The sequence below is a fragment of the Heloderma suspectum genome, chromosome 5 (assembly GCF_057233095.1).
Source record: "Heloderma suspectum isolate Gila_16-S chromosome 5, 16-S_ref, whole genome shotgun sequence".
In the NCBI taxonomy this organism is placed as follows: Eukaryota; Metazoa; Chordata; class Lepidosauria; order Squamata; family Helodermatidae; genus Heloderma; species Heloderma suspectum.
Window position 1 is genome coordinate 50842328 of NC_139462.1, and position 72089 is coordinate 50914416.

Consider the following 72089-nt stretch of genomic DNA (forward strand, 5'->3'; position numbering starts at 1 on the left):
GGAGGGCTCACCCAGAAAAAGGAAACCCATTGAGGGCATCTTGCCCAAGCCCCCCCCCCCCCCCAGCAGATACTGTTTCACGTGATGGCATACACACTTTCCGTACCTTCGCTTCCCCACATGCACGCACACACAGTGGTGCAGCTAGGTGATTTTAGACCCTGGACGTAATGGTCTTATGGGTGTCTTTTTGACAGCTTTGTGTATTACTTCAGCTGCAAAGCACACAATTAACATTTCTCTTTCCCCCACACACCATTCTATGCTTTCAACTGTGTCTACACGTCTTATATATTAACACAAAAGATAGTTTGCCAACCCTGGTTAAAAAAAGGAAAGCAAGACCCTGAGGCTGTGCAGTTTTGCATTTTAAACTCACTTAAATCATAGTACCATCTTGAATATAGGAATAAAATAGGTGTTTGCTCCACTACACCCATGGTGCCTAAAAATGTTAACTTGGGAATAAGCGCCATTTTGTTGTAGAAAAGGGTAATATACTGTTAACGCTATTAAAAACATGATGATGAAATGAGCATCTGTAACCATATACATGCCCAGGCTGGCTGTCCCCTGATTATGAAATGGTGTTTTTAAAAAAAGATGAAAGGATGTTGCGACAAGCTGCGTCAGGCCCAGCGAGCCCGCAGGGCGTCACCCTTCCAGGCCATGTGCTGATGACAGGCCTGTTTTCTGCTGCCCCCTAGGTGGTCATTTAGGGCTCCCTTGGGCTGTGGGTCCCTGGACTTGGCCCCAGGCCTAACTGCACCACTCCCCCGCCCCCCCCAGTGTTCTCCTTGTTTTCCCAAACTGAAAAAAATCATATTACTGTCCAGTAAGTATAAATATTTTGGGACAAGAAAAGTTCCCATTTACTTTTATTTATGTGTTCATTCAACACTTTTGACATACCTCTGTTCTGTGTTTATATAAGGGCGCGATCCTATTGGGATAGGCGGCGGCCTCCAAACTCGGAGGTGACCGCCTATCCAATGCAGGGCAGGAGAAGCACGGAGGGATTGTTCCCTCCACGCTTCTGCTGCCCTGCGTTTGCGGCTAGACAGCCGATTTTGGCTGTCCAGCCACGGGAAGGCGGAGTGGGGCAGGAGGCTGCCGGACGACACACACGACGGGTTCTACATCCTAGGGCACATTTCCACCTGCCCCTCCTCGGAACACCCCCCGGAAAGCCCCGTTTCGGCTGCTTCGCGCTCCTCTGCGGAGCGCGGGCTGATCCACGCTGCCTGCGAGGCGGGGGAAGGTTGGTTCCCGGAAAACCACATGCCCTGTGCCCGTCTCGCCGCTGGCGAGCAGCCATTGGATTGCTCCTTCATTGGTTTTGACGATATTTTATTTTAATGGTGTTTTAATATTTGCCTGTAAGGTGCTTTGGGGACCATCAGAATATGCATTCCAGATAAATTAAAATATATTTGCGGTTAAAAAAAAGATAGTTTAAGTAACTGCAAAATAAAAGTATTTGGCGGCGGCGGCGGCGGCGTTGCAGCTGGAGTTGCCTCCGCTATCACGGGTGAATCTTCCCTGTACTTTTCCAGGTCGTATTCTCTCCGAGGGCGTACACGTAACAAAAGCAGTACTGACCTCTGGCCACAAGATGGCGGCCGAGGCAAGCCTCCCTCCCTCCTCCCGCCCCTCTCACCTTGCCCCCTTTTCCAGATCCTTCTCGAACGCGGAGAGGCTGCGCCCGAGCCCGCGCGGAAAGTGCCGACCGCCGCATCCGGAGTTTCTCGGCGTCCCCGTTTGGCAGCGGGGCGCGCCTGCGCAGAGGAGAGCAAGTGCCGGTTGGTGGCTGTTGCTCCGCAGTGAGAGAACGAGCGAGCCGCAGGCAGCCGCGGGCGCTCGGCCGAGACGGGGACCGCCGCCGCGGGGAGGGGAGGAAGAAAGCGGACCGCACCCGGCGCAGCCATGTCTGTGGTGGGCATCGATCTGGGCTTCCAGAACTGCTACATCGCAGTGGCGCGGAGCGGCGGCATCGAGACCATCGCCAACGAGTACAGCGACCGCTGCACCCCGTGAGTAACGGCCTCCCAACCGCCATCGGGGCAAGCGCCGTGGCCGGAGCCGTGCGTAGGCCCCACTCGCCGGGCACATAACGCCCCCTCCAGTTGCCCCCCCCGCTCCCCCCAATAACTGCCGGCCCTCTATGTAGCCCCCCCTCGCCTGGTGCCCGCCAGATGATTTGGACCACAGCTCCCATCAGCCCCAGCCAGCACGACCAGTGGTTAGGGACGATGGGAGTCTTTCGTCCAAAGCGCCTGGCGGGCGCCGGGTTGGGGAAGGCATAATAAAACCTTGAAATGGTGGCCTCTCTGCTAAGCGCAGGTGGTCAGACGCCTCCCCCTTCTCTCTCCCCCCCTTCACCCATCCCTTGGGTGGTCTCCTCTCACACATGGGCTCCCGCCACACCATTTGCAGTCAGGTACTCTCCCCCCCCCCTTTTTTAATTTTCTCGAAGGCTTCTCCGAAGCGCTCATTCCCCGCTGTGATTAACTAACCGTACCTCGCTTGAATTAGCGCCCCCCCACCTGTTTCTTTTCATAACATTGGAAGCTGCCTTATACTGTGTCGGACCATTGGTCCATCTAGCTCACTGACTGGCAGCTGCTTTCTAGGGTTTCAGACGAGTCTTTCCCAGCCCTACTTGGGGACGCCTGGAATTGAGCCTGGGACCTGCACAGAAAGCCTGGCCACTGAGCTGCTGTGGCTTTTCCAGTTTGCTCCCTACCATTTAATCTCCTTCCAGAGTTGACCATACTTGCTCTCTCTCTCTGCGCCCTAGATGATGACAGGCCTGGGTCTTCATCAGCAGTGGTCTTCAGCCTTTCCACCCTTGTAACCCACCATTAGCCCTGCCCAATGTAACCCACTTCTCTTTTATTTTTTAACCATATGCAACTGTTGTCCTGCTTCTTCTGACTGTCTTACTTTCTTTCCCTTCCTTATTTTTCTTTCCCCTCCTGTGTCATTCTGCTCTTCCTCCTCTCGGTTTCGTCTTCTCTTTAGAAATTGCACTCCCCCGCCCCATGTAAATTGTACTGCCACTGACTGGGGTGCAATCCAGTTGTAGGTCACGACCCAGGAGTTGGAAACCCCTGTTCTGCAGGTTGTGCCATCTAGTAAACCTGAGGCAATAGTTTCTTCCTTTTACTCAGCACACTACTCTTTCCTCCCATCACCTAGTCCTTCATTGTAGTATCAGGCACACAGGTTTGCCAGGGGCAACAGAACTTGTGTTTCCCATTTGGCAAATAGTCCCAAGATTTGGATAGTAAAGCAATTCTTCCTGATGCTCAGGCTAGCTGTAATGCTTCACTTCCGCAGAAGAAAATATTCCAGTTGAGGGCAATTCAGGTCACAGTGATGTATAGTATTTTTACAGGCCAGTGTGTAAAGAGCCAGTGTGGCGTAGTGGCTAGAGTGTTGGACTGGGAGCCCAGAGATCCGGGTTCTAGTCCCCACTCGGCCATGGAAGCTCACTGGGTGACTTTGGGCCAGTCACAGACTCTCAGCCCAACCTACCTCACAGGGTTGTTGTTGTGAGGATAAAAGGGAGAGGAGGAGGATCATGTAAGCTGCCTTGGGTTCCTTGCAAGAGGAAAAAAGGCGGGATATAAATGCAATAAATAAATAAATAAAATACAGGCCCACTGTCTGAAATCCCCATGCTGGAATTGGTATTGATGAAAAGGAAAGGCTGGATAGAAGGGATAAAAGAGTTGGCGCAACTTTTGCTGCTTCTGTTCTTTCTTCCTGCACCCCCTCCCTTCTCCCTGACCTGTTACTGCTTGTTCTTCTGCCTCACCTGGCTGTCAGGCATGGAGGGCGATGTCAGGGAAGAGTTGGCTTGCTGCATGGATAATAACAGAGTATGCAGGAGTAGGTGGAGATTCCTCACTCTCATTTGTTTCCATGGGTTACAGCCAGCAGTTGTAAATGAGCACTACCTCTGTGTAGTTCTAGCAGAAATGACGGATTTGGATAATAAAAAACAGAAACTGTAATTGGCTTCCTCTTACTCTGAAAACAGTTTTGTTGCTTGGAAAAAATGTGGTGATGTAGTGGGAATTTGAAAACACACATGAGTTTGGAAATGTTAGTTGCGCATACAAGAACGTCTTTGCGGGATCAGGGCAATGTTCTGTCTAGTCTAGTATTTCAATGCCCACAAGCAAGGCATGAAAAAGATGGCCTTCCCCTATTTGTCCTCAGCATCTTGTTCTCAGAGAAATGCTGCCTCTTTAACCTGGAGGTGTCATTCATTTATTGAGGTTAATAGCTTTTGATAGTTGGTCTGTCTAAAGCAGCAATATCTAGTGGTAGTGAATGCCATAAGTTAGGCTTTAGTCTTACATGCTTTACCATTGCACTCAGTGGGACTTAACTCTCTGTAGGTATGCACAGGACTGTGCTGTTAATCATGTTTCGTGTGTGAAGAACTACTTCTTTAGTAAGACTTGAATCTATTGCTCTGGATTTCATCATCTTGAATAATTTGGAATCATCTGCTGACACCCAGATGATTAATGAATGCATTAAATAGTGCCAGTCCTAATACAAAAACCCTTGGGGGACCCCACTGTCACTACTTTCATGTTCAACAGTCTGAAAACAATTTTAAAACATTGGTGAGGTGAGAGTAGCCATGCTGATTCTTCCTCCGTGAGGTTTCTTGTTCTGTTTAATCATTCTAGTTAAGTTCTAGAATGCTGGCCCTTTCATTGTGAACTCTATTCAGCTCCATTTAAAAAAAGATTATTATGTGTACATGGGTGACACCTGGCAGCATAAAAAGGTTGGCCCTACCCAAAGAAGCCATGCTTGTAGCCAGAATTTGGGGTGCCAAGTGTTTGTCAGTAATCTCTATCCTCTTGCACTACTGTGGTGTAGCGGCTAGAGTGTTGGACTGGGAATCGGGAGATCCAGGTTCTAGGCCCTGCTCGGCCATGGAAGCTCACTGGGTGACTTTGGGCAAGTCAGACTCTCAGCCCACCCCACCTCACAGGGTTGCTGTTGTGAGGATAAAATGGAGAGGAGAATTATGTAAGCCACCTTGAGTTCCTTAAGGAGGAAAAAAGGCGGGATATAAATGTAATCAATCAATAGTTGCCCTGATCACCAAAACCCCACCCACTAAAAACCCAGAGAAAGGACTTAAATAAACCTGAAGGGAGCACTCTCTTTTCTCAGTGCCTGCAGAACTATAAGTAGCTTACAATCTAAGTTTGACAGTGAGGAAAGAAGGGGAGCGGGTGGAATGGAATTGGAGTCATGGGAAGGCAAAGGTAATAAGGGTTGATTGAGAGCAAATGCAATTACACTGTGGCCTGGTTTGGATGTAATGCTAAGCTATAGCTCACTGCTATGGTAACAAGCCTTGATGAGCCTTAGGCTCGTGCACTCCCATCTTCCTCTCCTCTCCTTCGGTGAAGCCACAAGGAGAAGATTGGAAGCATCCATTTCTTGGTTTAAACTGTCGGGCACCCTTTCTTCATTAAATGACACTTCTATTACTGTGATTCCTAAGCCTGGCAAGGAATATTATTATTATTATTATTATTATTATTATTATTATTATTATATTTATACCCCGCCTTTTTCTCAGAACTGGGACACAAGGTGGCTTACAAAAATTAAAACATACACAATTAAAACATATGAAAATATACAAAAGTTAAAATATAAATTAAACAACAATATAATTAAAATTATATTAAAACATTAAAACAGCATTTTAAAACAGCATTTTAGCAGTTTACCCCCAGGTTCCAACTACGTCCCAAAGGCCTGCTGGAACTAGAATGTTTTAGTCTGCCTCCGGAAACACATCAAGGAGGGAGCCATCCTAGCCTCCTTGGGAAGGGCGTTCCACAGCTGTGGGGCAGCCACCGAGAAGGCCTGGATTCCCACCAAATGTGCCAGTGACACTGGTGGGACTGAGAGAAGGGCTTCCTCAGAAGATCTCACAACACAGGCAAGTTCATAAGGGAGGATACAGTCTTTCAGATAACCTGGGTCAGAGCCGTATAGGGCTTTATAGGTCATAGCCAGTGTGGTGTAGTGGCAAGAGTGTTGGACTGGGAACGGGGAGATCCAGGTTCTAGTCCCCACTCAGCCATGGAAGCTCACTGGGTGACTTTGGGCCAGTCACAGACTGTCAGCCCAACCTACCTCACAAGGTTGTTGTTGTGAGATAAAACAGAGGAGGAGGATCATGTAAGCCACTTTGGGTTCCTTGCAAGAGGAAAAAAAGGCAGGATATAAATGCAATAAATAAATAAAAGCCAGCACTTTGCATTGTGCCCAGAAACAGACTGGAAGCCAGTGAAGCTGTTTTAACAAGGGAGTTGTATGCTCCCGGTAACCAGCCCCAGTCAACAATCTGGCAGCAGCTTTTTGAACCAACTGCAGTTTCTGAACACTCTTCATAGGCTGCCCCACGTAGAGCACATTGCAGTAGTCCAAACGGGATGTAACGAAGGCATGTATCACCGTGGCCAGATCAGACATCTCCAGGAACCGGCACAGTTGGTGCACTAGTTTCAGCGGTGCACAATGTTGGGAAACTGCACATAAATTATAGTAAAATATGCTTTAAATCAATAATTTTAATAAGGAATGAAAGAAATATGCTGGGAGTCTTACAGAGAGGATTAAAAAAACATTTTCCCCCATGGCTTCATTATTTCCAGACATTTTACATCTTTAGTCTTCTATAAAAGTGTGCCTATTACATAATTTTTAGAAATCATTTTGCAGGGAGTAAAGGCTGGGTAACAATATATACTTTTGTCTTAAATTCTAAAATAAAATATTTCATAATCCAAAGCTGTTTGATTTTTCTAATTTTTCAGGAAAAAAACAAAAATGGTCTTAGGAAAAAAACATTTTTTCCCGAATCCCCCCCCCCCCCCCCCGGCCTTCACATCTCTAAGAATGCCCATATAACTACATCTAAAACTACAGGGGCATCTGTTGGAACCATTAAAGAGTAGGGTTATCCTGCTGTGGTGTTTCCGAAGTCTCTTAAATAGCTTTCATAAAATCATGATTAAACTTAATCTTGTGATACCAGGGTGTTGTTTTGACTTCTGAGAACATACCTCAGTCAGTCCACTTCAAACCATGTCCCCCCCCCCCAAAAAAAAAAAAAAAAAAAAAGGACTGGTAAATAGCCATATGACTGTGCATATCTTATACAGTCTGGAAACTCCCTTAAGTGCAGGTTTCAGTGGGTATGTTTAGCCTTGTGGGCTATATCTTTTTTTTTTTTTTTTACTAGAACACCAAGATCCATTAAAACCATGAGGAGCCAAGCGCAAAATAATGATCTGGGGGCTCGACGTCTTCCTAGAATTAAGGACCAGGGTGCCTCTGAACACATTCTCAATCCAGGAATATTTTTTATGTACAAGAAATGTGCTCACAGTTCTTTCACACAAGAATCCGCTCCTGGTTGTCCGTACCCCCACTCCCCCCCGCTCCACACACACAAGTTTGCTTCATTTCAGCAGCCAAATTTAGAAAGTGAGGAGGGAGCCTGTTGGTTTCTGTTAATTCACTAGGAGTCAGTACTCCTTGCTGTTCTACTGAGAATCACCCAGAGATCTACCTTCTGCCCACCTGTACTTTAGAGTGAGAGAACTTTGATCCTGGAAATGAAGTTTATTTATTCTCTGCTTCCATTAAGTCTCTGCTTCCATTAAGTCTCTGCTTCCATTAAGTTTCTGCTTCCATTATAAGAATCCTAGTTCAATAAATCGATAATACAAAATGGAGTCCTGTATCTGTGGGAAGCATGCCTGTTATAGTTTGAAAGAGAACTGAAGAAGTATTCCTTAAGAGTTACTCAAAAAGGCAAAATATTCTGAACCTTTTCCAATTTAGTGAAGTCAGAGTATCCCTAGATTTTCTGATCTATACAGGATTTGAGGATGTACTTTAGCTTTGAGTAGGGGTTATTATACCCACCCCCGCATTATCCAGAACTTCAGGATTCTGTCAATCTGCCATCAGTCTGATAGATTGAAGGTATCCTTTTCAACTACAGTTTTCAAAAAATAAGCTCCCAGATAGTACAATTTAACCTGCTCAATTTTGTGATCCTCAGTATGCCACACACGGGCCTTAGATTTCCTGATCAAAATACTACTTTGATCTTTTCATTGGGCTGGATCCAGTGGTGCTATTCTGAACCAGAAGGAGGGGTGATTCTCCCTCCCCTGCATGCCATCAAAATCTGGTCTGGAGGCCTGGCAAATCCTTTGGAGCTGACCTCTGGGTGGAATGGAGGGCTACGGGGGGAGGAGAGAAGGAGAAAGTACTGTCCCGCTAGCGGACTTCCACTAGCTTGACATTGGATTTAACCTATAGTTAGTACACAAACCTTTTCTACAGTGGTTCTCTGAAAATCCCAGATGATGGCAGAGCTTTTAATGAATTGTTGGTTTTGGATGCTGATGGTTTATGACTTCATTCTTGCTGAGCTACTTTGAATTATAGAAGTAGAATACAAATATTTTAAATTATTTTTGCATTTGGCTGGCATGAAGCAGCCCAGGATGGATGCTGCTGATTTTGCTGTCTGGTTTTCTGCCTTTCTTCCTGCTCTCCATGTGCATTTGTAAATAAACAGGTATTGCACTAAAGAAAAAGCTACCCATATCTCTCACAAAGGAATTGGCCCTGTAAAAGTCTGCCCCTGGAACTTCCTACCATTTGAGGATGTGGCAAGTATGAAACAGGATGATTACCTGCACAGATAATCAGGGATTATTAAAATGAAATTGGTGTTAATAGATATAGTACATCCAGTGAACCAAACACTTCTACAGTAAACAAGCTCTCATATTCAAGTTTCCAGATACTTTCATCTCTGTCATGTACCAACTCATATTAAGGGGAAAAAATGAGCCTCATTAGTAGATCTGTTAAGAATCTTATATTGATATGTAAGGTTGACATGAATAGACTTACGGCTTCTGCTCTTGTTTGAGGCTGATGGCGAGCTATAAAGTGATAAAGTATTAATTGATTATGGAGGATTGAAAAGACAGGTTTGAGGAACTGAAAGTGATAGGAGTGGAAATGGTATGTTGAGTGATTGTTTAGTTAACTGCAAGTTCCATGTGTAGTGTTCATTTGCATTTGTTTTGAATACTATATAAAGGAAAAAATCAAATGGCATCCTCCCTAAGACATTGCAAAAAAGATATACAGAGATGGAGTTTGTAGGCAGGAAAATGGGTATCCCCTCTGGAATCTGCCACCAAAACTACTGCTTCATCTTCCTTTGTGATGATGCTGGCAGCTTGAGTACAGGACTTGGGAGATAACATTAGAGACAATTATTGCCTATGGTACATGTTCATTTTTGTGTCCTATCAGGATATCTGTTCAAACTCGCTCTGTGTGTTTTTATGGTATTTCAAACTATAGCTTGGAAAAACTAAAACTGATCTGATGTGTGACCTGTGACCCTGCAATAGAATTATGTATGTTGTGGGGCAACTATTGTGGGTGTTTGTTGGATAGTGCCCCTGACAAAAGATTTGGAAGACTTTGGGAACTCCCTTTTTGTGAAAGAATGGCTATATACTCACACTTCCATTGCCTTGCACTATTTATCTGTGGACTTGATAGAAAAAAAAAGTACGTGAACATCTAAGCTTGATTGACTTATTAAAAATGTATTACATGGATGTCTCAGTATGCTAGAACACCAATTTCTGAGAGAGATTCCTGAGACTGAGCAGTACTGTCTGTCCTTTAAGGATGAATGAATAAAACAAGCTGGCTGAACTGGAAGACGTGTGAGGATCTTTGTTCAAGGTTCTACCTTACAGCTGGTGGTTTTGCATTTGAAATTTTGAAACATGGATGCAAGTTCAGTCTGTGTGATTACTTCGTTATAGAATTGCAGTGGTTTATGCATGGTATTGCTAGTTGGATAGCTAACAGCACAACTTTAATCAATTAACAAAAAAACCCTTTAGGTTTAACATGTTGTGTTAAGGATTTCCCTGTTCACTCAAGCTCCAAAATGTTGGGATATGCCCTTAACAGACAGGTTGTTTAGGCAATATGGATACGGTATGGTATCCTATGCTGTGGTTAGTTCTAACTTCACCACTACCTTGGAGCCAGATGGCTGTAAGTCACAGAATGGTGGACCTAAGTCCTATTTAGTGCAAGAGAAATAAAAGAGCAGTACACCAGAACTGGTTTGCTGTTCTTAAATGGCATGTCTGCTCTTTAAAAAAAAAATAGCAACAATTCTGGGGCTCAGAACTTTGGCAAGGAGGGTACACTCTGATCTGAAAATCTACTCCGCAAAGAGACACATTTAGGGAGCAGTCCTTTGGCCCTTAGGCAGCGTCTGGGGGGGGGGGATAGTTTGGATTCCTGGATCCAAGGTCAGAGACAGCATTCTGACCTCTGACCCAGGAGTCTGAGCTCCCGTCCCCCTCACAGCTGGTGCTGAAAAAACCATGCCAGCTTCCTCTCCAAGGTCGCAAATGCAACCTTGGAGAAGAGGGGAAGGGGGCAGTTCTGTGGGCGAGGAGGGGACTGGGGCAGCAGGGATACAAGTTATCCCCAGCCCTCCCCAGCCTCCTTCCCTCTGCAGAGTCCTAGCTAGATGGGCAAAAATGCCCATCTAGCAAAAATGCAGAGAGGAAGAAGCATGGAGGCAAAGGTTGCCTCTGCCGCTTCTCTTGCTCTGCATTGGATGGCCATAAGACTCCAAGTTCAGAGGCTTAAAGCCATTCTCATAGGATTGCGCTCTTAGGAGGAAATTCCACTTTGCACACATTTGAGGGCGGGGGAGTTGGTCTTAATATATACAGTTTATTTGCCTTTCACTACACAGTAACCATAAAGATATGAAATTAATAGAGCAAAAAACCTACATTTAAACAAAAAGAATAATACTTCAGTTACATCAAATCCTTCCATTATATCAGATTGTTAAAATATCAATTGCTGCTAAATCATTTGGACTGTCTAGATTTCAAAACTGGATAAATAACAACCAGTTTCTCTGAAAAGTCTCTATTGTATTCCCAGGGCTGCTTACATTCAGTGATCTTGTTCAGCAACATATTTCAAATTTTCCTCCTCCATTGACCAATAGTGGAAATAACAGATAATTTCCAAACTTTTGCCATCAATATACATGCCTCTGTTAACATACATACAATGAATATGTCCATCTGTAGCTTCCAACAGCATTATTTTCGAATTCATTGGTATCTCATATCCCCAAATGTCTCTAATAACCTGGACTATATCCAGTCAGTGTTTCTCAACCTGAGCACATTCCCACCAAATACAGACAAACTTACCCTTCCAACATCTCCAGCATAAATCCGATGTATTTGCTTACATTTTAGCTAATTTTATCAGTTTATAATACCATTTGGATAATATTTTATAAAAAATTTTCCTTGACATAACTGTCCCCCAAATGATACCTTGGATTGTTACAAATATACTTCCATTCTGCTCCTGTTATTCTAATGTTAAATTCTCTTTCCTGATTTTTTTTTTACTGGATTGTTCTCTTTAGGTATTTCTGGTGTTATTTTATACATTACTAATGATAATCCTTTATCTTTTGCCATCTTTACAATTCTTTCAAAAGCTGGTAGTGGTTTATTTATATTCATTCTTTTCATGGCACTTTGAATATGGCTTCTAGTTTTCCGTAAACTGAAAAAATAGAAACTGCAGATTTAAATGTCTATGTACAATCTGATCATAAAACAAAATTATACCTTGGGATGTAAAGTTCCTAAAACTGGCAAAACTAGCTCTTATCCAGTTACTACAATCTCCCGTCTCTCTTGCTCTTTGAAATCTGACTTAATTTATTACTGGTGCTTGGGGTAATATGTCAAGGGCTAATATTGACCTATACGTGTCCCCAACTTTTGCTATTGTTTTTCGGATCTTGTAAGACTGAGCTCTTTCTTTGTTCCTGAAGTTTACCCCATATCCAATCCCTCAAGGAATGGCTACCTGCCTGTTCTATCTGCCAATGCAGCTTATCTTTAAATATACAAAACCACTGAACTAATGCCACCAATATTGCTGCATGATATTAATATGCAATATTTGATATTTGTATCATACCCCTTGATACTTTCTGCTGTGTAATGCGTGCTTTAATTCTAGGCGTTTTGTAACTCCATATATTTATTAATTTCTGACTGAATTTTATTTAATACCTATTGTGGGATCTTAATCAGAAGTGACAAAAATAAACATATTAGCTTTGGAAGCAGTTTCATTTTCACAACAGCCACTTACACCAGCCATGAAATTGGCAATTTATCCCATTTGGTCATATCCAGCCTAATATGGGTTTGAGATTATTTTCAAATACATTTGCAATATTATTAGAAAGATGAACGCTTAAATAATGCACGCCTCTCATTACTTACATTTGGAGCCTGTTAACATCTCAGCCACCCTTTTGTATCTATATTGTACCCATATTGATGGGTAATATTTCGGACTTCTCTAAATTGATTATCTAACGTGAAAGCATACTGAATATTACCACTTTTTCCATAAAATTCTGAACAAATTTTATCACAAGAAAATCCTTGTGGCACAAATCTCTGATAAGCTGCAAAACTTGGAAATTAAGGATGGCTTATTTACTCACATATTTTATGATAAAAAGAAGAAGAATGTTTTTCTCATTTTGGCAGCCGTAAATTTTGTCGTCTTCTGCAGCCTGTACATTTAGTAGCAGAAATCACTCCTTACAAGTGCGTGGAAAATGCCAGCATGAGCTAAGGAACTGAGATATATGTAGTTCTTAAGAAACCATATAATAAGAAGGCACATTTTTCTCTGTCTCTCAGACAAGAAGTCCTAGAATGTTAATAAAGAAATATCTTTGCATAACGTCCTAGAGAATGGATGTGTCAGGGAAAACTGCATTTCAGAATGTGTTAACTTTTAAGTTCTACTTTTCAAAAGGTCCACATTTTGGTTTCCCACCCCTGCAGTATAATCAAACAAAAACAGCATAAATTACATACATGTTTAAAATAGAATTAATACTGTGGTTCCTATTTTCTCCCAACACCTCAGACCTTATGAACTTCCATGGTATGAAAAGGGGTTGAAAAAATTATTTTTTAAAGAAAAAACTACAAACATAATATGCTACTACTGGTATACAGCACACAACAAATGGCTGCCTGAAAGATGTTGTACAAACAGCCCATACATTTAACCCCACCAAAGGCTATGAAAAGAAAACAGACAATACTTGTCAAACTGCTCTGATCACTTTTCAGACCTAAAACTCCTATAAATAAATAATTTATTCTATCTCCGTCAGTACAGACCATCCTCAATCAGACCTCTCCTACACTGCCAAGTTACAGATCAACCCTCCAAACCTTAGAACCTACTGTTGCTCCTCCTCAGTTTCTAGTTATAATAGTGGAATGTGATTTGTCTGACTCATGTTTAACATAGGGCCACAACTGTGGTCCTATAATTTTGTGAGATGTAACGATAACGTTTGTTCCAGGTCTTCATCTACTAATAACTGTCTATTTGATCTTTTCTGGGTCATATACAAACTGAATATCTCTTTTGTATTTCAGAGCTTGTATATCGCTAGGATCTAAAGCCCGGACTATTGGAAATGCAGCAAAGAGCCAGGTAAACAATAATTTATTGTTCTTTTAGTGAAAGATGTCATCAGTTCTTAGTTTTTCATCAGGACGTTTCTAGTAATTCTAAAAACACAGCATACTAATTCCTAATGTCAAGTCTCAAATGACTGAGTGTCTACTGCCAGTGGGTGCTGTGAACATGAGTACCTCAGAGCTCATTCAAAACAAAGCAATTTTTGTTTAAAATAGTGAACATTTCACAAATATGTTGTGTTACTCAGATAAGAGTGAATCGTACAAGCTGTCCTTGGAAGTCGTACTCCTAAATGACTTGGAAAACCATTCCATTGGATTAAGGAACTTAAAGTACTTGAAAACAGTGTGTGTTTGACAATTAGATCATGATGATGATGGCATTTTCATGGCCACCCTGAGAGAAACTACAGTTTAAAGATACTGAGCAACAATTGTAAATGAAGTTGGTATTCTTGCTTTTAGCCATTCAATTTATAGTCTACACCTTTGGTGCACAAGTGCTCCCAAGATGGTTCACAATAACACCTCAATCCTGTACATGTCTACTCAGAAGTAAATCTCATTGTGTTCCATGGAACATATTTGCAGGTAAATGAGTATAGGATTGCAGCCTTAAAGAATAAAAAACAATACAAGCTGTTTTTACTACTGATGAATTTGAAAAGAGGTTTGATGTTAATTCATGCAAATAAATACAATCATTGCAGAACAATGAGACAAAGATAGCTTTAATGTAAATGGGGGAAATTAATAATGGCAATATTATCCTTTAACAGATTATCACGAATATTAAGAATTCATTACATGGATTCAAAAAACTGCATGGGAGAGCATTTGATGATCCTTTTATAAAAGCTGAAAGAATCAAATTGCCATATGAGCTTCAGAAGTTGCCTAATGGGAGCGTAGGAGTAAAGGTGAGTGTTACAGTCTCTGCTGTGATATCTACATTTAAACTGTTAGGATGCACAAAGCAGAGTTTGTCTTGCTAAATGCTAAATATCAAAACAAGTCTATGATGAAGATACATCTGGAAGGTAAAATTGAAATATTGACACTGCCCATATTAACCTGTCTGTGCACTGAGCTTGTCTTTAGAGGCCCTCCTCAGATGGAGGAGGGAGGTGGCAACTATGGAGTTGTGCCCCAACTGCTGAATGCTAGTTTAGTTTTCTTTTGGCACTTGGCAAAATTCTTTTTATTTTCCCCAGGCTTTTAAATCTTTGATTTAACTATTTGAATGCTACTATCTTATCTGCTGTTTTGTTCTGTAAGCCAGCATCAAAGTATATTAGCTCATATACTTAACATGCACAACATGAGTAGGACTCATTCTGTTCTTAAAAGATGGCTACATACAAGTAATACGGTAATTTTGTTAAAAGCCAGGAGCAGCATGTGTCTCTATCTATTATGTTTGTTAAGAGTCTTTGGGAGCAATCCTGTGCGGAGAGTCGCCTCCGAACGCGGAGGCGACTGCCTATCCAATGCACGGCGGGAGGAGCACAGAGGGGATCCTCTCCTCCACGCTCAAGCCGCCCTGCATTCGTGGCTAGATGGCCAAGTTCAGCTGTTTAGCTGTGGGACGTCGGCGCACAGGGTGGGGAGGCCAGACAAGGCATAGGAAGTGTTGTACCAGCACTTCCACACTCCCTGCCCTGCCCCCGGGAAGACACCCTTTTGCCCTACTCCGCGCTGCTCTTACGAGCACGAAGCCCAGGGATGATCTGCGCTGCCTACAAGAGGGAGGAGGCGGAGAGGCGGTTCTCTGGGAACCAACCTCAGTGCGCGGGCTCCAAGGTCAGTTCCCAGAAACCGACCAATCCTGTGGCTGTCTAGTCGCTGTCTAGTGGCCATAGGGTTGCACCCTTACAGTCTGCTCCCATATTTGTTTACGCAGAAATAAACCCCACTGGATTCAGTGGTGCCAAGTAAGTGTGCAAAGGACTTCAGCCTGAATATCTTACAGAGTAATCCAGGAGTGGGGAGGGGAAGAATCCATGGTGGAGAAACCATTTAAGCCCAGCAGGCAGGGCAGAAGAGGGTGGGGGTGGGGGACTGGAGGGAAAATTAGCCAAATATATGGCTGGTGTACTTTTCTTCCAGTTCTCTGGGTATATTGGGGGGAGTGGGAGAACTTTAGTAGAACAGTTTGCCTTCCCGAAAATCTGAATTTTCCACTTCCCAAATAAAGTTCCCAGTATTGATTGTGGACCATTTATAAACAGTATCACAAAAAACAAAGCGACTATGCAAGGTCTCCAGTCCTCTTTTAGAGTATTTCAGTGGAGTAAAGAGATAAGGACCTTGTCTCATTTACATCACAGCAAAACTAGGCTTATGATTCAGTGTACACTGAACAGGAATCTGTGACCAATTCTCTCTCCCTAATAAGTGTACCTGTATGATACATGTTTCTTAAGTTCATGCTACACATTTTAGGTATACATTTTGGGTGTACATCTGAAAAAGGAGCCATAAGGACCATGGGTCGCTCTTACTGGGTTATGGCACCTATTACATGATTTAGAGGGAGATTACATTTTCTGACAATATTATAAGAAGTTGTCTTAAACAGGGTGTGGGCAACTTGTGGCTCTCTAGACTTTTTGGCCTACAACTCCCAGCATCCTTCACCATGCTGGCTAGGGCTGATGGAAGTTGTAGGCCAAAACATCTGGAGGGCCAGAAAATGCCCTCCCCTGGCTTAAGCATCGGAAACACACTATGGTAAAATGCATCACTTCTGGGACTGTGTGTGCTTACATGAATTTCTAATGTTATAGGTACGGTACTTGGATGAAGAGAGACCATTTGCAATTGAACAGGTTACAGGCATGCTATTGGTTAAGCTTAAAGAGACGTCGGAAAGTGCGCTTAAAAAACCTGTAGCAGACTGTGTAATTTCAGTAAGTTGGCAATATTTTATAAATGCTTATAAAGTAGCAGCATTATACACTACTGGGGATGATTAAAATGAAATCTGTTTCTGAAAAGGAGCACACGATGCCAGAACAGTTTTGGCTCCCAAAATCTTCAGTTGTTTCCCTGAGTTATTTCAGCTGGGAGCGCTTATAGAAAAATGTGAACTGCAGAAGCCCTTTCACTTACGTGGTGCAATCACTGTTTGGGAAGATTTTACAAAGAGTAACTTCAAGCAAAATTAGTGGTCAGGCCTACTTAACTGACTGTGTTTTCCATTGATTAGGTAGCAAGAGCGAGGGACTGTGCTCAGTGGTGGGCCACATGGTTAGTTGCATGCTGAAGGTCTCAGGTTCAATTTCTGCCATCTCCAGGTAAAAAAGCACTCCTATGGCCCCTAGACGGTGTCTGAGGGGGCCATAGGATAGTTCAGATTCCTGGATCCGAGGTCGGAGACAGTGCTCCAACCTCAGACCCAGGAGTCCGAGCTCCCCTCCCTCGCAGCCAGCACATAGAGAATCTCTGAGGTCAGGAAGGGGGCGGTTCTGTGGGTGGGAGGGTACTGGAGAAGTAGGGGTATGAGCTATCCTCAGCCTTCCCCAGCCTCCATTCCTCCCCCTCCTCTGAGCCCTAGCTACACAGGGGAAAACCCCTGTCTAGGAAAAGTGCAGAGCAGGAGAAGCATGGAGGCAGCAATTGCCTCTGTGCTCCTCCTGCTCTGCATAGGATCCTCATCAGTCTCCGAGTTTGGAGCCTGACAGGCATCCAGCTAGGATTGCACCCTTAAAGGATCAGGTAGCAGGTGATAAGAGATGCCTGCTAAGACCCTAGTGCGCCACTGCCCGTCAGTGTAGACAGTACTGTGCTAGATAGAGAAATATTCCAACATATTATAATGCAGCTTCCTATGTTCCTTTGGCAAAGGAGGCTTCCAAAACAAGCTTCATCTGCCTTATACTGAGTCAAACCATTGGGCCATCTAGCCCAGTATTGTCAACACTAACTGGCAGCATCTCTCCAGGGTTTCAGGCAGGTTTCTTTCCTAGCTCTAGCTGGAGGTGGTAGGATTGAACCTGGGACCTTCTGCATTCAAAGCATGTGCTCTACCACTGAGCAATGGCCCTTCCCATGAGGTTGACAATCTAAGAAAGACATAGCACAAAAGAAAAAATTGAGTAAAATACTTTTTTAAAGTATTTTTTAGTCTGTTTAATACTTCTGTTGAAACTGAATCTAGATAAAGTAGAAGTCTGGTCCCTTTAAAAAATTTACACAAAGTCAGTTATGAAAACATAACACTCCTATGAGCACCATCAAAATGACAGAAGAGCTTCTATTTAGTACTCTGCTGACATCGTTCACTGGTTGGTTGGTTGATTGGTTGGTTGGTTAGATTTGTATACTGCCCAACTGGCAAATGCCCTCAGGGCGTTTTACAATTGTGAAACAGAGCAACAATAACAACAAAATAACAAAAATACAATGATAAAATACAATATTAATCATTAAAAATATTAAAACCATTAGTGTTTTATTTGTGTTTTTAAATAACCATATTGTCACTCTCTTCTCAGTCCCTCCTCATATTGTCATTCTGATAGTGTGATATCCCTCCTTAAATCCCTGTTGGTTTTGCTGTCCACACACTAAACCTACTTTGAAAGCCCTGCATGACCTTGCCTTCCCCTCCATATTTCTCCACTCTTGTATCCTGATACCTCCTTGTCTGTGTTATTCACTCTTCCAGCTTCTCTATCCTCAGCCATCCAAAGGACTCCTGCTTTCTCAAACAACTTGTCTGTATTTCCTTTCTGCTTCTTATCCCTGGAACTGCCTAACAGAACACTTCCATGAGGCTACCTTTCTTCAAATCCCTTCTCAAAACCCACTTTTCCTTAAGCCTTTGGCACACATCTCTAGCCCTCTACCCTAAGCCTAAGGACATGCAACTGAAATAAAAACATATTCTTCTCCTGTTTATCCCTGCCTCCATTCTCCTTCCCTTCCTCTGTCTTCCTTGTGTTGAATGACAGATTGTAAGCCTTTCATACTTTGTAAAGTTCCATGCATGTTGGTGGCGCTATATAAATAGTGTACATTAAACAAATGCAGCACATTTGAAGCTAGTAATCTTAGTGCTTTGAGGATTTCTATCTAATCAGAATGTGAATTGGGACTATTACATTGGAGTATTAGGGGTTATTGGATGTAAATTTGCTTAAATTTCTTGCAATAAGGTGTATGGAATGTTTCTATTTTATGTAAAATGCATTAGCAAAAGCAATACAGTGAAGCCATGTAACAACAAAACATCTTTTCAACAGATCCCAAGCTTTTTTACTGATGCTGAGAGAAGATCAGTAATAGCAGCTGCACAGGTAGCAGGCTTAAACTGCCTGAGGCTAATGAATGAAACTACAGCAGGTAAACTTACGGCTTTATAATTACTATATAGAATACATCTTGGTTTAGCATCACATTTACAGAAGGAAGTAAAGGTGTGTAGCCAAAGCAGCTGCTGAGATTATGCACTACAGCATGACTCACTTCTAGAGCAGCTTACCCTACAGCAGAGATGATTTGTTCTGCAACTTTCTGTAGTCACAGAGCAATCTTATACATATCTACTCAGAAATAAGTTGTCCTTAAGTTCAGTAGGGCTTAGTCCGAGGTAAACACATATATGATTACATCCCATGGACAAGACTCATATTAAGGCTGGGATCTTTGGATCCCAGCCTTAATAAGAACTATTGCTTTTGGAATGCTTTCATCTAAAAATAAGAAGAAAGAAACGAAAGACAGATGTAATTCTTTATGCGTAATTTGAGATATAAGTGTTCCTTGCACCACAGGTTATATGGCTTAAAACATGCAGTCTATCTAGAGGAAGTATAACAACAAAATTGATGCTGAGCCATTTTAAAATGTGCGCTTTTTACTTTGTTAAGATGAACATTATTTCTAGCTAAGTTGTAAGCCTTAAATACTCACCTGCATTTTTTAAAAATGAAAAAGTGCAGAAGGAGAAGTTTCAACATGTAGCAGAGCATCACCTCTTTATACTGAAGGAGTTTCCAACAAAAATAAAAGGCTGCAATCTTATATCCTTGAACCTGTGAGTAAGCCCTGAACGCAGTGGGATTTACTTCTGAGTAGATTTAGATAGGATTGCACTGTTAAAGGAATTCATAGACATCTGAAGAGTGGCATGTATATTTTAGCACTAAGATGTATGATTTACTCTTCCAAAAAATACCATGCAGATTTCCAACTGGGTAAAAAAATTAGTCTTAAATAGTTTGAGACATCTCTCTTAACTTCCTACAATTTTTTAGAAGACCGTCTGAAGATGACGTGCGAAATACCACTTCTGGGTGATGATTTTTAAGTTGGCAATATCGGAAATGCCACTTACATTTTCTTGACATGTGAAAGTTCTTAAGTCATTGTGTTTATAAAGTTAAAGCTATTAATGGCACATTCAATCGGATTAATAAAATAACTTAACAAACTTGCTGTTTGCATGTGTGGAATCTGGCTTTACTGGGTGACCTAACCTTTTTAAGTCTTGCAGGCTTTGAGGATACAGGAATATACAATTAATGGTTTGCACATTCTATCTGTGTGTGTTTTTAAATTAATTCTGGAACATCAAGTGATCTCTCCCAAAAGCTGATTAAGGGCGCAATCCTATTCAGTTAGGTGGCCGCCTAGCCGCAGGAGGGCTGAGCGGGGGAGGAGGCTGCTGTACGACACATTAGATGCGTCGTACAGGCATTTCTGCCACCCTCGCCCTGGAACACCCCCCGGAATGCCCCTTTTCAGCCACTCTGTGCTCCTCTTGTGAGCACGGAGGACGGGGCTGTTCCACGCTGCCTGCGAGGCAGCGCGGAAGTGGGGGGAGGTCGGTTCCCGGAAAACCAGATACCCTATGGCCGTCTAACCGCTATCTAGTGGCCATAGGATTGCTTCCTAATTTATTCAAATGCTGGTGGTATTTAGATATAAAATTTTATGTTACATACGGCGTTTTGAAGATAATTGATTATTATTGTGCACGTAAAAGACTGCTTGGAAGAACCTGAAAATATTGTATGCTTTTATAATTTCCATGATTCATGATATTATAACTTATTTTTAAAGCCATGTACATTTCACAAAACTTACTGTTTACACTCTTGCAGTTGCACTTGCCTATGGAATTTATAAACAAGATCTTCCAACCCTGGAGGAGAGACCAAGGAATGTGGTTTTTGTTGACATGGGACACTCTGCATACCAGATTTCTATTTGTGCTTTTAACAAAGGAAAATTGAAGGTAAATTGTTGAATTAGCGTGTAATGGAGAAAAATAAAGAAGCATAGGGAATTGTCATAGTTACCAAGAAAAAAATCATGTGCTATGGCAGATGAGAAAGGGAACCTGTAATTTGCAGCTGCTTAGCAGTGCTTGCTATTTGTGATAATTCCTTCTGAATTCTTCAGGTATTCCTTTCTAAAATGCATATTAACAAATATGGTTTTGCCTAGTACTTCGTGCTGACCCCATTTCTGGATATTTTGACATGGTATAAGCTAGGACCTGTAACAGTGGCAAATCATGGGTTGGTTAATTCACAGTTTGCAGGGTCATGTGCTGTTGCCACTTTGAATATGCAATCTCTGATTGGACCCATCAAAGACTGCTTCATCATATGCAAACCCAGACACTATGGGGTTTTTTGTAGGTTAAACAACCCACAGTTAACCTACAATTAGTTCTTAGGCTAACTTTGGTTTTGTTAACCCATGAATAACCCATAGTGTCCGGGTTCGCATGTCAGCAAGGCAGCCTGAAATCAGGCCAATCGTAGGTTGCATATTCAAATCGGAAGCAGCTTGCACATGGCAAGCAACAGGTGAAAGGGCCCTTTAACTGCTTCTGTAATTGAGATAGTATTAGTTATTTGTCAGGTGCATATTTTAGTTTTGAATCCTATCAAACCATTCAGTGGGAAGACTTGAAGGAGTAATACCTAAACTGATGCATTTCAGCTCTATCTGTAGTTGAATAAGTCGACTTTAACTTAAATAGGCAGGTGAGCTAATAAACATTTTAGACATACAAAAATTCATATATGTATGTATGTATATATGTATATATTTCATAGAATCATAGGGTTGGAAGGGGCCTACAAGATCATCAAGTCCATCTCCCTGCTCAGTGCAGGAAGCCTGATTCCCAGGCAGTGTCCCATCCAAGTACTAACCAGGGCTGATCCTGCTTAGCTTCTAAGATCAGATGAGAGAGAGAGAGATGCTCAGAGTAGCAGCAGCTTTAAATTTTAACTTTCTTCTAGGAAGAACTTTAATTCTTAAGAAGGATCAAAAGCACCCTATTGCTGAATGTTTTCTTAGAAAATAGGTGCCTGCTAACGAGCCAAGAATATTTTACAGCAGGGCAGGGCAACCTTGAGCCCCAAGGGCTGCATGTGGGCACCACATACATAGATGCGTGTACACACACGCACATTCATGCACACGTGCACATGTGCTCATATCTCACTGTGCGGGGGTGGAGAGGTTTAACCCTCCCTGCCCACTGAGATCAGGTGATAGGATTGTTTTGAGGGGAATTTAACCCCCTCCCTGTGGTTTTTGCATCAGGATCACTGGGAGGATGGCAAGGTGATGTAAAATAATACATTATTAATGTAGCTTTTTGGCCAAAGAAAGGAGAAGAGCCTCATGCAAGCCTCTGAAGATTTTGTTTGGGATTGGTCATATATTCATAAAGACAACTGAATTTATTTTTATTTAAGAATACTTTTAGACCAATTTTGAGAGTAAAACTGAGGTTGAAACAACATTTAATACCTAGCTTTTTAAATTCATTTATATAACATGTTTGGTTTAAGAAGTTATAAGACAATTATAGCCTTAATAACAGCCATTGTGCCAAGCAGTTATCAGTTTTGAGGCTGCTAGGAGAAGATATTTATAGTAAGCATTGCATTAGACTGAGTGTGTGGTACTTGAAATATCTACCTACAAGCACAAGAACATCTGTTGTGACTTGACCTTCCATATAATTGTCATACTTCATCTTTAACTTCACAGGTACTGGCTACTACATTTGACCCATTCTTGGGCGGTAGAAATTTTGATGAGGCTTTGGTAGATTACTTCTGCGAAGAGTTCAGGACTAAGTATAAACTGAACGTGAAGGACAATCCTCGGGCACTGTTGCGCTTGTACCAGGAGTGTGAAAAACTGAAGAAACTCATGAGTGCCAATGCTTCAGATCTTCCCATGAACATAGAATGCTTCATGAATGATATTGATGTCTCTAGCAAGATGAACAGGTATTGTGTTCAGTGGTATAAAGCTTAAGTAAAATGGTAGCCATTTTTGCTTGTGATACTTAACGGATTTTCCACCTTTAAATAGGGCTCAATTTGAACAGTTGTGTACATCTCTTCTGGCCAGAGTAGAACCTCCTTTGAGAACAGTGATGGAACAAGCTAGTAAGTATAAGCTGCCTCAGCTTATTTTGAATACTTCTATTTTAACATCTTAGGTTTCTGTTTGCCAGTCTAGGCAATGTCTACTGCATTAAGAATTATTAAATTTCACTGAGGATTCAAAAGCAACCAATCAACAGATTACATATTCCAGCATTGGTATTCTCCCTTTATAGTCCTATGTGGGATTCCTGTATACTAATAAACTCATTTGCCAAGTGTGAATCTTTATGTAGCCGAGACAGCACCATCCCCATGCAAGAGGAGAAGTATCTGCAGGCTTTGCAGAACTGCAAAAAATATTTAGGGGGAAAAACCCTAAGGGCTGAACAAACCATACCCAAAACAACTCAGTGAAGATAATACGTTCAGTGGCTATAGAATGCTACCTGACTGTTGGGATGGGGGTCGAGGGTGGAAACCTGAAGAGTGGGGAGGAAATGGAATGGAGTATTGTAGAAGACAAGCACAGCTGACTGGCTATTCCACGCTATAGTATTTTGCTTCAGGTCTGTCATATAATCCCAATGAATGCATGTAGTAACCTTGTGTCTTCATAATATACTAGTATTATACTTATTTATACAGTGTTGTCTGTGTATATGGTGCTTTACAAAGAACAGGTATGGCAATTACCTACCCCCAGGAGCTTATAATATACACATATTTTGGCTTAGTTACAGTACAGTATATGGACTAGAGATCCTGCCCTCTGGAATGATTTCCCCTCTGAGGTATGTGAGGCCTCAATGCTGGCGTGTTCAAGGGATTTACCGAAAACCTGTTTGTTTACTTTGACCTCACTGTGATTTTGTATAGCTTTGTAAACAGCTTGGGGATTTGTTAAGAGAGAAGCAGTGAATACATATTGCTAAAAATAATAATAGGGAAGTAAACTCATTCAGTGTGACAGCAAAGAAAGAAGAGATGCTGGGAGAGGGAGAAAAGCAGGGAAGAGAGCTAAAGAGGTCAGCAGATGGATTCAATGATCAAGGCAAAATCTTGAACAGAGAGTGAAGAGGGGAGAGGTGGAGGGATAGCAGGCTATCAGGAGAAAAGTATCAAAGGTAGAGAAGAGGGTCTTGGGTTTTCTAGAGTTAGTGTGGATCAGGGAGGTGAAGTAGTATTTAGCCAGTGTGTTGATAGAGGAGGAGTGCAAGATGAATTCATAGTGGCTGAAGTCAGCCAACTCTTCTCCTTCAGAGGTGTTCAGCTGGTGAGAACATAAATGGAGATAATGAATGGAGTGGATGAGACAGGGCCAGGGATGAGAGGGATGATAAGTTCATTTAGAGAGCAGGGCAGATATGTCAGGAAACCAATCTGAAGAAATCTCCTTGGCCATATTGGGGCCACCATTAAGTTTTTGCAGCACCTTCGAATGTGTTCTGCCACACACTTGCTCAGCAGCCTGCTTTAAATTAATTTCTGACTATGATATATACGTGCAGTGTGGAAAAAACACTGCTTTGGTCTCCAGGTAGCCACAAGGCTCAACAGAGGCTGTTGATGACTTCTCTTTCGACAGGTCATCTACAGTTAAAACATCATCTTGATGTAGGCTAGTACTTAATGAGAACTCTTTTGTTTATTTATAAAAACTTCTGTATTGCTTTTTCTTTCCTGACTATGGACCTGCAACTGTAACAAGAATTTAACAAAACAAGTGAGACCTGCAACAAAATGTACTGTAGCGGAATGCTGCTGTTCAGGATTCTAGCCACTCCATTCTATTCTCTCACCCCAACTGTCTGTCAGTTTTCCATAGCCACAGAACACACTAAGTCCTCATTGGGCAGTTTTTCAAGTCCCCTCAGGAATTTTTTTAAAGATTTTTTGTATTTCTGCAGACCTTTGTGTTCCCCCAACATCTGCTAATACCTTCCTCTTGTGTATCAGTAGTGCACTTTTGGCTATGTAAGCAACAGCACTCTCAGCCTGTACATCAGAAATAGAGGAAACCTATGCCTGTGACTGAGGGGCTTAGTTACAATAAGGTTGTCTGTCAATGGCCTAAGTGTCAGTGTTCAGAAGCTAACTGGGCAGGCAGTGCAACCAGTCAGTGGTGTTGCTCTGACTGGAGCAGTGTTCATAATGCCCTTATACCAGTCTATGGTGGGACCACACTTGCAATACTATGAGCAGTTCTGGTCACCTCACCTTAAAAAGGATATTGTAGAGCTTGAAAGGGGGCAGAAAAGGGCAATCCAAATGATCAAGGGGCTGGAACAATTCCCCTATGAGGAAAGGCTACATTTAGGAGACTCTAGTTTAGAAAAAGGGTGAGTAAGGGGTATGTGATAGAGGTGTATAAAATTACGCAGTGTGGAGAGAGTGGACAGGAATAAGTATTTTCCCCTCTCTCAATACTAGAAGCCAGGGCCATCCCACAAAGCTGAACGGTGGGAGATTCAGGACAGATAAAAAGAAGTACTTCTGCACACCACATATATTTGGAATTAGCTACCACAAGATGTAGTGAAGGCCATCAAGTTGGACACCTTTAGAAGAAAAAATCAGGAAGAATAAGGCTATCAGTGGCTACAGGTCATGATGGCTATATATAACCTGCAGTATCAGAGGCAGTGTGCCCATGAATACCAGTTGCTGGGGAACATAGATAGGAGGGCTGTATTGCACTCATGTCCTATGTGGGCTTCCCATAGTCCTCTGGTTGGCCACTGTGCAAATAGAAAGTTGGACTAGATATGCCTGTGATCTGATCCAGCATTGCTCCTCGAATGTTCTAATGTATTTTGTACAACTGATATTTCTGAACAGTCTTAAAAGGCTGCCTCAGATAAGCATGCTGCAGTAATCATTCAAGAATGCTTTGAGATAGAATGGGAGATGATTCTTTCTCGTATTCCAAGAAAATATTTTAGTTGTTAAAATTTGTGTTACATGCTGCTTCTGTATATTGTTAAGAAACATTCTAAAACTTTACTTTGATATAAACCAGAAGATGAGCACATCTGTGGCCTCATATGACTTCCAGAATAGATTATGCATCTTCCTGCTTAATTGCACTCACTACAATGTTTCTATGAAATTGTGGGCTAGCAAGGTATCTTTTGTTCTATGGCAAATATTGTGTAAATACTGTACTTGAATTGAAGTGTTGTGAAAAAGTGTTTAGAGTTGGTCTGCCCTTGACAGGGCAAACCCTGACAGGGCATTTGTGGCAACTGGGTGAACTCTTGGAAAATGCTGGAACCTCATTGTAGACCCTGAGATGCATTATTTATCATTGCTAGGTTTTGCCCATAGCTGTGCACAGACAGATAAGGATTTGCGGGGCTATGAATTTTGGAACACTTAAAATGACCATGAAGTGTAAATCCAAGGTAGCTGTTCTGTGAAATATGAGGAGGGGTTTAGTTCATAGCTGACCTTCAATAACTATGCCTTTTATGGTGTTTATATAACTGTTATGGTGGCATTATAAATGTATGTGTTCCATAGCTGATACCTCCATGCAGTGCATATACATAGTACTTACTGTAGGATTTCGAGAGCTCTTGGGCAAGGCACTCTCAGTGGAGACACACTCACCCTTTGGACAGGCAGGCACTGTTGTTCCTTCTTCTTGCTGCTTCTCTGTTTACAATAATATTTGACACAATATGGGCTAGCTGCCGCTTTATCATAACTTTTGGTATCCCTACTACTCTTCTTCCTACATAGCTGCCTAAAGGAGCTGATGGCAAAGTATAGACGGCAGCTGCCAGGCCACCTACCGACTTGTCACTCATCTGCCCTTTCCTGTTTGGGTTTCCCATCATGGAAAACAAAAACAGAGGGATAGGGCAAATTGCTACACTGGCAGTGAAGAAAAGAAATTTGGGGGCCATGTTCCATTGTCTGCTGCTGGGCTATGGTCCCCAGCAGATACTGTACCTTGCTGATGCCAGGCCTGCCTGTACTCTCTGTCTGTGTTTCTCTCCCTCTCTAGTTTCTGACTGGACAGTAAGGGCATGTTTGCCTGATGTTCATACTCGCCTAGTATTTAGTTTAAGTTTAAGACCAAACTAGATGTAAGGGTGGCAGATCTGATTGTTTTAAGCATGGATTTGCCACAATCATGTAGAGAGTAAGGGGAGGTTCCAGTTTTAGCAATAGAAGAAATGTGTGGGTGAATAGTACAGTGCCCTCTCCCAACTTTGCAGCCCCTCTGCCTAAGTGCTTTACTGCCAGACACACATATGTACATCCAGTACTGGAATCTGCAGCACTTTTCCTTCCACCTATGGAAGCAAATACTGTGCCTGTTTGTCTCCTAGAACTGCAGCGTGAAGATATATACAGTATAGAAATAGTAGGTGGAGCAACTCGAATCCCAGCTGTGAAGGAGCAGATTTGTAAATTCTTCTGTAAAGAGATAAGTACCACACTAAATGCAGATGAAGCTGTTGCAAGGGGCTGTGCATTACAGGTAAGTTTACTTAACAAAATTATGTCAGCAATATTACTTTACATTTCTGGGTGTTATAATTTGGCTAAAAGAAGCATGCTTTAATTGCAACAGAAATCCTTTGGTCAAGGCCTTCATAGTAAAAATTCAGAACGTGTGCTTAGCTATTGCAAACCACTGATATAATGCCATTTTCTAATTTAAATATATATATATATATATATATATATATATATGTATATATATATATATTTCTAATACTGAGATCAATTTCTTGGAACAAATGGGATCTTTTTGCAAGCTATGTGTAGTCTTATATAGCTTTTTGTCAGGGGAACAGAGTTATTCTTCCTTCTGTTGTACATTGCACATGTTATGTGACTTTTGATGTTGGTGAATAGCAAATTGTTCTTAAGGCTTCATCAGTGTAATTAATGTGGGAGATTAAAATGTAGTTCACTAATACTTCATATAAGGCAAATATGTATCATTCACATGACAGTGATATTTGATCTCTTTTCTAGTGTGCAATTCTTTCTCCTGCATTTAAAGTCCGTGAATTTTCCATCACAGATGTTGTTCCTTACTCAATTACTCTGAGGTGGCAGTCGTCTTATGAGGAAGGAACTGGGTAAGTGTTTTCAGATTAAAGGGTATAAAAGCACCAAGTAGACAGTTAGTGTGTCTAAATATCAGTAAATAAGTATGTTAGATTTTCCATTTATAGTACAGTAACCTTTCTAGGTATGTTAATTGAATTACTTATAAACAGGGCTGAGTCACACAATGAATTTAGTATGTGAGCTGCCATAAAGAGGCTTTCTTCCCATTCTGTTTAATGACAGTCTCGTGAAAATGCCCTTTCATGGTAAGGTAGATAGTTACTATGTTCTGGAAAATGTTATGTAACCTCTCTCTCATCCAAATAGCTAGGGATCTTCTTACCCTCCCTCTTTCCAGGGAGGAAACTAGGACAAGAGCAGGGTCCCACAAATCCATTTGCCATGGTCACCATGGTGAGCATCCCTCTCTCCCTCCCTCTAGAGAGCAGCTCTGAAACTTGGTGTAACATAGACAAGAACCGCCCCCATCATCTTTCTCTGAAGCTTCGGGCTCATGCCCATAGTGTGGAAGAAGAATACCATGCAGTGCAGCATTGCTAGGTATCAGCTGCACTTGGGACACTTCTGAAGCTTAGCATGACCAGGAAGAGAGCACTCTATGAAGAACTAGAATTCTTTGATATTCATAGGATTTATTTCCACTCATTTCTTGGACTTCTCACATTGTGGCAGCTCATTCCTAGTGATTTAACTGCAGGTCCCCTTCAGTTTTAATTATTTACCCTTTTATTTTCTGTAGTGAATGTGAAGTCTTCAGCAAAAACCATGCTGCTCCATTCTCAAAAGTTATTACTTTCCACAAGAAGGAGCCCTTTGAGCTGGAAGCCTTTTACACCCATCCACATGATGTTCCTTATCCAGATACAAGAATAGGTAAAATGTTAATTTTACCTTAATTTTTGAGCATGACAATACAGTGTGTTCTAAATTTGAAAAGGAGCCATTGTTCAAAAACGTGAATACTTGCATAACAAAGTTAGCAAATAGCTCATCTCAGAATTAATCATTGAATCATTGCTGCTCATGTACAGTGCTTTTAGCTGTGCCTTGTTCCTGAATACATTTAACATTTAATCAATACCATACTTCTCTCTTTTGAGTCCAGGCTTATGTATTTCAAGAACTATGTGACAAGTTCCACACTCACAGACGAGCTTTGGACTTGTGTTTCTAGAATGGCATCTCATCAAACAGCATGTCAGTTCTCTTGAGAAACTTAGGGAAGTTTTCAAAACCAGTTTTTAAAATCACATGGGATGTCTGCCATTCAAAAGAAAAAAGGCAAACATTCCACTGGACTTGTTGGATTCCAGCTGTATTGGCCCCAGGAGCGTAGCCAAGTCATTTATAGTGTTAGAGGGGCCTAGAGATCCATAATGCTTGCTTAAGTTCATTATTGGTGCAGTTCCCATGCTAGTAAGCCTCTGAGCGTGTGCAGATGAGTCAAAAGGCCGATAACATCCTTCTTGGTGCATTCCTTGCTAATGAGGAGAGTCTTTATCTCTGATGTGCCTGGGAAGCAAAATCTGTTTACAGGTAGCTGTGCCTGAGAACCAAGTGCTGTTAGTTTATGCTGAGAATGACCGCTAGGGGCATGTGCTGCTGTTACGCTGCTTATTGCTAACCTGTATTGTATAAAACCCATTATGCCCAATGGCTCATGGTTCAGCGAAGCTGTCTGATCCAACCATTGGGTACGTCTGTGTGCTGTAAGTTACTCAATAAAGTATTCCTTGTAAGTAAATCTTTGAGTCTGATTTATTACTATCTTGGCACTTCTAACCTAAGAGTTCCATGTCCACGGCCAGGGCGATACACCAGCCTCAATAGTTTTTCACAGATAATTATATCAGTTGCACTTTACAATTCTGGCAATACTTAGCTAGATAATAATGGTTTTGAGTTTACAGTGGATGGGGGAACAAGTGAATGTGGTAGAATGGAGCAACACTTGGTGACTGCAACAGCTTCCTCCTTTATGCAGTTTCACTGCTTTTAGGTTAAAACAATCATAGTGGTATCTTGATTTTATTTTAAATTGTAGTTTTTCCTTTGTAGAATGTAGTTCTGTAAGTGTTAAATCAGTTGCTGTAAGGTTCCAAATGTTGCTCTGTGCAGGCACAGAAGCCATATGTAAGACGAAACAGATGTTCAGTCAAAAGAACTATAGCTACAACTAAGCAACTGATCTTGTATATGATTTCCTTGACATTTTGAAAAAAACTGAACCTGTTTGAGTCTAATTTCTAAACTTAACTACATGTGTTTATAATCCCACAGTAATTTAATTGGATAATTAACCCCTCCTCTACACACACACACACACCATAGATCTTTTGGCATGAATAATAAACAGGCACTAGCGTTTGTTGAAATGTACCTGTTAACTAACATAGCTTACTTGGCAAAATGGCTTGCTGGCAAGTCCACTATGACTGCTGTGCCACCTTCTCTTTTCCACCTGTAGCTTTATGTCAAGAGTTTCCCTTTTTCTCATTAATTGGGCGGGGGGGAGGCAGAAGGATGAATAGTGCTTCTGATCAGCAGAAGCAGCAGCAGCCACACAACATCTGTCCGAGTAAGATGTAATCTAGAAGTTGCCAGTACTGACCCCTATATGTTTTTTAAATGTGTTTGCAAATATGGCCAGTCCTGTAGGAGCCAAATGAAGATACGAGGCCTTTCTTAGTATGCTTGGCACAAGGAAAGAAACCAATGCCCATTGTGTGTTTTATATTGTTTAGGTCATTTTGTTATTCAGAACGTTGGACCCCAACATGATGGTGACAATTCAAAAGTGAAGGTTAAAGTACGTGTTAATGTCCATGGAATCTTCAGCGTGGCTAATGCATCTGTAATAGAGAAGCAAAGTACAGATGGTGATCCCAACGATGTAGCTATGGACACAGAATTGTCGTGTAAGAATCAAAGCAAAGATGAACTGGTACGTAAAACCTCAAGCCCTCTTGAAATCGCAAGTAAAAAAATTAGATTCTGCCGCAATTTCTGTTAAATGCTTAACTGTTGGTGGTAAATGGAAACTCCTTATTCAAATATTAATAATCTTGCAGGAATAGTCTTACTGTGGGGAGGTAGGTAGTCTTTAAAAACCCTAATTATTTTATGATCTAATGAAAATTCAAAGTTCTTCTTGGTGGTCTCTGTGCATCACACATATGGGATCTGCAACTTCGTGGACCCTCATTCGAAAACATTTTCTAGCTGAGGAAAACATTTTTGGTGGGAACCCTCCCCCACTGTCCACTGCGCATATCCCAGCGGGTTCCCACCCGTTCTCTGTTCTCTTTCGACCACCTTGCTGTAAGGACACCTCATTAGGACTTCTCTTTGGCTATTTGCTGAAGTAGTTAGGAACTTTCCTTTCCTCCTTTGTTCTTCCTGTTTCTCTTCTTTCTATTAAAAGTAGAGTTAGGTAGTTATCTTTTGTATTTTTTCATGAACTTTGATCACCGTTTGGCGACACATGGCCTTGAAGGCCCCTTTTTGTAAATGCATCCAGTGTGACAGTAAACTACCCCCCACTGACGGACATTCACTTTGTTTGTTTTGCCTGGAGGAATCTCATGTGGTGGAGACCTGTAGACATTGTATGAACTTTACCACACAGACTAAGCGCCATTGATCAGACCGTTTAAAGGTGATCTTCTGGAAGAAAGCCTTGGAAGCTGTTGATTCAGCACACTCAAAGCCTTCTACTTCTCAGATGGCAGACAAGGTTAAATCATCATCTGTGGATCAAGCCAAGACTCCAACCCTAACCATGGGTCACACTGACCGGGGCAGATCTCTGACAATCTCTACAGCAAAAAAGCTGTCAAAAAAGGTGAAGATGCCAAAGGCATCTAGAGCAGTGTCTGAGGCTCCTAAGAAAAAGAGAAAGAACCACAATTCGGGCCTTTCTCCTTCGCAGTCTACTTGCTGATCATTGCCAAATGCTGATCCCACTGCCTTCGCTACCCTTGGACTCTCCAGTGCAGAGAGCTCCATTGATCTCACTGTTGGTACCAAGAGCATCTTCGGTATCGTTGCCTGAACTGCTACACATGGCATCGACATCAGAAGGAGAAATCTGAGAAGTGTTGCCACCACCAGCTTCTCACGGCTCACTACCTCATACACAGCTGTCTCCTTCACTTCCAAGAGAACGTTTATATAGAGATGCCTCATCAGATTCATTTTGTTCTGGGAGATCTGGTATGCTCTGCCGTGATCGTTATGAAAGGGATGTTGGCTATAGAATCCCACTCACCTATACATGATTGGGATAGATAAAGTGATGGGTCATTTCCGCCTACGATGTACTACCAATACAATGAATGGCATTATTCTCATGATTCTGTTCATGATCAGACAAGGTATCTAGGAGCGACATCCCCTTGGTATCATTTGGCACCTACGGGAACATTGCGAGACTGCCAAGGCAGGATCCCTTTTTGCCTCCTCCACCAGTTCCAGTGTGTTTGACCTCTTTGAGGGGACACGCACAGCCCTCAATGAGACCGTTGGCTTCATTTGCTTCAGAGACTATGGGATCGATTCCATCCCATCCTCTTCCACCTTCACCTACCTCTATACCTAAGGACAAGGAAAAGGAGCAGGATTAAGCGGCAGTATCATCTCCTCAATCCTTTGAGGACTACCAGTCAGACTCGACATCTGTATCTTTGGCGCCGCCTTCAATCTCATCCCCAGGTGATATGGTAAGAACACGGGAAGGAGCTTCATCTTCCGAGTGTCACGATTCCCTTAGCCCTCACTTCACTTCAGTGCCCAAACATACACAGACGAGAGGCTTCAGTCTACAGCTTTTAATCCATTACTTCACAGGGTCATACAAATGCAAATTCTCAGAGAAACTTCTGTCTGCCAGGAATGCCTTCAGGGGGTTCAAATGGAATTTACAGGAGTTGCCCACTGTTTGAAGAGGGAGGCGGTCTCGCTAGTCTAACTTAAGGGGGGGGGCTCCCTCTCTTCTTGTGAGGCCTCTAAGCGCAGCTTCTCACACAAGGCCAATCAAGTAGACGGTCTAAGTTCTGCCCTGCCTTCTCTCTCTTTGCTGTGCGCCTGGCATCTATTAGGTCAGTCTCCTGTTCGCTGCCTGTCATGGGGGGCAGGTGAGGAGGGACCCTCAAACTCAGCCATCTGTATATTTGTAACCTGAGAAGCAGGCCTACTGATATCTGGACTAGCTTGAGAAAACACGTCCCCCATGTTTGATGGTTCTCCTTCAGAATCTGAACGGCTATCCTACTCCTTGCGCTCAGAAACACCCCTGACACCGAGGATCTTGACAACTTTAACAGATACTAAGGATGGCGCAATCGTTGGGTATTGAGACCCAGCAACAAGCTGAGAAATTACAAAACCCAGTCTTTGATGTGGTGTACACGGAGGCATCAGCTCCAGTTTCCATTCTTTTTCTCCCTATGTTTCTTCAGACTGTTAAGGAGTCCTGGAAGGCCCCATCATCAATGGCACCCACATCAACACGATTGGAATCCCTATACAAGGTAGGAGAGAAGGACGCAGGGTTTTTGTTTACGCATCCGCGCCCTAATTCTGTTATAGTAGAATCATCAAAAGGAAAATCCCAGTAGATTCACACTTCACCAGCGGGTAAGGAGCGGCGCAGGTTAGATTTATTGGGCAGAATAATTTATTCCTCTTCCGCACTTGGTCTTTGCATGGCAAATTACCAGGCCACGACGTCGCGATATCAACTTTTGTTATGGGAAAAGCTTGTGTCTTTATATGACTACCTTCCACAAGACCAACAGAAGCAGTAAAGATATCTTGGCAACAGATCAATATGACGTGTCACCAGGCTGACTGCAATGCAAAGTTGATGGTGGGGGTGGTAGCCTTTCACATACACGCTTGGCTCAGGTCAGCAGGCCTGACACCGGAGGCTTGATCGCAAATAGAGGATCTCCCATTTGACAGGGAAGGCCTCTTTAATTCCAAAACCGATGAGGCAATGGATGCCATTCAGAAGGCAAAAAATACTGCAAAAAAAAAAATGGGAAATTTGCAGCAGTACCACCAACAGCCATTTAGACAGAGGAGGAGGTGGTATAGGCAACAGCAGTTCCAGCAGCCGCACCAATATCAGGATAAGACCCCGAGAAAGCAACTCCCTGGTAATCATTTTTGTCAATCACGTTCCAGTCACTTTCCAAGGGGGACAATTCCTCTAAACGGCAACTTTGACTTAACCAGATGCCATACCTGCCACGATCTCCTTTGTCCCATTTTCGTCTCCCGCCTATGCCATTTCCTAACAAATTGGAAGGCCAAAACATCGGACATATGGGTCCTTGACATCATCCAATCTGGATACCATTTGGAATTTGAAGTCCTCCCTTTCCTCGGTACCATCCGCCTCACACCACCTTCGGAGGCTCTTAATTTTAGGGACAACTACGCTTTTAGCGAAAGGAGCTATCAAGAGAGTCATACCTTACCATGCAGAGATCGGATTTTTTCCCCGTTACTTTCTAGTACTGAAAAGAGATGGAAGACTTCGCCCCATTCTGGAACTTGGAGACCTCAATGTACTCATCAGGACAAAGAAATTCCAAACGACTACTTTAGCCACTGTTATCCCTCTTCTTTGTCAATGTGTATGGTTTGCCTTGGTAGACCTCAAAGATGCCTACTTCCACATTGCCATCAGGGAAGATTATCAGAAATACCTTTGTTTTGTGATCAGAGATCAAATGTTCTAGTTCACCGTTCTCCCTTTCAGCTTGGCTACCGCGCTGCGTGTCTTCACCAAATGTATGGTAGTGGTTTGTGCATACATTCATGCTCGAGGCATCAAGATATACCCGTACTTAGACAACTGGTTAATAGTGGTGCCATCAAAACATCCTCTTACTCAAGCAGTTCTATTCGTCAGGAACCTATTGGATTTGTTGGGACTGATAATAAAGAAAAGTCCAGATTGGAACCCTCTCAGGTGATCCCCTTCATCGGGCTAATAAACTGAAACTCAGTCCAGACAAGACTGGGATGCTATTGATGAGTGGTTCTTCTGACCGGATGGAGGGCGCTCAACCTGTTCTGGATGGGGTTGCACTCCCCCTGAAGGAGCAGGTTCGTAGCTTGGGGGTTCTCCTTGAGCCATCTTTATCACTTGAGGCTCAGGTGGCCTCAGTGGCATGGAGTGCCTTCTACCAACTTTGGTTGGTGGCCCAGCTGCGCCCCTATCTGGACAGGGATAACCTGGCTTCAGTTTTCTCTGCTCTGGTAATCTCCAAGTTAGATTACTGCAATGCACTCTATGTGGGGCTGCCTTTGAAGACGGTTCAGAAACAGCAGCTCGTGCAAAATGCAGCGGCCAGATTGATAACAGGGACCAGAAGGTCCGAACATATAAGACCGACTCTGGCCCGCTTGCACTGGCTGCCTGTATGTTTCCGAGCCCGATTCAAGGTGCTGGTTTTAACCTATAAAGCCTTACACAGCTTGGGACCACAATACCTGATGGACCGCCTCTTCCAACATGAACCTACCCATATACTATGCTCAACATCTAAGGCCCTCCTCCGGCTGCCTACACCTAGGGAAACCTGGAAGACGGTGACAAGGAGAGGGCCTTTTCAGTGGTGGCCCCCAAATTATGGAATGATCTTCCTGACGAGGCCTGCCTGGCGCCAGCATTGTTATCTTTTCGGCATTGGCTTAAGACCTTTCTCTTCTCCCAGGCATTTGGCAGTATATGGTAAGTGTTTAATCAATCCTGGAATGTCTTATGGTTATGGTTGTTTGTTTTTGAAATTGTTGTTTGAAGTTATTTTAAATATATGTTTTTTGTGTGTATATTGCCTGTTCATGTGTTTTTTATGTAAATGGTTTTTAATCTCTGTATATTGTATTTTTAATGTTTTTAATCTTGTAAACCGCCCAGAGAGCTCCGGCTATTGGACAGTATAGAAATGTAATAAATAATAATAAATCGGTTGCTGTGTTGGATGCAATGACCACGAGGGCTTTCTTGCCACAGGACAGATGTCAGACTGTAATGGAGTTGGCTCATGAGATTTCGTGTTGCCACAAGACGACGGCCTTTCGAATCCAGAGGCTTCTGGGTCTGATGGCATCTACAGTATAATGTTGTAGCTTGGGCAAGACTCTGTATAAGGTGCCTGCACAGCTGGTTTCTGAAAACTTTCGATCTCGAGGCCAATGCCTGCAGAGTACACTTAGTGCTGCCAGACGAGGTAGTAAACAGCTTGACTTGGTGGACGCAACCCAGAAGTCTTACAGTGGGAATACCATTCACACCAATACCACCATCTCATATCTTGGTGACCGATGCATCTCGACTAGGATGGGGAGCCCATTGCGGGTCTCTTCAGATTCAGGCTTTCTGGCAGAGACAGAACAGGGCACTGCATATCAACGCACTGGAACTCTTGGCAGTGATAAAAGTGTTCCAGGCTTTTCAAAACTCACCTTTCTCACAGGCATGTCCAGGTACTAATGGACAACACCACGGTGTTGTGGTATCTGAACAAGCAGGGAGGTACTTATTCCCCAACTCTAGTGGACATGACTGTCGAACTTCTCTAGCGGACAATCGAAAGGGGAATCACACTCACAGCCCTTCACATACCAGGGAAGGACAGCGACCTGGCAGACTCTAAAAAGATCTTATCGGATGTCCCACAAGTGGCAGCTGTCTCATCCCCTTCTCAGCTCACTCTTCTGGAAATGGGGGGAACCACAAATGGATCTTCTTGCTACAACTCAAAACACAGTATGCGACAAATTTTGCCCTAGAGGAGGTATGGGAGAGAGATCACTAGGGGATGCTGTTCAGGTTCCCTTGTCTGTTCTACATGTTTGCCCCATTCCCTCTGATTTCCAGGATGCTGCAGAAGGTTCAGATGGACAACACAAACTATCCTGATAACGCCGTGGTGGCCAAGACAACTGTGGTTTGCTTCCCTGCTCAATCTGGCGAACATGTTATACTTATGGCTGTCATCAGTACCAACACTATTGACCAAGGATCACGGCCGCATCCATCATCCAGATCTCTACACCCTCCGTCTCATGGAATGGAGACTTCAGTTGACATAGTGGGCTTGTCCATGGAGGTTCAAATGGTGTTGAATGTGGCCCTCAAACTGTCTATAAGACGGGCGTATGATAGTAAATGGAAGAGTGTCTCCACATTTGGTTCTTCTCAAGGCTTTGATCTCTATTCGACACCGTTACCAACTATACTTACCTTTCTTCATGGTCACTTCCAAAGAGGATTGAAGCTTACTTCTATTAGAATTTACTTAGCTGCTATTTCAGCAGTGCATCCTCCTACGGATGGCTTCATTATGTTTTCACATACAATGATGCAACAATTATTACGAGGGCTGAAAAATTTAGCTCCTCCATCTTGAGTTTTCGTCCCAGACTGGAGTTTCTCCATTGTGCTGAAGATCCTGATGTTGAAATCGTTTGAGCCATTGGCTAAGTTCAGTCTTCAGCTTCTGTCTTGGAAGGTGGCGTTCTTAGTAGCCATAACTACTGCACGAAGGGCGAGTGAACTATGTGCCCTTTGTATAGCAAGGCAAACCTTATTTTTCGTAAGGACAAGGGGGTGTTCAGAACTGACTCTTCCTTCCTACTGAAGGTTGTGTCTGATTTTCATGTAAATCAGGATATTGTTCTTCCCACTTTTTTTCCGGTGCCGTCCTCTCATCTAGAAATAATGCTCCATACTTTGGATGTACATCGGGAGCTGGCATTCTACAAGTCTAGGACGGAACCCTTTCATGAATCCCAAAGACCTTTTATTTGCTACGGAGGCCCTAAAAAAGAATTACAGATTTCCTCTCAGAGGTTTGCATCTTGGATTGTGCATACCATAAAGTTGGCCTTTGAAATTGCGGGATTGGAACTCGAGGGTCACATCAAGGCTCATTCCACTGGAAGCATGTCCACTTCCACGGCTTACAGTCAGGGAGTGTCAATACTGGACCTGAGTAGAGCTGTGACATGGTCGAGGCCATCAACCTTCATCTCCCGCTATAGGCTGGATGTTCAGAGAGGGGATTGCAGTTTTGGCCATGCAGTCCTGTCACCGATCCTCCAATAGGAAACGACAATGCTCCTACCCTCCTCTGGTAAGCTAGCTTGATGCACAGAAACCATAAAGAAGAGATGCAGGTTGTTTACCTGTAACTGTAGTTCTTCAAGTGGTCATCTGTGCATTCACACAACCCACCCACCATCCGCACTTTGGTGTCGATGTCACTATTGTTGTTGATGTTGAAGTGAGGCAGTTTCCTCAGTAACAGGGCCATCAGTTGGTCTCAAGGAACTGAGGGAACAGGCGGAAACCTGCTGGGATATGTTCAGTGGACTGTGGGGGAGGGTTCCTGCCAAAAATGTTTTCCTCAGCTAGAGAATGATCCTGAACGAGGCTCCACACAGGCACAGAGCCCATGTGTGCGAATGCACAGATGACTACTTGAAGAACTACAGTTACAGGTAAGCAAAGTCCATTTGTATAACTTCATGATCTTGCTCCCTTCAACTTTTTCTCTAGCCATTGTTAACTAAATTTCTGGTTTCTGCTTTCTCTTGATTCTTCTTTTTTTTCTTCATAAAACTATCCATGGCTCGTAACTCTGGGCTCACCAGCACTAATACAAGCTGCTTCTGGGGCCTCTAATATTTTTCTGTTCCTTTGACAATCTCACTCAAAAGAAATGTTGCCCGCAGTAAAGCAGGAATGTCCTGATTTAAAAACAAATGAACCCCAAGTCATTTATATTGGTACTCTGTTTGGAATAAATTCGTTTCCCCAAATTTCCACTTGTAAATTTCTACAATGTCTCTTGAACTTGCACATTTAAATTTCCATAAATATTAGGTTTTTAAACAGTGTATTAAAAAAAAAATTCTTAATGAAGCTGAGCTGTTCATGCTAGCATGTCTCTCTTTAAGGCATGAAAGTACCTTGAATATGTGAAAAGATTGATTTTTTTTTTTTTAGCCTACTGTAAATATAAAAATTACTTAAGATGTCCTCGCTGTAGAATACTAAGGAGCAAAAAAATACTTTGCTCTGTACAAAAGTAACAATGTTTAATGCCTAAGCCTTGTTTCCCATGGAACATCTACTAATTATCTTCTGTTTTTATCATGGTCCTTGTTGGCAATTACCTTTCATAATTGAGGATGAATCCCTCGACTCTGAGGATGAGGTTTGTCATACACATAGCATTAAGTAGGCTTAAGGTAGCAAAGATCCCCCCCACTCTATATTCCTTTTCTGAGTAAACAATAGGAGATAGATGAAAGTAACAATTTTAGAAAAGGAAGGTTTTCAGAATTTTGCAATAGCTATGCATTTTAGAAGTAGAATATTGTTAGTCTTTGTATATTTTAATTTAGTTATTAATGTGATCTTCAGATCTGAATATGCTAAGATGTAATTTGGATATGTGATTTGGTACTGTACATTTTTAGCAAAAAAATGTTTCTAGTCCAGCTGATGGTTGACTTCTTATGACTAGATATTACACTAAGTATGTTGTTGGTGCCAGTGTGAACATGCAAAATTACTAAAACCAGTCAAAACTATTTGGCTACATTTCTGATTAAGCGCTGGAATCTTACATGCAGGAGGAATACAACATTCTCCCTCAGTTCTCCTGATTCTGTATTACTTTGTGAACTTGGTAGCATTAGGCCACTAGCTTGTGGGCCTACTTTCAACTATGGGTTATATACAGCATTTGTTTTACTGCTTTTCTCCTGCTTACCACTGGAGTTGAGCTCAAGTCCCCAACATTGTTCTACTCTAGCATTTTCTTTTAATACGCTAGAGGAAACCTTCCCCAGTTGCATATTGTGTTTTTCTGGATTGCATTTTTAAAGGCTCCTTTGATATTGTTGCAACATTTTTATGCTGACAAGGTCAAATTATTTCTAATCTGTCATTAACATTGTGTTTATAATATATACAATTAAATCCAATATAATATAAACAAATGGTGGACCTAGTGTTTGCCTTCTCTTGGGGTTAGTTGGCTCCATCCCCTTGTCCTTTTCCATAGTATCTTCCAGTATTTCAAAAGTATGATTACTTGCTCTCCACTTGAGAACTAGTGATCTGGAACATCCTTTCCTTTTAAAACTTTGCTGAAGGAAGTAAGGCTTGAAAAACCTTAACTGATCTTGTCATAATTCAGATGTTCTAAAAGAGAAAGAAATTGGTGTGCCTCAAGTGCAGAAGCACTATTTAGATCAGGGGTGCAGAACTTCTTTTAGCCCAAGGGCCAAATTCCATTTCAGAGAAGCTTTCAGGGGCCTCATTCTAGTGGTGGGCAGGGGCCAAGTGCAAAAGGGGAGAGCAAACCCCCATCCCCCTCCATACCAGCATAGTTTAGCTGAATCTCTTCGTGCCAATACTTAAGCCTTAGGAGAGGCATTTCAGTCTTTTAGAATGGGAAAAACTGTACAAAAGCCAGGAAACCACCAAGCGATCAGCAGCTGGGAGAAAGGGGGTACGGCCAGGGGAAGGGGTCATGGCCTTCTGGGGACCCCTAGAGGCCTAGATTGGGAGACCTGGAGGCCTGAGATTGAACTTCCCAGGCCTAAGATTCTGCACTCCTGATTTAGATACAGTGCTTTCATTATTTTTTTGTGATTCTTTTTGATTGAAAAGCTGCTGCATAGCTGACTAGAATAAGAAATCTTCCCGTAAAGTTTAGTGTGGAGTTAATTTTTTTCTTTTTATAGGATAAAATGCAGGTTGATCAAGATGATGGCAATCACAAGAACCAAACCGAACAGAATCAAGCAGATGAGGAAGTTGATCACATAGGAGCTGAAGGAAAGGTCAGTATGAAATAACAAAGACAGGCTTAAAGACCTCAGATCTTAGGATAGGGTCGACTGTCTTCTGATATTGCTAAGAAGAATTAGAAAAATACTCTTGTAGTGTTCTAAGAAAATACTTGCTTAAATATAGGCATGAGTTTTGATATCGTGGCATTTTCACTAAATGCACATTCAAGGGCTAATAGGCTTCATGTTGATCCTGTGATATAGGGAACTAAGATTGCCTTACACAGCCCCTATAGAAACTGATGTGCTGGCTATTCTTTGGCGACTAATCTAAAGCACTTCTGAGTGGATTTTTTTTCAAGCAATGCTTGAAGTAGCCTCCTTGCTTGACCTGTAACATCTGCAGACACTAAATAGCAATGTTATCCTTTTTGGAAATCTTTCATTTTAAAATGAGCAAGAAATTGAATCAGTCAAGAATTAAAAACAGACTGGTGGCTGTTTAAAATTGCAAAGCGTATTAGTAATACAGCACAGTGTGCAGAAATTACAGTAATGCAAAAAGTGTTGCATGAGGTGACGCTACATTTATGTTTACTGGGCTCAAGTTTTCTGAATGTTGACAGTTCCATGTATCATTCTGCAGACTGCTTCAGGAGACAAGCTTGACACAAATCAATCTGGCAAAGCTAAAGCAAAGATCAAGAGTATTGATCTACCTATCCAGGTCAACCTATACAGACAAGTGGGACAGGACCTTATTAATTGCTACATTGAAAATGAGGTAAGGAACACAGAACTATTCTGATTTCATGTATGTGGTTATGGTTGCCTCAATCCTAGGTTAAATAAAAGAATGACAAGAAACAGGGTTGTCATTATGAATTGTAAATCCTCTTACAAATAGGTAGATTTGAATATAATAAGTTTGCTTGCCAAGTGTAGAGCACATGACAGTGGTGTTGGTTCAAGTCAGAAACTCCAATGGTCTGTGGAAGATTTCCAAAAAAATTAACCTAATACCACATGCAAGATTTAAACTGTTCCTAATAATTTGGTGTCCTTACAGGGGAAGATGATGATGCAAGACAAGTTGGAGAAGGAAAAAAATGATGCCAAAAATGCTGTTGAAGAATACGTGTATGATCTGAGGGACAAGCTATGTGGGGTCTATGAAAAATTCATCACTGAAGATGTAAGAACTCTCATACATTTATAAGAAGGGGAATCTGTTCAGTTAGCAGCAGTATTGAAATGAAAGGAAGACTGCTGGAGTAGGACAAGTACAGTGGGTTGGCTCCAGAGTTAGTCATACTTAGAGTAAACTGGGGGTGTTGAACCTCAGGCCCGTGGGCCAAATCTGGCCCACCTGGGGTCCCAATCTGGCGGGTTCCCCAGAAGGCCCCACCATTCCCCAGGCCCCAGCCCCTTTCCTCCAACCAACAATCAATTTGGTGGTTGGCCAGCTTTTGCACGTCTTCTTCCAATCTAAAAGGCAGAAATGCTGCTCCTATGTCTTTTGTTACTGGCACTAAGAGCTCTAAGCTAAAATATGTTGGTATCCCCCCCCCCTTTGCCTTCAGCTCTGCTAGCCACTGGAAGGCAGCCCCCAAGAGCTCCTCCAAAACTGTATTTGGCCGTCTGGCTGAAAGGGGTTTGATGTCCATGAAATAAACCCATCGAAATCAGTGGGACAAGTTAGTCCCCTGTCTGTCTGTTTCTCTCTCTCTTTCTCATATTGATGTGAGCTGCTTTGGAAGGTAATAATTGTCTGAAAAGCAGGATAAAAATGCAGTACATAAATTAGAGGGAGAGAGGTTGGTGTAAAGCGGCACAACAGCAAAGCAACAAGGAGGCTGTGGATCCACCGTGGATGCAATCAGTCTTACGGTAAAATGTATAAGAAAGATAGACTAACAACAAAGTATTCAAAAATATTTTAAGCTAAACGTTTCAGCTTCCAGCCTCACCAGTAGCTGTGCTGTTAAATGGGTATTGGGAGTGTATTACTATTTGATTCCAAACCGAATTCAAGGTACTGGTGCTTACCTTTAAAGCCCTAAATGACTTGAGGCCCAAATACCCAAAGGAGTATACCTCCCTATACCAACTTGCCTGTGTCTTAAAATCTTCCGAGGAGGCTCTTCTCTGGCTTCCTTTGCCAGGGGAATCTTGTCATATAGGAACTAGGCAGAGGGCCTTCTCTGGTGGCACCTTGTTGCTGGAATGCTCTCCCCATTGAAGTTAGACTTGTACCGTCGCTGCAATAATTGTAGTGTCAAGTTAAAGCTTACTAATTTACCCAGGCATTTAAAAGTATGATGTTGTTTTTAGCTTAGTTTAGGCTGCTTTTCATTCCTCTTGATTTGTTTTTATTATAATGTTTTATGTGTGTGCTTTTATTATATTTGTGACGTATTTGGGTTGTTACATTTTTATTTACTGCCCTGGTATCTTCGGATGAAGGCTGCTGGGTTAAAATACTTTTCATAAATAAATACCACTTAAAGGTGACTTTTTGAAATATTGAAGGGAGTCTAAGATAACTTGGAATCAGCACATTATCATTCATTTTTAGAAGGAAAGGGCATCTTCAGTATTTTCTCTTCCATTTCATATTATAACACCAGAACCAAAGCAACCTCATAAAACAAATTAGTGTGCCTTTAACTCTCAATCCTGTCAATTTAAAATTTGCCCTGTCAGTTTAGTTGTTTACGACATTTTCAATGTTTTTTAAAATTTATGGTTTCCTTTTCACTGATATTTCCATTTCATATTATTGTACTTCTGTCTGTTACACATAACAGTGGTGTTGTTTTTAATCACTGCATTTGTCACAATTCATGTGTGTATTGGCAAGGAAAAATACACTGGTGTGTCTCCTTCTACATAAGTATTGATTTAAGTGTACTAAATTTTAACTGTGCTACAGCACTTAACTGAATTAGCCAGGTATTTCTGAGAGAGAAGCTTAAATGGAATTATAGCCTTGCTACATTGCTTGACTAATTAACCATTAGACTTAATTTACTTAGCTTTATACCTTGCTCTGTCCTTCAGTCTCTGGCTGGGTTAGACAAACTGTCAATCTTTATGCAGAAAGTACAACCTTAAAGCAAGAATATGATGTCCTTGAAGTAATTGTAATAAGAAAAACTCTATTTCTTCTACCTGTTTCTATACCTTAGCAAGAATGCATGAGACAATTGGCAGTTGGCAGCTCACTTTTTAATATGGATGATAGTTTGAAGTCCTGTTTCTGGCACTGCAGTCCCTACCACTGCTGCTGCCATTTTCCCCTTCCTTATGAACCAATGCAGAACTCAGAATTTCTTATAATATGTGTCTTTGTTACAATTTAATTACTCTATAGTACTATAAATAGTAGTAGAAGACATTCTCACATAGCCACCTACTGTTGTTTTCACTAATTCAAAACAACAAGGCTTGATGTACTACTTTAGCATTTTCTACTGCTTTTTCTAGGATTCAAGGAAGATAACTTTAATGTTGGAGGATACAGAAAACTGGCTTTATGAAGATGGAGAAGACCAACCAAAGCATGTGTATGTGGAAAAACTTCAGGAAATGAAAGTAAGACCTGCACTCCTAGATATGTAACACTTGAATAGCCTGTCCGCACTGTCCTTAATTGTAAACTCTCCTCCCTGGAGACATGGACTTGATGGTATTGCAGTCCCTAAACAAAAACCACTGAAATCTCACCAGAAACTACAGTTTCAAGGTGTCACAAATCTATTTATTTCTTCTTAAAGTAGATTAAATTAAGTAGCTACAAGTACTGCAAGTGGCTTCAGGTTGTCTTAAGTACAGACATCAGAAACTTCCTTAGAGTTGTCCACCTTCCAACATAAAACTAACTGTCCATCCCATACACATAAATCATAATCAGGAAGTTAGTCCTTCATAGGACAGGACTTTCTCACTTGATCTTCTGATGTTTATTGTGGCTCCTGGTAGAAGATGCAAGAGGCACTAGGGAATGTACACAAAGGTGTTAACAAGCCTCCCTACCAACATCCACCCTCAAATACTCAAGCTGTTGCTCTGCTACTGAATCTCTGGGCTGCAGCAGGCTGCATGAAATACTCCCTGCCCTGGTAAGTGCGTGTGTGTGCGCGCGTGCGCTTTTGTATGCCTCCTACCAGTCCTTAGGTTTTTCTCTCCCTTTCTCATTGTACTAGAACCTGGGGTCATCCTGTGAAGCTGAATGGTGGAAGTACCACTTCACACAGCACATAGTTAAAACTATGGTATTTGCAACCACAAGATGTAGTGATGGCCACCAATTTCGGCAGCTTTAAAAGAGGATTAGACAAATTCATGTAGGATACAGCTATCAATATTTTCTAGTCAGGGTGCCTATATATTTCCTCCAGTATCAGAGGCAGTATGCCTATTAATACTGGCTTCTGGAGAACATGAGTAGGGAGGTGCTGTTGCACTCATCCCACTCTTGTGGGCTTCCTGTAGGCATCTGGTTGATCACTGTGCAACAGAATGCTGGACTAGATTGGTGTGATCCATCACAACCCTTCTTCTGGGTGTTCTAGCATCCATCCCTTGGGAATAATCCATACATTGTACCCTTTTGGCTCTTTCCCACATCAAAACTGAAGCATCCTTCAGTTTGTGGTGTGCTCTCTAGGAGGAACCCGGGCAACTCCCACCACCGCCCCACCAGTCCACTTAACAGAATTGTCTTCCGGGTTACTCCCACAAAGGACCAGATCTGTTCTTTAGGTGCCTTATCATTTTCATGATATTTGTATCCTGCCTTTCTACCACGGAGGTCAGAGTAGCACTGTTCCAAACTGAGGTTGGTGGGAGCCAGCAGCCATCTGTTGGGGATGCTCTAGCACTGGATTTCCTGCATCAGTCACAGGGATGAACTGAATAGAGTTGCAGGGTGGCTTGTCGCCAGCATTTCTAAGTACAGCTGAAATACAGGCTTGCTGGTATGTGATCCACTTTTCTGGCTTCCTCAGCAAGGTAACTAGTCCTTTTGCTTCCCGATAGTGCCATGCTTGTATTCCTATGTCAGTAATTTTACAAGCACTTCTGCTTAATTACTCTAACATTCATAAATATAATAAATTGAATAAAAATAAAAATATGAGGTTGGATGCAGACTTAGTAATATGTAGAGTAGACTCATTGAAATCAATGGGATTTCATTTAGTTGACCTGTCTGGATCCAACCCATAGTGTCTTTATCCAGGTTTTCTCCAGTTTTTAGTGAATAATTGTATTATATATCAATATCTGTTTCTTATGTTTGTAGAAATTTGGTGGTCCTATTCAAGATAGGTACATGGAACATGAGGAGAGGCCAAAAGCTTTACATGATTTGGGAAAGAAACTCCAGCTGCTTATGAAAGCTGTAGAAGGATACAAAAATAAGGTAGGACCCAAGACATTGCATGTTTCTAACAGTGCAATCCTATGCATATCCATTCAGAAGTAAATCCCATTGACTTTAATAGGACTTACTCCTAGGTAAGCATGTATATGATTGCAGACTAAATAAGAAGACCAGAATTTACAGGGTCATTTTAATTGTACTGCGTAGAGCTCTGCATGATTTAACAAGTTTTCTAAAAATAATAGTATCCCTGCAAACTTTGAGGTTACCCTGATAACACCCTCTTACGGATGGCTACATTTTTGGCTACATTTGCACAGGCATGCAAATACTTCCTTTAATAATGGAGATAGTTTGTACATGTAGACATGAGTCATCAAATGGTATGTGTGTATGTCTGAAACTGTTGATTTATCGGGCACAGTATGGCATCATCTTAAACTGTCTAGTTCTACCACAAATACTCCTTTAGTACAAGGTCTGTTAATCTAACATTCCTGTAAGCACATTTCTTTATACCATCTCTGATCAGATTTAAAGAAAGAGTGTAATGTTTTCTCAGAATTAGGTGATACGGAACATGTAATGAAAATTGTTTTCCCCCTCTGCTGAGCTAGTTTATTTAATTGATGTCTGACCAAACACAGGTGAGTTTATCAGCAAGATTATTTACTAACGGGAGTATGAGACTGTTTTGAAAGAGTTGCAGATAAGCAAGGATGTTGCAGATGAATTCAGGGAGTTTACATTGTCAATGCAGAATTTCCCTCAGTGGAGGAGGTTATCCTGAGACACTTCAAACTATGATTTTCTGATTTATTTGCTAACAGCAAACCACAGTTTGTCAATTCAACCATAGTTAGGCTTCCTTAATAATTGTTGTGTCTGTGTGTTCATTACCTTGCTGAATTCTGAATCAAAATGTTTTTCTTCCTAGGATGAAAAATATGATCACATTGATCCTGCTGACATGGAAAAAGTTGAAAAGTGTACCAGTGAGGCTATGAATTGGTTGAATTCAAAAATGAATGCACAGAACAGGCTGAGTCTGACACAGGATCCTGTTGTGAAAGTGGCAGAAATAATAGCAAAATCCAAGGTAAATAATCTAGAACATTTCTGTGAGTAAAATTGTGTTAATGGAAAAATAAGCATGGATAGACCGAGAAACAAATTCGTATTGTGAGTAGTAGTAGGGAACAAGATACATTTCTATCATAACACCCTAGCCCCTGCATCTATTCTTCTGCAACTTTGTAGGTTTCTTGCCTGGCAAAACCTCTATGACATGTGCCATTTTCAGTCAAATTGCCCAAAAAAATCATGGGGAGGGAAGAGAACTGCTGCACCTATCCTTCTGAGACCTCGCCATTTTCTTACTTGGAACCACTTCTTTGCTGTCTTTCATTTTCAGAAGAATGGTCCACAAGGAACATAGGGGAATAAGATGAAAATGTAGATAGCAGTAAACAGATTCCCACCAAACAATGGAGAATTCTTACCTGTGTGGATAACCAAGGAGAAGTTTCCTGTGTGCCCTTAAATACAGTAGAAGCCATTTGTCATACTTCATGCAAAGCTTGATCATTGAACAGTAATTTAGCAATCAAGATTTGAGTCAGTTTCCATTATTGAAGGCTCTTCAAGCCGACTTATATATAGCTGCTCTATACCACAGTCTTCCAATCATGGGTAAATCTCTGGTCAAATAATTATCCCCAGGTTTACCTTCCAAATACTACACCATAACCAATTTAATGCGCCACTGTGTTCTCATTTCTCACTGATTTATCATAACTTTTTTTCTCTTAATTCTAACAGGAACTGGACAGTTTATGTAACCCTATTATTTACAAGCCTAAACCCAAGGCAGAGCCACTCTCTGAAGGTCAGGCAAAATCTAATAATGAACACAATGGACCAATGAATGGACAGAGCGGTGCTGACACAAAATCAGAGGACACTTGCCAGCAGCCTAAATCATCTGAAGAAATGGATGTGGACTAGGTTTTACATTTCTTTCAGTCCATTAAAAACAGTGCAAGTAATCTGAGGGTCCATCTTTCTTTATGTCTGATTCACACTACAGATGTTCAGTTACTTAGTCAACTTTCTGTCCTTTGTTCTTTGCAGTAGGTTTGAAAGTGTTTCTCTGTTGAGTGCATTCCCATTGTTCATTCCATTGATGCCGCTTGTGTGGAGCTTTAGTTGAATGTAGATTGTAAAAGTCAGTTTAAGCTTTCCCGATATATTTTATATCAAACAGGCAGATTTGATACATATAAATGACAACAATCTACCTTATTTAAAGCTTTTATTGTGGGTAAGCCTCTGCTCCTTTATTCAGGAAAGGCCACTGTATTGCACTATTGATGCTGAAGTGTAGATTTTTGCATCTTTATTTTGGAAGATATTGGATTTGATGTGGCTTAAACATTGCCACTTGAAGCACTGATCTTTTTGTAGTTGTTGTACTGTTCTGATTTAAATATTAAAATAGAGGTTAGCTGGCAAACTAGTTCATCTTGTTGATGTACCATGAAAACTTGTAAAAACCTTGTAGACAAAGCATCTAAAGCTTGAAAGGAGCTCATACCAGCAGCATTATTTGTCATAAGACTAGTAACATGACTCAAAATAAAGCTCATGGTCTCCATGTACACACAGTCCTGTATATCATATTCTGTGTTGATGCTGAGACACTGTTAAAGTTGTAATAGTATGAAACATTAGTGGAATTTTAAAGGCCAAAACTGGGGAGACACGTTTTCATTTTTCTTAATTACCTCTAACCTAGTTGGTTTGGCTTCATTCTGAATGCTGCGTATGCATGTTTTTTAAATATGTCCTCCGTTCAATTAAAAGTAGTAAATACACACACAAAATGGTCATAAATTGGTATTGATCTTATCTTTGTCAGTATTTGCTGAAATGCTTCAGCCATTCTGCTTGGCAAATGATCTTCTATTTTGGGGTCTGTGCTTGGAAAAGAAGCAGAATATGTAGCAAAATCTGTTAGCGGTGGTTCTAAGCATCCTTTGCTGGCTATATTTGGCACCCTTAAAATACTAAGCCAAAAGGCACATATAAGCTACTAATGTTCCAAATGCACTGATCTAAAGCGAATACTACAGGTACAGTTCATAAGTCTGAAAACCAATCTGAGGAGGTACTAACTCAACTGTCTTGAAAGACGGACAAGTGTGGGTTCTTCCATCAAAGCACTCATTATGAAGAAATGGCACCCTTTCTTGGGATAACCCAGTCTTTGGCTTAAAAGTTACTATTGTTATGTTAGCAGAGCTTTGCCCTTTTGAAAGACCTGCAAGTGATTCAGTTGTCTGTCTTCTTTACTCCATTGCTACTATGCAAATTTAATTAGTTCATTTCAAACTGCTCAGTTGCTGCTTGTATTTGTGTGTATATAGTCAGTGATTCTAGACCAGGATGCCTGCAAAAGGATTTTCTGTACTGCTTTGTATGTCCTCTCAATCCCCAGCATTACAGATTACTGACTGTAATAGGCAGGATTTTTCCTCATTGTACAATGTATAGCAATATGTCCGTAAGGTTGCTAAATGTTTTGCTCTTTTTTGTGATGGGTCTCCAAAGCAATTGTGTTACGTTCTTAAACTTAAGACTTAAAAGGAAGAGATGTTCCCTTTTGGTGTGCTCTGCCCCCTTCTGCAGTCTCCAAGTTCTCTGCTTTGACAGTAAGTGGTAGGCTTTTCTGCAGCAGGTGCTTTCACTTTGGACAGTCATTCTTGGCCTGGGCTTATTTTCTCAGGCCTTTAACCAGCTTCTTCCAGGGTAGAATGGAAGACAAGCAGCCGCTCAGTAATTTCCTGCTTGTCACAAGGGATCATGTGGTGGGTGTGGAACTGTGTGTTCTTCTCCTAGCCACCTTTAGCTCTAGTCCTGAGATGAATTTCTGGTATTCTCAAACGAATGGCTTGAGAGATGGGACAGTGAGTACCAGAGATTTCCACCTGGCCTGTCCATGAGCATGCCTCTCTGGAACTAGAACCAAAGGCATAAAAAAACCTTTGTTAGCTGTAATCCTCACCACTCCTCTGAGGTTTCCAGATGTTCTCTCCCCACACCCTGATAACAAGAGAAGTCAGATTCTTCTCAGGCTAGGATGCTTCTACACAAGTCTGAAGACCTCGCATGGGGAATTACCTTCCGCTGGAACTCGACAGAAAATGGAGGTAAGTCACAGCTTACTTTCCTTCCAGCAGAAAAGGAGGCCTAGCAACATCTGTACTATGTAGGAAAGCCACTGAAGATATTGTTGGGAGATGACATATTCTGAGGGTACATCACTGACTTTAAGGAGCTATCAAAAGATTAATTAATCTCTCTATCACACAAACTTATGAGAGGAGGCCATCCATCATTTCAGGCTATAGACCTAGTTGCTAGCAGCTAGCTTTGGGATCCTTATTTAGACTTGGGCCTCTAGTGGATTTTCTTTGCAGAAGATATAGATAGGAAAGTGAGTAGTCCATTGCAGAATCTCTGATGTGATGAGAGGAAGCCAAGGTGTGTACACCACTGGCAGACCTAGACAAATACATGTTCGCTGTGGATGTTGATCTAGAAAGAAGAAGTGATTCTGGAGCCCCATCTGATTCAAAGGAGGTGGGGGTTTTGTGTCAAAGGCCCCTCATATCACTCTTGGAACTTCACACAATTCACCTAAATCCATGGTCCCTTGCCCAAGTCTTAGAGAAGAGGATGCCCTGTTTCATTTGACCAATATCTATGCACTAGCTGGCATATATAAATGGGACCAGGTCACACAGCTTTACTAGGAAGCATTTCTACCTTTCACTTGGGGATAAATATATGTGATATCTATCTTGATAGGCCTTCCCCAACCTGGTGCCCTCCCCATGTGTGGCTGGGGGCTGCTGGGAGTTATAGTCCAACACATCTGGAGGGCACTAGGTTGTGAAGGCTGAGCTAGACCCAAACAAGTGTAGTCTCAAGTAAGGAATCTGCAGAGATACTCTAAGCCCTAAGTCACCCACAGGCAGACACTTGCCGCCAGAGGCAACCAAAACAGGGATCTGTTCTTCAGCAAGCACAGAACACTATATTTATTTATTACATTTCTATACCACCCAATAGCTGAAACTCTCACCAGCTTTGGGGTAAATGTTCTGGCCCCAAGCAGGTTTCTGTTATGCTTTGTCCTTCCAATTGTAATATATTGCTTCAGTACATCCTGTTCATATTGGAGTGGCGCTATAGGTAATGCTCAAACCTGACCGTCACAGGGCATGGGCAGGGAGACCTGGCCAGCTGAAACAAAAAAATAATTTTATCGGAAGAGTGGAATATAGACAGCAAGTCTTCATACACTGGTAGGTTACTTGGAAACCTGACTTATTAGAAGGGATTAATAGTCACCTTTTTCTCACTACTGTTTTAAATTTGCTTATCTACTGACCAGTGGTGCACCATCCTGTTGTTTTGGAGTATATCCCAAATAGCCCACAGGAGAATAATTCACAAGTAAGCACCTGTTGGGTCATGCAGCTTTCCAACATTCTTTTGACTTGTATGTTATGTGAAAGTCCATTCCTTCCAGACTTCCAGCTGCTTCAGCCTGTGGTGAATGGTTGATGTCAATAGCATATTCTATATGCTGAATTCATCTTTTGGCAATCTGCTGTGATAAGTCCATTTAATGACGTATTCCAAACCTGGGGTGAGGATCCTGTGATCCTCAGCCTAATTTCATGTGGTGTGGCATAGGGTGCAGTCTCCGCAATGCTGCATACTTCACCCACTTTGAGCTCTGGCTGTGCCCACCATCAGCAACAGCTCCCAGTCAACTTTTTCCATGGGTCAATGGCCCTTCATAGGAAGAAGTTTCTCTGCCACTGTTCTAAACAAATGCTAACTGGACACTAAATTGAGAATTGGTTAAACAGAGCTTTGTATAAAATATCTTAAGATGGAATATTAGTGTGAACGAAGCATGATAGCGGGCAAGAAAGTTCTGTTATAGCTGTAGAAACCTATAGCTCATCCATCCAGTGATGAGCATGGCACCCATAAAAAATGTAAGAAAGAGTTGCTCAAATATTAAGAGAAGAAACAACAAAGAGTCTTGTGGCACCTTAAAGACTTAAGTTTATTATGGCATAAGCTTTCATCTCTGGGGACCTCTTCAGCAGATGCATGAAGTGTTAGTAGGCAGGTGTATATATACACAGAGCTGTAGAGGTGAAGAAATGTAAACAATGGGGTTAGATGGCAATGAAATTGAAAAGGTCTGATGATTCAATTGAAGCTTAAAGATAGACAAAATAAGCATAGTGATCACAACAGTAATAGATGCTAATAGAGAGGATGCTTTTGAGAATAAAATCCTAAGACAAGAGCGTGTAGTGTAAATGAGGAACAATGGCGTGTTTTGCATGGTATGCTCTCACTTTTTTTGTTTACTGGAATCCCTGTGAACCACCATTGTGTGTTAAAATTACTAAGCAAGAGTATGTAGTCCAGACTTCTTCACAGTTAAGGGTTAACTAATCTGAAGTATGAACTCTTGCCTAAGAACAGAAGTGCCTTGCAGGATCTGATTAAGCTCCACCTATCCCTGCACTCATTGGGTTGTAGCCAACGTTAGTCTAATTTAAGTCCCATTCATTTCAATGGGTCTGCTTTAAATAGGACTAACATTGGCTACAACCCTTTGCAAGACTCCCAGGAGGCACTAAGTGGTCCACCAGAAACTGTACAGTAGACTACCTATGGAGGGCAAACTACTTTCTGATCACCCCTGGTACAGATGTAGTTGAACCTGAGTGACAGAAAAACTAATTGATGCTCTCTGGTTTTACTTCCCACCGGGTATACATGTTCTGTGTACATGTTCAGCAAATGTCTGAATACATAAACATAATTGTACTGCTGCTTTTTCTGTCAGCACCTTTCCTCAAAACCAACCCTTGACTTCCAAAAAGATTCTCCACCTAGCACCAAGAATTCTTAGTTTCACAGATTCCTTGTTCGTGTTGAGATTTAGGGTGCAATCCTATCAAAATAGGAGGCTGCTTCTGAATTCAGAGGCGACCGCCTATCCAAAGCAAGGAAGGAGAAGCATGGAGGGGATCGTTCCCTCCACGCTTCTCCTGCCCTGTCTTTTCTGCTAGACAGCCGATTGCAGCTGTCTAGCCACAGGAGCATGGAACGGGGAATCAGGCTGCTGTACAACACATTGGATGTGTCATACAGGCAGCTACGATCTCCCCGCCCCAGAACACGCCCCCAGCTGCACCCTTTTCCAGCCCCTCCGTGCTCCTCTTGCGAGCATGGAGGATGGGGTGTTCCACACTACCTCAGAGGCAGCATGGGAGGGGGGGGTAGGTTTTCTGGGAACCTACCTTGGAGCGTGGGCTCCGAGGTCTGTTCCCGGAAAGCAGCATATCCTATGGCCATCTAGCTGCTGTCTAGCAGCTATCGGATTGCGCTCTCCGTCTATAAAATAGTTGTCTGTCTGTCTCTTAGTTAATTTAATAGAATGTTTCAGATCCTCCCCTTGAACTCATTCAGAATCATTGTAATTTAATTATAATTTTATTCCTAGCAGTTAGAACTCCTTTTCCTCACATTCACTAAGGGTTTGGTAGGCTAGTCTTCAGAATATCATTGCCCACAAGAGCTGGCCCTACATTAGGCAGGGTGAGGCAGTCACCTCAGGTGGCAGATGCTGGGAGGCAGCAGCAAGCTGTTCAGGGATAGAGCTGTGTGCTTTGCGGCCTACTTTGAGCTCCCTAAGTTAGCCTGCTGCCTTCAAATTCAGTGGGGAACATTGTCCCAACATTAGTGTTGAAGAGAGATTCATCTGCCAGTCCAGTCAGTTTTTGTATATGGAATGGGAGGGAGCACCATCTTGTCCTTCTCAGGCAGCAGAATGGCTTGAGCTGCCCATTGCCTACCAGTAATAGCACTTCGTCACATGCTCCTGCATTAATGCCTGCTCCTGTTAAACTGCTTGGTCATTGCTTCCATCATCCATGGCTCTTACCTCAAAAAGTTGGATTTAGCATTTAAATGTCTCTCACTTAAGTTTAGTGCAGCTTTAGACTGATTATCATTGGTAGTGGACATCTGCTTGAGTTGGATTGTACACTTGGCCACTAATTTTTTCATCTCCCCACCCCTTTTATGAGACTTCTGGCCATCTTCATTTCCATAGTGCAAATAGATTCTTAGGAAAAATAATTTGATTAATGGACTGTGACTTGCAATCTGAATTCTCAAGAGTAGAAGCCCCCCTCAAAAGAGTTATGTTGCCATGTTTATGAATGTGTTGCCATTTCAGTGTTCAGTAATCTTTCCCCAAAAGTGTGCTCTTTCCTTTCTTCCACACAGTTATATACACATGGTTCAAAACAAGATAATTTTATTTCCAGGCTTGCTAAGGAAGAGTCTACACAGCAGAAAGTTTACCCTGGGCTGTCAGCTGCCAGAAGTGTTAAATGACTGTTCAGAAGTGTAAAATCATGCGATGAGGGGTGGGTGTATGTTGAGTCTGAAATCACAAAGATCATTTTTATAGAAACTTTTTCTCCATTTGCTTAAATGAAAGGATTACTGTGAAAATAAAACAGTATGTATTTGGAGGACAGAAGCTTACTAAATTACAATAGTTACAAAGCAAACAAAACACCATGTGCTACTTTAATGTTTAGGTCAGTGTTAGCCTGATAAACTTGTACAGAGAACAGCATAATTGTACTGTCCTGGCAAACTGAGAATGCTGACCTCAAGTGTGCTGCTTGAGGACACCATTCTGTTTTTTCTAAAGCAGAATTCATTAAATGTACCTAAATGCAGTAGTCTCCTCATGACTGTATTAGACAAACACAACCCAAGATATAGAAAGAATCAATATGTCTGAAATGGAGGAAAGCACTTCAGCATCAACAGGAAGTTGAAGTCTAGGTAGCTGCTATTGGCAAAGTGGTCAGTTCAGCAGATGTTTTATATTTAGCACATGTATTCTGTTTAAAGTATGCAAAATATTTACAGTATATGTAAATGGGGGAATCCTTCATAGTGACATGCACAGATTGACAAATATGTCAATTGATCTCTAAGTGGCAACACGTTGCCAGAGGTGGTGTGTAAATCTTTATAATAAATATTTAAATCTACTTCTTGAACCACAAGTAATGGTCACATGAGACCTCTTTATTGCTGTTGGCTTCAACTCAGTCTGCAACTGTGATTTAATATTCCTTCTACTCAATGGGATTAGCCACTGGTGTCCATGAAGACTGGGCAGATCTGTAAAAGCCATCAAAGTGCTTCAGACCATAAAAATGTGTCGGTGCAAAGGCTTATTAAACTCATCTTTACGCATTATACATTTGAGAAAAGTAGCTTAAGTTACTTGAAACTGTTTCTGCCACACCCTGTCCAAGAAGCTGTTAAATTGCCATCTGAAATGGGTCATCAAGTTCTGCTGCAAGATTTGGTTTGTGGAAGACAGCTGACACGCAGGCTAACTCGCACAATGGAAGAGAGTGATACGCATTCATTATTCTGCTTGCATATGCTTGAACAGGTCTGAATTGGTACTGCTTTGATCTGAAAGATAAAAGGTGATCTGTTTTTTTAATGCGTGGCTATTGCTTTCTTTCTGATCAGTAGTAAAATGCATACTTTTCATGTCCAGAAGGAAATTACATTCCTCTCCCCAAACCACTTCAGGACAACTGGATATGGGGGAGGACTGGACAAGCTGTGTTCTGTATGGTAATGTTCTGATCACGCCCAATATGATCTTGTGGGACGCTCCTAAAGTATAAGATATGGAAAAACAGCTCAAGGAAGGGGGTAGGGATAGATGTATAACAAAAAGTTCCACAACATATACTGTTTGGGATGAATGACAGTTGACCATGTGTTATAGAGTGGTAAAAGACATGCTTGATTGAGTATGGCTTATCACTCAAGAAAAAAAAACTGAGTTCCTTAGTTCTGTCTTTTTTAATAAAGTGAAGTATGTTCTATTGCACCATGGTAGACACTTACACAGTGAATACAAGAATTCTAAAGTTGTACACACCTGTGTTTAAGTCTTTCTGTCTGCCTTTGCTTCAGTTCTTCAGTAATTTCATCATCTCTTACCATTTTCAAAGTGCTGGTATCTTGCATCATCTAGGGTCAACCAAAAGTGATCATATGCATTTCCATTATTAGAAGTGCTTGCTTAGCATATACATACTCGATTCAATATAAGATATATGCAGATTGCACAATTATGGGATACATGTTTTACATCTAAAGATTACTACTACAATCACAGTAATGTAATCCCCTGGAACCACTTTCTAGTAATTCATTATAAATACTATATTTTCAACCAGTCTATGTAGAAATGCATGTTTATAGCCTCATTAGAATTCTAGAAATCATACAATGGATGCTTGGCATTTTGTCCATACTGGTAGTGAGTATTAAGCAAACCCAGAAATGTTGGGATAAAGAAGGTCCATAGAAGGAGGCCAAAAGATTATAATTCCAGTTGAGAACCATCCACAAGGAGAACGACGTATCTCAACCTGTACAATGCAGCCCAGAAAGCAACAAAGGGACGGTCTAAAAAGCAACATGCCTGTAGAGCAAATGAGTCCACATTCCTCAAGCAAATGAGCCAAGTTATATGCGTCAAGGGACCCCAAAAGGCCCAAACACCAGCCAGTTTCACCTGAAGACTCCTTTCTTAGGGAACCATAGTAATAAACAATCCTACCTCAGCATTCAACATGGAATTAGATACCCTCTGTGTGGCAAAGTTTCCTGTAGGCCTCTGTACACTGGAGTCGGAGCCATTTTCTGAGCTCATGTTACAATTTGATCGTCTCCAAGATGATTTCTCTTTGATGTTCCATGGTTCTCTTTGACCAAACATACCTTTAAAAATAAAAATAAACCTGTTTGAAAGTCCTGTGTTTGACTGCTTCAGCTTTTCTCTGTTGTAAATATATCCAAATTTTACTCGCATGACTTTGCTGTATTACAAAAGAGTCATAGCTTTTATAGTAACGTAGAATGAACCACCATATGATAGTGGAATAGAAGATGAATGTGCTTCAGCTCCAAACAGAGTTAAGACGTAATCCTGTGCACGTTTAGACAGAAAAAAGTCCTACAACTGCGTAATTCGTGCATAAGTCCTACAACTGCATAAAACGTGCCTAAAATTGTGCCAAACATGACTGGGTGGAGAATGGGGTGCAATCAAGACAGACCTGGCGGTTCCCTCTAGTTAGGTAAGTGTTGTTCAGTCGTTAAGTCGTGTCCGAGTCTTCGTGACCCCATGGACCATAGCATGCCAGGCCTTTCTGTCTGCTCTCTCCCGGAGTGTGCTCAAGAGTTAGCTAAGTACATATATCAAATTATTTCCTCCATAATCTTACCTATGTATTCCCCTTCTAGGCTCCACAGCTTCACACTACAGTCCAAAGATGAGGTGAGAAGAAGCTGATGTTCACTCACAAGGCTGACACTACCCCAATGGAAAAAGAAAGAAGGTTTGGTTCATTATAACGACAGTTCTGAAAACAGACACTTCTGAGGGTATGCCATTACTGTCACAAAGATCTTGATACCCAAGTTCTTTTTGATATTGGAAGGATGATGGAACTGGGACCCCATTCATCAGTGTGTTGTGTGGAATTAATTTCCATAGAAATCACTGTGGATTTGCTTTCCCATACTGTGTTCAGGATCTGGGCTTTAGAATAAGAACCAAAATTTACGTGCTGTTTGCTTAAAGGGCTGTCACTGGGAAAGTAGACTGGAACATAAAGGCCCATTTCATACACCATATGTTTTTCCTATTCAGAAAGTATGTTTAGTGAATGGGCAAGCTGCATTTAATTGTCCTGTGTGATGATCCCTCACATGGGTTCTATGATTATATATTCAATAGGAACATAGGAAGCTGCCTTAAACAGAATCACACCATTGGTAAATGTCACCCAGTATTGTTGACACAGGGTTCCAGGCAGGGATTTTTCTAGCCCCACCTAGAGATGCCAGGGATTGAACCTGGGACCTTCTACATGCAAAGCAGGTGCGCTACCACTGAGCCATGGCCCCTTCCCACTACATAGCTGAATGTGTGGAATCATATGTCCTGATCTATATATTGGGTGTGTTATTTCCTGCACAGAAGCTCTTCCCCATAGGAAAAATAGATGTATATTCCCATGTTTCCCTAGAAGACAAGCTGTGCTGCATCAGCTCCCACCACCACCAGTGTAATATGAGAAGGGATTCAAAGATGTGAGTAGCTAGGCCCTACTGTGTCCATATATGCTATATGCACATTGACTAGTTATTATTAGTTATATTTATATACCACTACATATAATAAAATCCCGAAGTGGTTCACATATAAATATTAAAATCAGAGTTTTCCAGATCAAATCTAAACTCAGTGTTAAACCCCTTGATTTTGAAGTGCCACCTCCTGTCTCCTCCAACATTCAACATGACAAAAATGTCTTATAGCCCTCCACCCATTTTAGAATACAATTCCCGTCAGCCCCAGCCAGCATAGCCAGTGCTCAGAAATGCTGGGAGATGCAGTTTGAAACAACTGGAGGGCCCCCAGGTTGGGCAAGACTGCTCTAATGATAAGACACACATTGAAAGTGATGGACTGGACCAATGTATTCAACAGCATGGCTTACCTTGTGACACAGCAGCTGTGCGCTTTCCAGCTCTGGAGTACTATAACAAATTAAGGGGGCAATGGAGTAAGAATGTATACTCTGGAAGGAACATGAACATGCTGGTTTTGAATAAAAAATGTTTCTCTCACAAGCTGGTGGATTGGCCTCCGGCCCATTCATGGCATAGTCCACCATGTTCCAGATACAGAGAGAGCCCTGCTGGTCTCCTGTGCACAAGAGGGAATCATTGTTGCTGACTGCCAGGTCAGTGATTGTAGGTCTCTCTTTGGACTGCAAGTGAGGGAAAAAAAGATGGACGTGTTGTGTGACAAAGTATCAGCTGCTGGGTTAGAAGGAACGTCAGTATGAACTTTGTGGTGGGAATGTCCTTTAATCTGTGCATTGTATCCATCTTTACTCTTTGTAAGATATGGGCAGAGCAACCCTAAAGGTCTACTCCCCCTGCCCTTTTTTAAACAAACTGTTAAGTGGCTTCACCACAGTAATAAAAATGCATAGAGGCCCATCTAGTGGGAATTAGTAATATGGAACAACTTTTTTAACCAAAAATGATCAGTACTTACACTAGAGAAATGAGCAAATCGTTTCCCATGGCCATATATATTCCAGAATGTAATATAACCTAGGAAATAACATCAATGCAACTCTATCAGAAACAACATAAATGAAACATATTTTTTCTGGCTTTTAAAAGAAATTTAGAAATATGCACTCTGTAGTTGAATATGTGAATGCGTATAAGCGCGCGGGGGGGTACTATTCTATATTTTATTACAAATGGTGAAACGATACAATGTTTTGTCTACACAGCAAAGTTCATTTTGTACCCTACAGTGGCCGTACCACCGGGCCTTGTCCTGGCATTTGTGGAGGATTTCCACCAGCATATTTTTGCTTTCATTTATAATAAAATAGTTGTAGAAAACTCTTCCAGCTAGCATTGTCCAATAAAACTGAATAGATACAAGGCATTTAAACACTTCTAAAGCCCCCTGTCAGTATGTAGTAGACTCAAGGAAGACTTCTTCAGCTACTGCTGGAAGTTCATAAGAAAAAATTCAGAGGGGAGATCTTATCTCAGTTCACATTTTTGTTTGATCTGGTTGCCACTTCCAACAGCACCACACTAATCTTAAAAGGCATTGCCCCATTTGGATAACATGACCATAGTGCTGATGGTTCATCCTTTTAATTATAATAAAAAATACTTCAGCGTTCATATAGCACTTCCAATTGTTCAAAGTGTTTCATCTGCATTATCTATTGGTCATACTTACAACTACCCTGTAAGTTAAGTCAGCATTATTATCATCTCTCCTTTTGCAGACTGGGATGGGGTGGGGGAAACTGAGGCCCCATAGAGCCATCACCATAGAAGCTTGTTAAGAAGAAGCTGCTTTGCTCTGTCAGATGCTGGTGATGTAATGAGGACAATGCCTCCTTCAGGCATATGATCTGGGCATGTCCAGTAGCAGCTTCCTTTTGGTTGGAAGTCATTGGTTGTATAAATGTTCTCAAGAAAAATGTGATAATGTGCTTTTAAATTACATCCTTGTGATGTGGGCATTAACAGATGGACAGCAAAAGTGGATACACAGAGCCCTTGCAGTTGCAAAGAGATGCATTTCAGACTGGCAATGATAAACACGCACCACCTACCATTCAATGAACTGAAGATCTTACTGTTCCTACAGCCGTCAATTTCATATTGATCCTTATTTAGATATATGGACTGCTTATATTAACATATGTATTTGTAATGAAAGTCCTTCTTTCTCCCTCTTTTTCTTTTTCATACTAAGGCTGATTACAGTCTGGGCCAGAAATATTGGAACAAGGATAACTATTTTGGCAGTTGGCCTCTGTACACCACCACATTGAAGTTGAAAGGAAACACACCCAGATGGGAGCGAAGTCAGGACTTTCAGCTGTAATTCAAGGGGTTGACAAAAGTGGGGCACTAACCATTCAGGAAGGACAGCCAGTGGCAAACACACACACACATCGTTGGTGGCTCATAAGTAATGGGACAAATCAACATCATTTCAAACTTAAGGATCACCTTTAATACCTGGATGAAAATCCTTTGCAGTCAATGACTGCCTGAAGTCAGGAACCCATGAACATGACCAAATGCTGAGTTTCCTCCCTTGAGATGCATTGCCAGGCCTTCACTGCAGCTGCCTTCAGCTGCTGCTTGTTTGTGGGTCTTTCTGCCTTCAGTCTTGTCTTCAGTAAGTGACAAGCATGCTCTATTGGGTTGAGATCAGGTGACTGACTTGGCCAATGAAGAACATCCCACTTCTTTGCCTTCAGAAACTCTTGGGTAGCTTTTGCTGTATGTTTTGGGTCATTATCCATCTGCAGTATGAAGTGGCACCCTATCAGTTTGTCAGCATTCAGCTGAATCTGAGCAGAAAGTATAGCCCTATACACTTCAGAATTCATCCTGCTGCTTTTATCAGCAGTCAGGTCATCAATAAACACCAGTGACCTGGTTCCATTGGCAGCCATACATGCCCATGCCATAACACTGCCTCCACCATGTTTGACAGATGATGTGGTATGCTTTGGATCATGAGCTGTTCCTTTCCTTCTCCATACTTTTCTCTTCCCATTATTCTGGTACAAGTTAATCTTGGTTTCATCAGTCCAAAGAATCTTATTCCAGAACTGGGCAGGCTTTTTTAGGTGTTTGCTGGCAAAGGCTAGTCTGGCCTTTCTGTTCTTGAGCGTTACTAGTGGTTTGCACCTTGTTGTGAAGCCTCTGTATTTACATTCATAAAGCCATCTCTTGACTGTAGATGTTGACAATGACATGCCTACCTCCTCAAGAGCGTTCTTGACCTGGCTAGATGTTGTGAAAGGGTTTCTCTTCACCATGAGCAGAATTCTGCGGTCATCCACTTTAGTTGTCTTCCGTGGTCTTCCAGGCCTTTTGCTGTTGCTGAGCTTGCCAGTTAATTCCTTCCTTTTCAGGATGTTCCAAACTGTTGTATTGGCCACTCCCAATGTTTTTGCTATCTCTCTGATGGGTTTATTTTGTTAGGCTGAGGCTAATGATGGCCTCCTTCACTCGCATGGACACCTCTTTGGACCTCATGTGGGGAGTTCCAGTGAACAGCTACCAAATGCAAATGTAACGCTCAGAACCACCTCCAGGCCTTTTCTCTGCTTGATTGGTCATGGGGTGCCCAGGAAACAGGCCACACCTGGCCATGCAGTTGCTTGTTGGCCATTCGTTCCATTACTTATGAGCCACCAACGATGGGGGGGGGGGAGTGTATGCCACTGGCTGTACTTCCTGAATGGTTGTTGTTGTTTATTCAGTCAGACGTTTCCAACTCTTCGTGACTTCATGGACCAGCCCACACCAGAGCTTCCTGTCAGCCGTCGCCACCTCCAGCTCCCCCAAGGTCGAGTCCATCACCTCCAGAATATTATCCATCCATCTTGCCCTTGGGCAGCCCCTCTTCCTTTTGCCTTCCACTTTCCCTAGCATCAGCATCTTCTCCAGAGTGTCCTGTCTTCTCAGTATGTGGCCAAAGTACTTCAGTTTTGCCTTTCATATCATTCCCTCAAGTGAGCAGTCTGGCTTTATTTCCTGGAGTATGGACTGGTTTGATCTTCTTGCAGTCCAAGGCACTCTCAGAATTTTCCTCCAGCACCACACTTCAAAAGCATCTCTCTTCCTTCGCTCAGCCTTCCTTATGGTCCAGCTCTTGCAGCCATAGGTTACTACGGGGAATACCATTGCTTTAACTATGCAGACCTTTGTTGTCAGTGTGATGTCTCTGCTCTTAACTATTTTATCAAGTTTTGTCATTGCTCTCATCCCAAGAAGTAAATGTCTTCTGATTTCCTGGCTGCAGTCAGCGTCTGCAGTGATCTTCGCGCCTAGAAAGACAAAGTCTGTCACTGCCTCCACGTTTTCTCCCTCTATTTGCCAGTTATCAATCAAGCTGGTTGCCATAATCTTGATTTTTTTGAGGTTTAACTGCAACCCAGCTTTTGCACTTTCTTCTTTCACCTTCATCATAAGGTTCCTCAGCTCTTCCTCGCTTTCAGCCATCAAAGTGGTATCATCTGTATATCTGAGATGGTTAATGTTTCTTCCAGCGATTTGAACTCCAGCCTTGGCTTCATCAAGCCCAGCACGTCGCATGATGTGTTCTGCATACAGGTTGAATAGGTAGGGTGAGAGTACTCCTTTCCCAATCTTAAACCAGTCTGTTGTTCCGTGGTCTGTTCTTACCGTTGCTACTTGGTCTTTATACAGATTCCTCAGAAGGCATACAAGATGACTGGGTATCCCCATACCACCAAGAACTTGCCACAACTTGTGATGATCTACACAGTCAAAGGCTTTAGAATAGTCAATAAAACAGAAATAGATGTTTTTCTGAAACTCCCTGGCTTTCTCCATTATCCAGTGGATATTGGCAATTTGGTCTCTAGTTCCTCTGCTTTTTCTAAACCCAGCTTGTATATCTGGCAATTCTCGTTCCATGAATTGCTGGAGTCTACCTTGCAAGATGTTGAGCATTACCTTACTGGCATGTGAAATAAGTGCCACTGTTCGATAGTTTGAACATTCTTTGGTGCTTCCCTTTTTTGGTATGGGGATATAAGTTGATTTTTTCCAATCTGTTGGCCATTCTTGTGTTTTCCAAATGTGCTGGCAAATGGCATGCATCACCTTGACAGCATCATTTTGCAAGATTTTAAACAGTTCAGCTGCGATACTGTCGTCTCCTGCTGCCTTGTTATTAGCAATGCTTCTTAAGGCCCATTCAACCTCACTCTTCAGGATGTCTGGCTCTAGCTCACTGACCACACGGTCAAATCTATCCCCGATATTATTATCCTTCCTATACAGATCTTCCGTATATTCTTGCCACCTTTTCTTGCTCTCTTCTGCTTCTGTTAGGTCCTTGCCATCTTTGTTTTTGATCATACCCATTTTTGCCTGGAATTTAAATCCGATGTTTCTAATTTTCTGGAAGAGGTCTCTTGTCCTTCCTATTCTATTATCCCCTTCCGCTTCCACGCATTGCTCGTTTAAAAATAATTCCTTATCTCTTCTGGCTAACCTCTGGAATTTTGCATTTAATTGGGCATATCTCCCCCTCTCACTGTTGCCTTTTGCTTTCCTTCTTTCTTGGGCTACTTCCAGTGTCTCAGCAGACAGCCATCTTGCCTTCTTGGTTTTCTGTTTCTTTGGGACGTTTTTTGTTGCCGCCTCCTGAACAATGTTGCGAACTTCTGTCCATAGTTCTTCCGGGACCCTATCTACTAAATCTAGCCCCTTAAAGCTATTCTTTACCTCCACTGCATATTCATTAGGAATATTAGTGAGCTCATATCTAACTGATCTGTGGGTCTTCCCTATTCTCTTTAGTCTGATTTTAAATTGTGCAATAAGAAGTTCATGATCTGAACTACAATCAGCTCCAGGTCTTGTTTTTACCGACTGCATAGATGTCCGCCACCGTTGGCTACAAAGGATGTAGTCAATCTGATTTCGGTGTCAATCATCTGGTGAAGTCCATGTATAAAGTCGCCTCTTAGGTTGTTGGAAGAGAGTGTTTGTTATGCACAGTGAGTTGTCTTGGCAAAATTCTATCAGCCTATGTCCTGCTTCATTTTGTTCTACCAGACCATGCTTGCCTGTAATTCTAGGTGTCGTTTGATTACCCACCTTAGCATTCCAGTCTCCTGTAATGAAAATAACATCTCTTTTTGTCGTATTATCCAGTAGGTGCTGCAGATCCTCACAGAACTGATCTGCTTCTTCAGCATCTGTGTTTGGAGCCTATATTTGGATCACTGTGATGTTAAATGGCTTACTCTGAATTCGAATTGAGATCATTCTGTCATTTTTTGGGTTGTATCCAAGCACTGCTTTAGCCACTTTATTATTAATTATGAAGGCTACTTCATTTCTTCTGTGGTCCTCTTGTCCACAGTAGTAGATCTGGTGGTCATCTGATGTAAAGTGGCCCATTCCAGTCCATTTCAGTTCACTGACACCCAAAATGTCTATATTTAATCTTGACATCTCCCCAATAACCACATCCAATTTGCCCTGGCTCATAGATCTTACATTCCAGGTTCCTATGGTGTGTTGATCTTTAGAACATTGGATTTGTCATTCACCACCAGCACCATCAGCCGCTAGCCGTCCTTTCAGCTTTGAGCTAGCTGCGTCATCGCATCTGGGGCTAGTTGAACTTATGCTCTGTTCCTCCCCAGTAGCATTTTGACCATCTTCTGACCTGGGAGTCCCATCTTCCGATGGTATACCGACATATCTCTGGTTGTACTGATCCATTTAGTTTTCATGGCAAGAATACTGGGGTGGGTTGCCGTTTCCTTCCCCAGGGATCGTATTTAGTCTGACCTCTCTGCCATGACCTTCCCATCTTGGGCGTTCCTTCACAGTTTAGCTCATGGTGTCATTGAGGTGCTCAAGCTCCAGCACCACAACAAGGTAACGATCTCCTTTGCAGAATGGTTAGTGCCCCACTTTTGTCAAACCCCTTGAATTACAGCTGCAAGTCCTGACTTCATTCCCATCTGGGTGTGTTTCCTTTCAACTTCAATGTGGTGGTTTACAGAGGCCAACTGCCAAAACAGTTATCCTTGTTCCAATATTTCTGGCCCTGATTGTAGAGGATTATTGTGCATAGATATGTTTCATGATATGTTCTTTCTGTTTTCTTCGTATTTCTTTCTTTTGTAGCTCCCTCTTTGCTGTTCTTGTTTTTGTTTTGTTTTTTGGTATTGTTGTATTTGCTATCTATTTAAAGCTTTCTTTTTAAAATCCCAGTCTGGATGAGATGGGGGGAACTGAGAATGAGGGAGAGTGGCTTGCCTAAGGTCATCTAATGAGTTCATGGCAGAAGCAAGATTCAAACCAGGGATGTCCTGCTTTGTAGCTCATCTCTTGGCCACTGTGTTGTTCCATCAAGGTTCCAATCATTATGACAGCTTCAGATATCATCAGGGTTGCATTACAGCACTTGCCTATTATGATGTGGCTGCGGGAAGGCATGTCTGTGAGCATCTCTACACCAGCCTAAAATCCCACATTTAAAATGGGTCTTTCTGCTTCCGTTTTAAATGCAGGATCACAACAGACTCCCTTCCTTCCCCTCCTTATCCGAGTCTTCCATATGTTTCATTACACAGCCACTAGATGGCGCTGTGGTCTTATTGCAGCTTTCCCTCTTTTTTCACAGAGGGAACTCAAGCAAGTCAATTTGATAGCTCATTATCTCCGATCTTTTAAAAAATCGAATAAAGATCATTTAGTGTGGGAGATGCCCTGGAAATTAACAACATCATCTAAAGGGCCCTCAAACTTATGTGAGCAACCAGCCTCAATAGCAGGATAAAAGCTCCATGTGAAGAAGCCCCATGTGACAACATTTAGAGTGCAATCCTATGCATGTTTAGACAGAAAAAAAGTCCTACAATTCCCAGCATGCCCCAGCCAGCTGTGCCGATTCAGATTCTACCCTGCCCCAACCCTGCTATTTTGCATTGGAAGGAAAGCGCCTATTGGCACCAATCAATTTTTTTTCCTCCAGATGAAAATAGTAGGGAGTGTCCCACCTTGCAAATACAAATCCAGATTGGCCCTGCACACCACCTATTTTTTCCTAAATATAAGTCATGCAATTGCTGATAGTATGGACACAGTCATGTTTAGTTTGGCCCTGATTTCCCCTTGTGACTCCAGCCCACTTGGACGGCACTGAATGTCACTGAAAAGTCCACCCAGCCTTCCATGGCAGCTTTTCAGTGAGTACAAGGACCTGTGGGAAGAAAGAGACCTGTGGGTTTTTGTGAACCGCCCGGAGAGCTTCGGCTATTGGGCGGTATAGAAATGAAATAAATAAATAAATAAATAATAAAGAGGGAACTGAAAATCCTCTTTAGTTCTACGTTTCTTTTCTTTGATCTTTACCTCTGGGTCCACTGGCCACCAGTACTGCTGCTGTTGTTGTTTTCTTTGCCAACCTTGATAAGAGGAAAATGATTTTATTGATGGTTAAGTCCTCTGGGAAGAAAAAATAAACATGTCAGTATTTCCAGCAGCTTACATGAGCCCATGCCATCAACAGATGTCTCTGAGCAATGCACAGCAATGTTGTGACCTTCCAAACAAAACCCAGCTTTCCCAGCTACACAGAGAGACACTAGAAGGCAATGAATGGGTTCGCATGATCACGGAGGGAAAATAAGCCACTGTGGCTTATTTTCCCTCCCTGCACATGCCAGTGGTGAGTTGCCCAATTAGCATAATTACTCTTCCCTGGCGCAGGTTGTCATGACATCCAAATCCGGCAAGGGTGAGTGGCTGCGGTTGTTTACAAACCACCCTGAAACCATAGAACAAACCACGGATTATTTTCCATCTGTGGTCATGCAACCCCGGCCAATGTTTGTAGCACAGGGCTGGGGAACCTCTTTCGGCCTGATGGCCAAATTCAATTTCAGAAAAGCTCTCAGGGGTCACACTCCAGTGGTGAGTGGAACCAAAGGCAAAATGGATACTGGCATGTTGTAGCTTAAGCCTTAGGAGAGGCATTTCAGCCTTTTAGAATGGGGAAAACTGCATAAAAAGCTGGGGAACCACCAAAAAAACAGTGGCTGGGGGAAAGAGGGTGCCAGTGCAAGGAGGCTTCGCCATCTGGAGAACACTGGAGGCCTGGACTGGGACTCTGGGAGAGTCAGATTTGGCCCTGGGCCTGAGGTTCCCCACGCCTGCCTTAGGGCAAATTAGACATAATAGGACAGTATATTTATTGACTCAGGTGTCCGCTCTGTTCAAATATAAAAGTGCGTGGAACATCTTCTCACAGCTTCCTCAACCCTTTGGGTGCATCTTGTGATTTTAAATGCACCAGATGACTTAGCTCAGCCTTCCCCAACCTGGTGCCCTCCAGATGTTTGAGACAATTCCCAGCATTCCTGACTATTGGCCATGCTGGCCAGGGCAGATGGGAGTTGAAATCCAAAACATTTGGAGAAGGCTGACTTAGCTTCTCACTGAACATTTTATACTTGGGTATAGACACCCCAAGTACAAAATGCACCCTGTCAATTATGAAGGGAGTGTGCATATATAAATAGCTGTATTTCCCTTTAAAATATGCAGAAACAGGAATGGGGAAAATTTATGTCCACACTTCCACATGCTAATATGAACCATACATTGTGGCTGGCACACAGAGGAAGCTTTAAATGGCTCCCAAATGGTGATCACTGCATGGTGAGTTGTTTTTGCACAGTCACTCACCGTGCAATCTTCTCCGGCCACAATGCCCGTTTCTTGCCACATACAGAAAACCACCAATTTTATCTAGCCTAGCAAAAGATCTAATGCTACTCACCTGTTTCTCCTTTCATTACTGCACTTCCTATAGCATGTAGACGGCTACAAAGATGCCCTGATACCAGATTCCATATGAGAATTTCACCATCAAAGCTAGAAGTAGCCAAGAAATGAGGAGGGCAGGCAGCTACACATAAAATATCATCCTTGTGACCACTTTGCTGCATGATGTGATGAAAAAATGGTTGTTATTGTGCAGTCATTGCCCCATCAATCATACATGTAGTACATCTTTTATGTAGCCATTTTGTTGATACGTTATTTGTGCTTAGCTATACAGTTTGTCATTTGAGGTCAGTGTCTTACCACACTTTCAATCCAGTCCAGTTGTGAGCATGATCCTTCAGCCACTTCATCATTCAAATCCTGAAATTAAAAACAGATCAGCTTTTCTGGCTCCAGGGAATCATGAAATTAAATATTTTTTAAATAGATTTTAAAAAATAATTATTTGATTTAAGCATGCATTAAGGTATGCCAAAGCAGTGCCACTGACACCATTCATATTTCTAGAGAAAGGCAAGGATAAAACCATATATAACAGGAGGAAGCTATATAATTGATCTCTCGCATGCATATTAATCACATATGCTGTTGATGAGGAATGGGAACAGTGTGTACTCCTCAAAGAAGTCATGGGCTGTAAGGGGAAGCTCCATAATTAATATAAAGGACTGGGCTGCATAATCCAGAAGACGATAGTGCTGTGTGGGAATTGGAGCTATGCATCATCCAATTCTATGCATCCTGTTTCCCGCCTCCCAGCTAAGCGGAGCAGAGCAGAGCAAGCTGCTCCAGCTGGTCCAGGGACTACAGAAGCAAGCAAGCTCCCAGAGAGCGAGCGACCAGAGCGAGCAAACAGGGGGAGCAAACAGGAGTTGGCTAGGGGAGTTGCAGTGGTTGAAGAGACAAAGGAGACAGAGGCTAAGAGTGGGACTCTGCTTTTAACCTCTACTGAGTAGAGGAACAGGCACAGGCTAGTCTAGAACAATCACAAAGCTAGACACAAAAAGGGAAAAGAGGCTATGGAAGGACAAGACTCTCCAGTGGTGGTGACCTGCAAAGTGTGTGCAATGTTTGTTTTCTAGCCTGAGAACAACATGGCCTACACCTGCAACAAGTGCAAGCTGATCACGCTGCTGGAAGAAAAAGTAAGTGGACCAGAGCGGCAACTGTCGACCCTTCGGGGAATAAGATAACACGAAGAGTTCTTGGACAGAATCGGGGAACTACAGCGGCAAAGGGAAGACCAGAAGCTTGAAGAGGTTCAACAGCAAGATGAGGCAATGGGAAATGCTGAGGTGAAGAAAAATGGAGTAGAGGATACTCCTTGGAAAAGGGTGACAGGAGAAGATGAACTAGACGCCACTCTGCACCAGTGGAAGCAGTGGAGCTGTGGAACCGATTCCAGGTACTTGCGGATGAGACTGGAGGACAGCCTGCAGAGGAAGAATCACAGGGGAACCTACATGAGAGTGAGCAAGAGGCTGAAGGTCAGTCAAACAGAGGAGATGAAACCCAGGCCTACAACAACAAGAAGAGAAGAGTGGTAGTAGTGGGAGACTCCTTGCTGCGTGGGATCGAGACCCAAGTATGTTGCGAAGACCTGTGGACTCGCCAGGTATGTGGTCTCCCGGGACGACGAATTAGAGATGTGACTGAAAGGTTGCCTGCACTCATAAAGCCCACTGACAGGTATCCCTTTCTTCCCATCCATGTGGGAACAAATGATACCGTCAAGTGGAGCTACGAAGAAATCACGTCAGACTTTGAAGCTCTGGGAAGGAAACTCAAGAACTTTGGGGCCCAGATAGTTTTCTCATCCATCCTTCCAGTAGTTAGAAGAGGGATAGAAAGGGAACGAAAAATACTCCGGGTGAATGACCGGCTACGAAGGTGGTGCCGATGAGAGAGATTTGGATTCTGGGACCACGGGCTATACTTTCTGGAAGATGGGCTGTTGGCAAGAGATGGGTTGCACCTCACAAAGGATGGGAAGAATGTGTTTGGCCACAGCATGAAGAACTTCATCAGGAGGGCTTTAAACGGAATCCTACGGGGAAGGGAGATGTAATGTTGGGGGTAACAATGGACGTAGGCGCGTGCACTGCAATGGAGACAACAGCTCTGATAGCGCCCAATAATAGTTTTCAGACACATGTAGGAAGAAAGCCAGACTATGAAGCACATGGTCTTCGATGTCTATATACTATTGCCCAGAGTATGGGAAACAAACAGAATGAACTTGAACTCTTAATAAAGGAGGGAAATTATGACTTGATAGGTATAACTGAGACTTGGTGGGATGACTCTCATGACTGGAATACAGCAATTGAAGGATATAACTTGTTCAAAAAGAACAGGAGGAACAGAAAGGGAGGTGGGGTTGCACTGTATGTGAAAAATACATATCTCTGCACAGAAATACAGGAGGAGGAGCTTGGTAGCCCCATCGAGAGCATCTGGATCAAAATAAATGGAGCAAAGAATAAAAGGAACCTGTGGTCGGAGTCTACTACCGGCCACCCAACCAAGGAGAAGAGGATGAAACTTTTGAAAAGCAAATAGCCAATGTTTTAAGGAAGCATGATGTAGTAGTAATGGGGGACTTTAATTTCCCCGACATTTGTTGGGAGACAAATTCTGCAAAACATGGCCCCTCCAGGAAATTCCTGACTTGTGTGGTGGATAACTTCCCCCTACAGAAAGTAGAGGAAGGAACTACAGGATCGGCTATCCTTGACTTGATCCTAACCAACAGAGATGTCTTAGTGGATAAAGTAGCAGTTACAGGAACTCTGGGGGAAAGCGACCATGTTGCACTTGAGTTCTTGGTTCTAAGGGAAGCAAAAGCCAAGTGTAGTCAAACGCGTACTCTGGATTTTAGGAAAGCTGATTTTAATAAACTCAGAACAATGATCAGTAAGGTCCCATGGCAAGCGACGCTAACGAGAAAAGGAGTCCAAGATGGGTGGGAGCTTTTAAAAAGAAATTCTCAAGGCACAATCACAAACAATTCCAACAAGAAAAAAAGGTGGAAGACAACAGACGAAGCCAATGTGGCTTCACAAAAGCTTAGGGATGACCTGAAAACAAAAAAGGACACATATAGGAAGTGGAAAGAAGGCCAAGTAACAAAGGAAGAGTACAGGCAGGTAGCACAGAATTGCAGGGATGGCGTCAGGAAGGCTAAAGCTGAGAACGAGCTGAGGTTAGCAAGGGATGCTAAAAACAACAAAAAAGCATTCTTCAGCTACGTGCATAGTAAAAGGCAGAGGAAAGAAATGGTGGTTCAGCTATTACATAAGGATGGCAAAACGATAACAGATGACAAAGAACAGGCAGAGGTACTCAATTCCTACTTTGGCTCAGTCTTCTCCCGAAAGAGGGTCTATGACCCCCCTGGCAAAGGCGAAGTGCAGGCTGAAGGGGCAGGATTGCAGCTTGAGATCAATAGGGATATGGTCGAGGAACACCTAATTACTTTGAATGAGTTCAAATCTCCAGGGCCAGATTAACTGCATCCTAGAGTAATAAAGGAACTGGCAGAAGAACTCTCAGAACCGCTGT

At 42.2% G+C, this 72089-nt stretch overlaps 2 protein-coding genes across 3 annotated transcripts; one reads left to right on the plus strand and one right to left on the minus strand.

Annotated features, from left to right (window-relative positions):
* Positions 1-1822: 1822 nt before the first annotated feature.
* HSPA4L (heat shock protein family A (Hsp70) member 4 like) lies at positions 1823-48897 on the plus strand. 2 transcript variants are annotated; one of them, XM_084855998.1, is made up of 20 exons: positions 1823-2033; positions 13650-13707; positions 14474-14614; positions 16484-16606; positions 18944-19043; positions 20807-20940; positions 22722-22966; positions 23052-23128; positions 27409-27560; positions 28064-28170; positions 28902-29035; positions 30907-31106; positions 39376-39402; positions 40943-41041; positions 41637-41774; positions 42060-42185; positions 44480-44587; positions 46299-46418; positions 47317-47478; positions 48201-48897. In XM_084855998.1, exons 1-20 carry the CDS (start codon positions 1927-1929, stop codon positions 48384-48386), a joined length of 2544 nt encoding a protein of 847 aa, XP_084712124.1. In that variant the 5' UTR covers positions 1823-1926; the 3' UTR covers positions 48387-48897. The 2 variants fall into 2 exon arrangements, with proteins under 2 accessions (XP_084712124.1, XP_084712125.1); XM_084855999.1 differs by lacking the exon at positions 39376-39402.
* Positions 48898-54789: 5892 nt separating this feature from the next.
* LOC146343875 (uncharacterized) lies at positions 54790-59413 on the minus strand. Its single transcript, XM_084856000.1, has 6 exons — positions 59242-59413; positions 59111-59150; positions 57830-57918; positions 57163-57323; positions 56476-56567; positions 54790-55994 (listed from the first exon to the last, which is right to left on the minus strand). The coding sequence occupies exons 1-6, from the start codon at positions 59285-59287 to the stop codon at positions 55835-55837; spliced, it is 588 nt and encodes a 195-aa protein (XP_084712126.1). The 5' UTR covers positions 59288-59413; the 3' UTR covers positions 54790-55834.
* Between the last annotated feature and the right edge of the window lie 12676 nt (positions 59414-72089).

What these genes read in the sequence shown, in the direction of transcription:
- HSPA4L (XM_084855998.1), top strand. Translation starts at nt 1,927, where the DNA reads ATGTCTGTGGTGGGCATCGATCTGGGCTTCCAGAACTGCTACATCGCA. An exon ending in AACAGTGATGGAACAAGCTA is followed by an intron (nt 23,129 to 27,408) that starts GTAAGTATAAGC and finishes TTTGTCTCCTAG; the next exon opens with AACTGCAGCGTGAAGATATA. An exon ending in AAAAATTCATCACTGAAGAT is followed by an intron (nt 42,186 to 44,479) that starts GTAAGAACTCTC and finishes TGCTTTTTCTAG; the next exon opens with GATTCAAGGAAGATAACTTT.
- LOC146343875 (XM_084856000.1), bottom strand. Translation starts at nt 59,287, where the DNA reads ATGGTGGACTATGCCATGAATGGGCCGGAGGCCAATCCACCAGCTT. An exon ending in CACAGCTGCTGTGTCACAAG is followed by an intron (nt 57,919 to 59,110) that starts GTAAGCCATGCT and finishes CCATTGGGGTAG; the next exon opens with TGTCAGCCTTGTGAGTGAAC. An exon ending in ACAGAAAGACTTAAACACAG is followed by an intron (nt 55,995 to 56,475) that starts GTGTGTACAACT and finishes TTTATCTTTCAG; the next exon opens with ATCAAAGCAGTACCAATTCA.